This window comes from Triticum aestivum, chromosome 1B (assembly GCF_018294505.1).
Source record: "Triticum aestivum cultivar Chinese Spring chromosome 1B, IWGSC CS RefSeq v2.1, whole genome shotgun sequence".
NCBI lineage: Eukaryota > Viridiplantae > Streptophyta > Magnoliopsida > Poales > Poaceae > Triticum > Triticum aestivum.
Window position 1 is genome coordinate 210,463,353 of NC_057795.1, and position 72,089 is coordinate 210,535,441.

A 72,089-nucleotide genomic window follows, 5' to 3' on the forward strand; every position below is an offset into this window, starting at 1 on the left:
AAGTTGTTGTGGGCGTCGATTTTTTCAATTTACTTGCCACTACTAGTCTTATCTTGATTCGGCGGCATCGTGGGATGAAACGGCCCAGACCGACCTTACACGTACGCTTACGTGAGATAGGTTCCACCGACTGACATGCACTAGTTGCATAAGGTGGATAGCGGGTGTCTGTCTCTCCCACTTTAGTCGGATCGGATTAGATGAAAAGGGTCCTTATGAAGGGTAAAGCAATTGGCATATCAGGTTGTGGTTTTGGCGTAGGTAAGAAATGTTCTTGCTAGAAACCTATAGCAGACACTTAAAAACTTGCAACAACAATTAGAGGACGTCTAACTTGTTCTTGCAGCATATGCCGTGTGATGTGATATGGCCAAAAGGATGTGATGAATGATATATATGTGATGTATGAGATTGATAATGTTCTTGTAATAGGAATCATGACTTGCATGTCGATGAGTGTGAAAACCGGCAGGAGCCATAGGAGTTGTCTTAATTTATTGTATGACCTGTGTGTTATTGAATAACGCCATGTAATTACCTTACTTTATTGCTAAACCTTTAGCCATAGTAGTAGAAGTAATAGTTGGCGAGACAACTTCATGAAGACACGATGATGGAGATCATGGTGTCATGCCGGTGACGATGATGATCATGGTGTCCCGAAGATGGAGATCAAAAGGAGCAAAATGATATTGGCCATATCATGTCACTATTTGATTGCATGTGATGTTTATCAAGTTTTACATCTTATTTGCTTAGAACGACGTTAGCATAAATAAGATGATCCCTTATAAAATTTCAAGAAAGTGTTCCGCCTAACTATGCACTGTTGCGAAGGTTCGTTGTTTCGAAGCACCACGTGATGATCGGGTGTGATACATTCTAATGTTCGCATACAACAGGTGTAAGCCAGATTTACACATGCAAAACACTTAGATTGACTAGACGAGCCTATCATGTACAGACATGGCCTCGGAAACAAGAGACGGAAAGGTCGAACATGAGTCGTATAGAAGATACGATCAACATGAAGATGTTCACGGATGATGACTAGTTCTTCTCACATGATGATCGGATATAGCCTAGTTGACTCGGATCATGTATCACTTAGATGACTAGAGGGATGTCTATCTGAGTGGGAGTTCATTAAATATTTTGATTAGATGAACTTAATTATCATGAACTTAGTCGAAAATCTTTGCAATATGTGTTGTAGATCAAATGGCCCACGCTAATGTTGCCCTCAACTTCAACGCATTCCTAGAGAAAACCAAGCTGAAAGATGATGGCAACAACTATACGGAATGGGTCCGGAACTTGAGGATCATCCTCATAGCTACCAAGAAAGCATATGTCCTAGATGCACCGCTAGCTGAAGCACCCGTTTTCCCAGCAACTCAGGACGTTATGAATGCCTGGCAGTCGCATAGTGATGATTACTCCCGGGTTCAGTGTGGCATGCTTTATAGCTTAGAACTGGGGCTCCAAAAGAGTTTTGAGAAGCACGGAGCATATGAGATGTTCCAAGAGCTGAATATGGTTTTCCAAGCTCATGCCCGGGTCGAGAAATATGAAGTCTCTGACAAGTTCTACAGTTGTAAGATGGAGGAGAATGGTTCTGTTAGCGAGCACATACTCAAAATATCTGGGTTGCACAACCGCTTATCTCAGCTGGGAGTTATTCTCCCGAATGACGCGGTCGTCGACAGAATCCTCCAGTCGCTCCCACCTAGCTATAAGAGCTTTGTGATGAATTTCAATATGCAGGGGATGGTGAAAACCATTCCTGAGGTATATTCAATGCTGAAATCAGTGGACATGGAGATCAAAAAGGAACATCAAGTGTTGATGGTCAATAAAACCACTAGTTTCAAGAAAGGCAAGGGTAAGAAGAACTTCAAGAAGGACGACAAGGGAGTTGCCGCGCCCGGTAAGCCAATTGCCGGGAAGAAGCCAAAGCATGGACCCAAACCTGAGACTGAGTGCTTTTATTGCAAGGGAAACGGACACTGGAAGCGGAACTGTCCCAAGTACTTAGCGGACAAGAATGCTGGCAACAACAAAGGTATATGTTATATACATGTTTTTGATGTGTACCTTACCAGTACTCGTAGTAGCTCCTGGGTATTTGATACCGGTGCGGTTGCTCATATTTGTAACTCAAAACAGGAGCTGAGGAATGAGCGGAGACTGGCGAAGGATGAGGTGACGATGCGCGTCGGGAATGGTTCCAAGGTCGATGTGATCGCCGTCGGCATGCTACCTCTACATTTACCTATGGGATTAGTTTTGAACCTCAATAATTGTTATTTAGTGCCAGCTTTGAGCATGAACATTGTATCTGGATCTCATTTCATACATGATGGCTACTCATTTAAATCCAAGAATAATGGTTGTTCTATTTATATGAGAGATGTATTTTATGGTCATGCCCCGCTGGTCAATGGTTTATTCTTAATGAATCTCGAACGTGATGTTACACATATTCATAGTGTGAATACCAAAAGATGTAAGGTTGATAATGATAGTCCCACATACTTGTGGCACTGCCGCCTTGGTCACATTGGTGTCAAACGCATGAAGAATCTCCAAGCAGATGGACTTTTGGAGTCTCTTGATTTTGAATCATTTGACACATGCGAACCATGACTCATGGGCAAAATGACCAAGACTTCATTCTCCGGAACAGTGGAGCGAGCAACCAACTTATTGGAAATCATACATACTGATGTTTGCGGTCTAATGAGCGTTGAGCCTCGCGGAGGCTATCGTTATGTTCTCACCCTCACTGATGACTTAAGAAGATATGGGTATGTCTAATTGATTGTCAGGACCCCGACTCAATGCCACACAGATCTAGCATGTAACACCTCATATCACTTTGCGGCCTCACGCACGGTGTTCCCACAGGTTTCGCCTTACTAGGCCCAGGACCATTGGCGCCTTTTGGCACACGTATATGATAATGTCCCTAGCATCCATATGACAAGGAGCCCGGGCTGACATGTCTAGTCGTGAACCCAAAGTGGCACTAACTTACAGGGACCGGCATACATGACCCAGCAACGAACGTGTCAGTCATCAGCGAGTGAATCCAGGCTGTAGCACCTGGGATAGCAGGACTCCAGTAAACCGGGCTGTAGCAGGCTAACAGGACTCCGGTAGACACAGCGTGACATTTCCCCGAAGGGACAGACACAGGAACGAAGAAGGGCACATGCCGGCCAGCCTAAGTGTTCTGGAGTAGTAGCAAGCTACGAAGGCTCAGTGGAAGCACTAGGAGACATTTCCCGGTAAGAGAGGCTACAAAGGATAAACAACTAGATAGTCAGATCCCACACATACCAAGCATTTCAATAACATACACACAATATGCTCGATATGTGCAAATACAACATGGCATCATAACATGACTCTACAACTCAAGTATTTTAATCAATAGGCTCCGAGGAGCGAGATACTACAAACATGGGTCTCATGACCCAACAATCAGAGCATACAAGTCAAAGCACAAGTGGAAGCTTAACTTGTCTGAGTACAGCCATCTACAAATGAAAAAGGCTGAGAAGCTTGACTATCTACCAGATCCTGCCGAGGGCACAGGATCATAGCTGAGGTAACAAACTAAACGTCGAAGTCCATGCGGAACTACTAGCGAGACTGAAGTCTCTCTGCAAAAACATAAATTAAGCAAATGTGAGTACAAATGTACCCAGCAAGACTTACATAAGAACTATCTACATATGCATCACTATCAACAAAGGGGGTGGTGGAGTTTAACTGCAGCAAGCCAGCTTTGACTCGGTGGCTATCCTGAACTACGATTGCAAGTAACTCTTTTGAGCTGGCGCACATGAGTCCACATATTCACCATATCAATACACCACTATGGATCCGCTTCCGTCTTCCTACTAGAACGCCATCCATAGCACTCACACTTATCTTGCGCATTTTAGGGTATCCACTTTCACTTGTCTATGAACTGTATAGGCAACCCAGAAGTCCTTTACCGTGGACACGCGGCTATTCGAATAGATCATGTTAACCCTGCAGGGGTGTACTTCTTCACACATGCTCTCCACACTTACCACCATGTACACATCGTGTATCTTGGCAACCTTCAAGCGAGGGAGTCGCCCATGACCTGACTAACCACACAAGTCTCTAGTCCAGGTTTATTGCCTATTCTGGTTCCATCCACAAGTAGATCCGGCCGATGTGTCGCTCACGACCTCAAATGATGTGAGCAGGGTTCCCAAGCCCACCATCTGGGTGCCACTTGGTACACCGTGCCACTGTGCCTAGTCTGTCTGCAGCCCACCTATACCGGGTGCCACTTGGTAGACTACTAACACTACCTACAAACACCAGAAACTAGTTGCAACTCCAGGACAGAGATCGAGTTGATTAATAAGCCGAGAGGGGTCGAGTTAACGGAATCCAATGTGTGGTAGTAACTGTTCATGGATCACAAACACAGAACTCAGTTCCCGAGGACGCCTGCAATGAGACAACCCACCATGTACTCTTACATGGCCTCTCACCACTGCCTTTACCAAATCATGTTCACATACTTAGCTCACACACAGTAGGACATGTTCATCACCATTCCAATTCACCATTCCAACTCAACTCTAAGCAATAGCAGCCATGACAAAAAGCATGAATGAGTAGGCACAACAAGTCTCAAACAACTCCTACTCATGCTAGTGGGTTTCATCTATTTACAGTGGCAATGACGGGTCATGCAGAGGAAAAGGGGTTCAACTACCGCAGCAAGTAACAGATGAATCGTTGTTGTCCTAATGCAGTAAAAGAGAGCAGGAGCGAGAGAGTGGGATTGTTTCGGAATGAACATGGGGGTTTTGCTTGCCTGGCACTTCTGAAGATAGTATAGTTCTTCATCGGTGTCATTGAACTCATCGTCGAAACCACGTCTATCGAGAGGGGACAAATACCAGCAAACAAGGAAGAACACAATCAATGCAATGCACAATATGATGCATGATCATGACATGGCAATATGTTGTGGTTTGAACTAATTCAACTAGAAGCAACTTAAATGGGGTTGGTTTGAATCTAAGTTTCAAATTCAAACTCCATATGTGGATATTCAAATGCCATTTATAAGATTTGTCCTGAACAGCATCTATAAGTTGTTCTAACATGCATGAAACTAGTATAGATGGATAGATTGGATTTTTCTGATCATTTTTTATATATAACTTATTTCATTTGGAGTTATGGTTGAATTTCTATGAATTTTACAAGTTTAGGATATTTTCTGGAATTTTTAGAATAAGATTAAATCCAGAAAATACTTTATTGCGTCAACATTAAGTTAGGGTGACGTTAGCATTGATCAAAGTCAATTCTGACTGGTGGGCTCCACCTGTCCTTGACTCAGGGGGTTAACAGTGGTTATTTAACTTGAATTGTGTCACTAACAGTGCGGGTCCCACATGTCATCGACTCGGGGTTGATTAACTGGGTGATTAGCACGTAATCTAATCCTGCCACGTCAGCGTCGCCGGATTAAGCGTCGGCGACCACATCTCACGGCGGAGGCTCGCCGAAGTGGCGCTAGGTGCAGCAGCTGGGCACGCTGAGGGCACTAGGGGGAAGCCCAGGCCCGTGCGCATCTAGGGAGGCCGCGGGGCTGCCGGGGATGACGAGGTTAGCGGCGGTCGGAGCATGGTGTGTGCGGCAGCTACGGCTAGAGCAGGTGGCAGAGCAAGCCAAGCAGCGGGGCAGTAGATACGATCCAGCAAGAGCACAACCATGTGCTCGGGCACAAGTTTTGGGGTCCTAGCCACGATGACGAGGAGCCGCGGCGGCGGCGAGCTTCGGTTGCAGTGGGGAGGCAAGCTAGAGGAGGAGAACGGAGGGGAAGAGCAAGGGGGAGGCAACAGGAGCTCACAGCGAAGCCGACAGAGGTCTCAGCAGGCTCGGGGATGCTTGGGTCGAAGCGGATCGACGGCGATGAACCGCGGCAACCGAGGCGAAGACGACGATGGTGTAGATGGAGCAGGGGCCTCCGGGCATCGCGTAGCTCGATGGAGAGGTCAAGGCAGACGCGGTGGAGCTTCTAGGCTTAGCGGCAGGGCGAGGGGTGGCCGGTGGCCATGGGTACGGCGATCGGCACTCTCGAGTGCGTTCGGTGATGAGAGGAAGAGGGAGCAGAGGAGGGGAATGAGCTCGGGGGTGAGCGGGAGGTCCAGGGGGCGCATGGTGTCATCTAGAGCCGTTCAGGAGGAACCAGGCAGGAAGGAAGGGAGGAGGTGGCCGCAACGCGTGCGCGCACGTGGAGAACACACGCCCTCTTGCCTACTGGCAGGAGGTTGAAGACGGTGCGGTGGCTGGTGGGCTAGGCGGCCAGCTGGGCTGCCTAGGTGGGCTGACCTCTCTAGTGGCTTCATAGGTGAGGCCAGGTGAGCCTTTCCCCTTTTTCTTTTTTTCTGTTATTATGTTCTGGTTTAAAATAAATATTAAACCATTTTAATAATTTTTGTAAATTATTATATGGCTTGTTAGAATATATACTAAGCAACTCACAAACTTCCAGAATTATTAGAGTTATATTTAATATATAACAAATATAAATCCAATGCAAATAATTATTGTATTAACTCAAATGCCCAAAATGAATATCCCTGAGACTCCAAAAATATTGGTTTTAATTTTACCTCTTGCCAATATTTTTATAGAATAACAAGAACATTTCCTTGAACTGTTTTGAGAAAATTTTAATGTTGATTATTTCTAAAGTGATTTCTGAGGGTTTCAACTAACCTCAATTCAACTTAAATGGAATTTAAACATGATGCATGGATGCTTTAATGCAACTAGTTACAAGCAATGCTAGGTCTATGACAACTCACCCCCACTAAACAAGAACCTTGTCCTGAGATTCAAGACGTGAGGTAGGAATACAGAGGGGACACAAAGCTAACACAATCTTCTCGATACAATTGCCCTTCTCGAAGATGTTAAACCATTCATCATATTAGTCTCGACGTCTTGCTCTGAGAATTCCATTCAACACGATAATGAGAAGGAAGGAAAATCCTAAAGAGTCGATCTTCTCGAAGATCGAGAAACTCACTATCAACTCACGAAATGAGGCATAGAAACATCTCTGGAGCTGAGAGGAAAACATGCATCGGAAAGGATGAAGGAAACAGTTTGACAAGGGTTTTCAAGTAGCAAGGAGAAATTGCCATGATCCCATAACGGGGCACCTTGGGAGAGGTGACTCTTAGATTTATACTTGAAGTGGCAAAAAGAATTACTTTGATACAAAGATCATTGAAACTCTTTGTACCAGCCCAAGGCAAATCACAATCGATCATTTCGCGGGGGATGAAAAGATGGCATACCCGGACTAGAATGGATGATGTGGACTACCTTGTTGAAGATAACGCAATGGATGATTTTTGCTTATCATCGAAAATGGGTGGGACCCATGGTAGGACCACTTTTGAAGATGATCCTGAATAGCAATTACTAAGAGGGGCAGCCCATGGTAAATTGGCACGATGGGGTGCAAGCTGGGAACAAAATGCAAATGTTGGGAATGTTCCAACCATCATATCTGCCTGAGATTCAGATCTGGTTGGTGTCAGGATATTCCACACTCATCAAGTCTAGAAAGAAAAATGAAAGTTTGCAACACAAATCGACGAGATGACGTTGTGAGATTCTCGGGGAAATGAATTATGATAGCAAGCTCCAAAACATGAGCTAGTTCTACTACACATATGTGAACACATTGTTCAAGACAAGCATGACCACATGGTAGTCTTACAACAAAACACTACCGAGTCCTGGTTGGGAAACCATCATTGCGGATATCGGAATCTTGTGCATGAACTAGTATTTGCACGGCAACTCCTTTTCCTTGAACAAATAAGTCAATGGCTCGGTGTGCTACAAGATACATAGGGAGTGGAGGTAATTAATATACCAAACCATAGTATACTTTGCACATGCATAACTGACTTGGGATGGTTCCAGAGGAAACAAAAACAATCTTTCTCGAACTCACGGCCGCAACTTACATCAAGTGCACGTGAATTAGAGAAAGTCACTTCTTTCATCTAACATAGACTTCATGAGCTAGCATGAAGAAATGCTTTCAAAAGTTTCCAACACTAGTTTAATGTTCAGTAAAATCATGGAGAGGATAAGGATGTTGTCATGGGATCAACAACAATTCACCCAGGTTACTTTTAAGTGGAATTCCACAATTATGTGAACAAGGTGATAGCATTGGTCAGACTCAAAGATATAATGGTGTATGCTCCAGGGATAACTGCGAGTAAGACAACATTATGAACATCGTTGGTTCTGATTTGATTTAATGATAGCCCATACTCAAATCAAAGTTTCTATAAGACAATAAGTCCAACAACTAACCACAGGGACCAATCGATGAAGATATCATCTTTCTTCAACTAACACACCAACACCAGGATATCCCTTTGAAACGAACTAAGTTAGGTAAGCTTTTATCTTCCAACTCTCCAAGTTGTTGTTTAGCGTATCCAACTAGTTCAGCGATAACCAACATAGATTCTTGGAGAAGGGGTGGTTCATGAGAAACCAACCTAATCACAAACTCAACATAACGGTCAGGGAACAACCTGGTAATACCTCCGAGAAGATATATGGAAAATCACGAACCACCGATATGTCACTAAGCTCGAGAACAATCTTGCTTTTCAAGGCAAGATGATATGATCAAATAAGAAAGGATTAACACCATCCTAACTCATTGATCGAAAAGTGCACCGGAAATAAGGACTAGGTAGCACGATCAACCTTTGGGTGACGATTCAACAATCAACACGTAAGGATAAGATTATTGTCCATTAACTACCAAGCAACAAAGTTGCTAGGAGTATTGATTTCACACATCACGATTCACTTGTCGGCATTCTGGTTGCGACAACACAGAACCGAGGAATGAATAATGATGGCGAGAAGTATCACTGTATCAAGAATTCATAAGAGGGTGTGAAATTCTCACGATACTCTTGTTATGAAAGAGGGTGATACTCCGAGGTAGAACAGAACAAAAGCTGGATTGACATTTTGATCTGCGGGATACAACTACTTTGACCCAATCCCAGAGATGGACGAGGTATTGGAGTTTGTTTCTCCTAGTCATTCTGGAATAGAATGGCTTGACAGATCACATGAATAAATAGGCATCGATAACATGAATGCACAACAGCTCTTGACCAACAAAGGATAGACGGAGATCAGGATATAACTAAAGAGAGGGACAACTCAAAGGAACATATATCTTTCTGAGTTGTGGATGCATAGATTACTATGTCGAGTGAGTTAAACATATTTCCTCTGGATAACCCATGCAGAAAGGTAAAATTGGCAGAGTAACAATATGAATGGAATACTCCTCAAGAGCACCCTGGTTGTGATCTTTTGGTTCAAAAGAACTTCTGCCATGATGGTTCATGGTTTTGGAAGAATGAGATACCACGGACCTCGAGGACTATCGCAAGGTTACTAATATCATAAAGGAACTAGCAAACACTACCAACATGAATGAGTAGAGTTAATCTCGGGTTCAAGAACCCAGGAATGGAATGCCTACTAACTAAATGGCATCATGGGATGCTTTCGAGAATGACGGCCAGAATCATCACACTGGGAACACAAAACATGGCTAGATTACTAGATGATCCCCTAAGACATCTAGGGTCATAATAATAGCTCCAACATATATGTCGAGGCAATCGAGTACCTCAACAGACCGTTTAGTGTGCCTAACCTGGCCAGAAAGGTCATCAAAAACAGAGGGAAAGGATTTTGCAATTGCATCAGACTATTTAGAAACCTGGGATGACTCGGACAGCATAACGGCTGTAAATGCTCAAAAAGATTGGAGACATGCTACAAAAATGGTGGCATCGCCACTCAGAAGCACAATATCAAGGTTTCGAGATCAATAGTTAACATACGGAAGTAGTAGGAACTTAACTGAGGCTTGAAACCAACAATCCTATAAGTCTACGGATTAGTAACACGTGATCTTGATAGAAAGATGAGAAGCCTAGTTCTTAATCCCCGTAGAAGAGAAGAGGTTGACTCAGATCAGAAGGGCATAAGGTAAAGGACTAAAAAGAGCCTTGCGTTCCCTTCCACAATCAATTCCCTTACATAACTAAAGAATTTCTAGACTCAACTTCGACCAGTTTGGCTTGGTAATCCTACAGGCAGTGAAGCTCTGATACCAAAGCTGTCAGGACCCCGAGTCAATGCCACACCGATCTAGCATGTAACACCTCATATCACTTTGCGGCCTCACGCACGGTGTTCCCACGGGTGTCGCCTTACTAGGCCCGAGACCGTTTGCGCCTTTTGGCACATGTATATGATAGTGTCGCTAGCATCCATATGACAAGGAGCCCGGGCTGACATGGCTAGTCGTGAACCCAAAGTGGCACTAACTTACAGGGACCGGCATACATGACCCAGCAACGAACGTGTCGGTCATCAGCGAGTGAATCCGGGCTGTAGCAACTGGGCTAGCAAGACTTCGGTAAACCGGGTTGTAGCAGGCTAACAGGACTCCGGTAGACACCGCATGACATTTCCCCGAAGGGACAGACACAGGAACGAAGAAGGACACGTGCCGGCCAGCCTAAGTGTTCCGGAGCAGTAGCAAGCTACCAAGGCTCAGTGGAAGCACTAGGAGACATTTCCCGGTAAGAGAGGCTACCAAGGATAAACAACTAGATAGTAAGATCCCACACATACCAAGCATTTCAATAACATACACACAATATGCTCGATATGTGCAAATACAACATGGCATCATAACATGACTCTATAACTCAAGTATTTTAATCAGTAGGCTCCGAGGAGAGAGATACTACAAACATGGGTCTCATGACCCAACATTCAGAGAATACAAGTCAAAGCACAAGCGAAAGCTTAACATGTCTGACTACAGACATCTACAAATGAAAAAGGCTGAGAAGCATGACTATCTACTAGATCCTGCCGAGGGCACAAGATCGTAGCTGAGGCAACAAGCTAAACGTCGAAGTTCACACGGAACTACTAGCGAGACTGAAGTCTCTCTGCAAACACATAAATTAAGCAAACATGAGTACAAATGTACCCAGCAAGACTTACATCAGAACTATCTACATATGCATCAGTATCAACAAAGGGGGTGGTGGAGTTTAACTGCATCAAGCCAGCTTTGACTAGGTGGCTATCCTGAACTACGATTGCAAGTAACTCTTTTGAGGTGGCGCACACGAGTCCACATATTCACCATATCAATACACCACTCTGGATCCGCACCCGTCTTCCTACGAGAACGCCATCCATAGCACTCACACTTATCTTGCGCATTTTAGGGTATCCACTTTCACTTGTCTAAGAACTGTATAGGCAACCCAGAAGTCCTTTACGGCGGACACGGCTATTCGAATAGATCATGTTAACCCTGCAGGGGTGTACTTCTTCACACATGCTCTCGCCACTTACCACCATGTACACGTTGTGTATCTCGGCAACCTTGAAGCGGAAGCCTCGCGAGGGAGTCGGCCACGACCTGACTAACCACACAAGTCTCTCGTCTAGGTTTATCGCCTATTCTGGTTCTAGCCGCAAGGAGATCCGGCCGGGGTGTCGCTCACGGCCCCAAATGATGTGAGCAGGGTTCCCAAGACCACCATCCGGGTGCCACTTGGTACACCGTGCCACTGTGCCTAGTCTGTCCCAAGCCCACCTGTACCAGGTGCCACTTGGCAGACTACTAACACTACCAACAAACACTAGAAACTAGTTGCAACTCCTGGACAAAGATCGAGTTGATTAATAAGCCGAGAGGGGTCGAGTTACCGGAACCCAATGTGTGGTAGTAATTGTTCATGGATCACAAACACAGCACTCAGTTCCTAAGGACAGCTGGAATGAGACAACCCACCATGTACTCCTACATGGCCTCTCACCGCTACCTTTCCCAAATCGTGTTCACATACTTAGCTCACACACAGTAGGACATGTTCATCACCATTCCAATTCATCCCTATTAATCAGACCTGACTCAACTCTAAGCAATTGCAGCCATGACAAAAAGCATGAATGAGTAGGCACAACAAGTCTCAAACAACTCCTACTCATGCTAGTGGGTTTCATCTATTTACTGTGGCAATGACGGGTCATGCAGAGGAAAAAGGGTTCAACTACCGCAGCAAGTAACAGATGAATCGTTGTTGTCCTAATGCAGTAAAAGAGAGCAGGAGCAAGATAGTGGGATTGTTTCGGAATGAACAAGGGGTTTTTGCTTGTCTGGCACTTCTGAAGATAGTATAGTTCTTCATCGGTGTCATTGAACTCATCGTTGGAACCACGTCTATCGAGAGGGGACAAACACCAGCAAACAAGGAAGAACACAATCAATGCAATGCACAATATGATGCATGATCATGACATGGCAATATGCTGTGGTTTGAGCTAATGCAACTAGCAGCAACTTAAATGGGGTTGGTTTGAATCTAAAATTCAAATTCAAACTCCATATGTGGATATTCAAATGCCATTTATAAGATTTGTCCTGAACAACAACTATAAGTTGTTCTAACATGCATGAAACTAGTTCAGATGGATAGATTGGATTTTTTTCTGATCATTTTTCATATATAACTTATTTCATTTGGATTTATGGTTGAATTTCTATGAATTTAAGAAGTTTAGGATATTTTCTGAAATTTTCAGAATAAGATTAAATCTAGAAAATACTTTATTGTGTCAGCATTAAGTCAGGGTGACGTCAGCATTGACCAAAGTCAAATCTGACTGGTGGGCTCCACTTGTCATTGACTCAGGGGGTTAACAGTGGTTATTTAACTTTAATTGTGTCACTAACAGTGCAGGTCCCACATGTCATTGACTCAGGGTTGATTAACTGGGTGATTAGCACTTAACCTAATCCTGCCACATCAGCGTCGCCAGATTAAGCGTCGGCGACCACATCTCACGGCGGAGGCTCGCCAGACTTGTGCTAGGGGCAGCGGCTGGGCACGCTGAGGGCACTAGGGGCAAGCCCAGGCCCGTGCGCATCTAGGGAGGTCGCGGGGCTGCCGGGGATGGATTGTTGCGGAGGCAACGACGAGGTTAGCGGCGGCCGGAGCTCGGTGTGTGCGACAGCTATGGCTAGAGTAGGTGGCAGAGCAAGCCAAGAAGTGGGGCAGAAGCTACGGTCCACTAGGAGCACAACTATGTGCTCGGGCACAAGTTTTGGGTGTCCTAGCCACGACGATGAGGAGCCGCAGCGGCGGCGAGCTTCGGTTGCGGTGGGGAGGCAAGCTAGAGGACGAGAACGGAGGGGGAGAGCAAGGGGGAGGCAGCAGGAGCTCACAGCAAAGCCAGCAGAGGTCTCAGCAGGCTCGGGGACGCTTGGGTCGAAGCGGATTGACGGCGATGAACCGCGGCGACCGAGGCGAAGACGACAATGGCGTCGATGGAGCAGGGCCTCCGCGCGTCGCGTAGCTCGGTGGAGAGGTCAAGGCAGACGGGACGGAGCTTCTAGGCTTAGCGGCAGGGCGAGGGGTGGCCGGTGGCCATGGGTACGGCGATCGGCACTCTTTGGTGCGTTCGGTGATGAGAGGAAGAGGGAGCAAAGGAGGGGAATGAGCTCGGGGGGTGAGCGGGAGGTCCAGGGGGCATATGGCGTCATCTAGAGCCGTCCAGGATGAACCAGGCAGGCAGGGAGGGAGGAGGTGGCCGCAGCGCGTGCGCGCGCGGTGGGAACACACGCCCTCTTGCCTACTGGCAGGAGGTTGAAGACGGCGCGGTGGCTGGTGGGCTGGGCTGCCTAGGTGGGCTGACCTCTCTGGTGGCTTCATAGGTGAGGCCAGGTGAGTCCTTTCCCTTTTTCTTTTTTCCTGTTATTATGTTCTGGTTTAAAATAAATACTAAACCATTTTAATAATTTCTCTAAATTATTATATGGCCTGTTAGAATATATACTAAGCCACTCACGAACTTCCAAAATTCTTGGAGTTATATTTAATATATAACAAATATAAATCCAACGCAAATAATTATTGTATTAACTCAAATGCCCAAAATGAATATCCCAGAGACTCCAAAAATATTGGTTTTAATTTTACCTCTTGCCAATATTTTTATAGAATAACAGGAACATTTCCTTGGACTCATTTGAGAAGATTTTAATGTTGATTATTTCTGAAGTGATTTCCGAGGGTTTCAACTAACCTCAATTCAACTTAAATGGAATTTAAACATGATGCATGGATGCTTTAATGCAATTAGTTACAAGCAATGCTAGGGCTGTGACATTGATGAAACACAAGTCTGAGACCTTTGAAAAGTTCAATGAATTTCAGAGTGAGGTAGAGAATCAACATGACAGAAAAATAAAGTTCTTACGATCAGATCATGAGGGAGAATATTTGAGTCACGAATTTGGTAAGCACTTAAGGAAATGTTGAATTGTTTCACAACTCACGCCGCCTGGAACACCTCAGCGTAGCGGTGTGTCCAGACATCGTAATCGCACTCTATTGGATAGGGTGCGATCTATGATGTCTATTACCGATTTACCGCTATCATTTTGGGGATATGCTCTAGAGACAGCTACATTCACTTTAAATAGGGCTCCGTCTAAATCCGTTGAGACGACACCGTATGAATTATGGTTTGAGATGAAACCTAAGCTGTCATTTTTAAAAGTTTGGGGATGCGATGCTTATGTCAAGAAACTTCAACCTGAAAAGCTCGAACCCAAGTCGGAAAAATGCGTCTTCATAGGATACCCTAAGGAAACCATTGGGTATACCTTCTACCTCAGATCTGAAGGCAAGATCTTTGTTGCCAAGAACGGGTCCTTTCTGGAGAAAGAGTTTCTCTCGAAAGAAGTAAGTGGGAGGAAAGTAGAACTTGATGAAGTACTGCCTCTTGAAGCGGAAAGTAGCGCAACTCAGGAAGATGTTTCTGTGGTGGCTGCACCGACTAGAGAGGAAGTTAATGGTGATGATCAAGGTACTTCGGATCAAGTTGCTACTGAACTTTGTAGGTCCACAAGGACACGTTCCACACCAGAATGGTATGGCAACCCTGTCCTGGAAATCATGTAGTTAGACAACGGTGAACCTTCGAACTATGAAGAAGCGATGGCGGGCCCAGATTCCAACAAATGGCTTGAAGCCATGCAATCCGAGATAGGATCCATGTACGAAAACAAAGTATGGACTTTGATAGACTTGCCCGATGATTGGCGAGCGATAGAAAATAAATGGATCTTTAAGAAGAAGACGGACGCGGATGGTAATGTTACCATCTATAAGGCTCGGCTTGTCACTAAGGGTTATTGACAAGTTCAAGGGGTTGACTATGATGAGACCTTCTCACCCGTAGCGAAGCTGAAGTCCGCCCGAATCATGTTAGCAATTGTCGCATTCTATGATTACGAGATATGGCAAATGGACGTCAAAATGGCATTCTTAACGGCTTCCTTAAGGAAGAATTGTATATGATGCAGCCGGAAGGTTTTGTCGATCCTAAGAATGCTAACAAGGTATGAAAGCTCCAGCACACCATGTATGGGCTGGTGCAAGCATCTCGGAGTTGGAACATTCGCTTTTATGAAATGATCAAAGTGTTTGGGTTTATGCAGACTTATGGAGAAGCCTGCGTTTACAAGAAAGTGAGTGGGAGCTCTGTAGCATTTCTCATACTATATGTGGGTGACATACTATTGACGGGAAATGATATAGAACTTTTGGAAAGCATAAAGACCTACTTGAATAAGTGTTTTTCAATGAAGGACCTTGGAGAAGCTCCTTACATATTAGGCATCAAGATCAATAGAGACGCCTCATATGTCTTTCACAAAGCAATACCTTGATAAGATATGGAAGAAGTTCAATATGGTTCAGTCCAAGAAGGGGTTCTTGCCAGTATTGCAAGGTGTGAAATTGAGCTCGGCTCAAAGCCCGACACGAGCAGAAGATAGAGAAAAGATGAGTGTCATCCCCTATGCCTCAGCCATAGGGTCTATTATGTATGCCATGCTGTGTACCAGACCTGATGTAAACCTTGTCGTAAGTTCGGTAGGAAGGTACCAAAGTAATCATGGCATGGAACACTGGACAACGGCCAAGAATATCCTGAAGTACCTGGAAAGGACTAAGTATATGTTTCTCGTTTACGGAGGTGACGAAGAGCTCGTCGTAAAGGGTTACGCTGATGCTAGCTTCGACACAGATCTGGATGACTCCAAGTCACAAACCGAATACGTGTATATTTTGAATGGTGGGGCAGTAAGCTGGTGCAGTTGCAAGCAATGCGTCGTGGAGGGATCTACATGTGAAGCGGAGTACATGGCAGCCTCGGAGGCAACACATGAAGCAATCTGGATGAAGGAGTTCATTACCGACCTAGGAGTTATTCCCAATGCGTCGGGCCCGATGACTCTCTTCTGTGACAACACTGGAGCCATTGCCCTTGCCAAGGAGCCCAGGTTTCACAAGAAGACCAGACACATCAAGCGTCACTTCAACTTCATTCATGAAAATGTTCAAGATGGAGACATAGATATTTTTAAAGTGCATACGGATCTATATGTCGCAGATCCGTTGACTAAACCTCTTCCACGAGCAAAACATGATCAACACCAGAACTCTATGGGTGTTCGATTCATTACAATGTAATTAGATTATTGATTCTAGTGCAAGTGGGAGATTGTTGGAAATATGCCCTAGAGGCAATAATAAAATGGTTATTATTATATTTCCTTGTTCATGATAACTGTCTGTTATTCATGCTATAATTGTATTGACTAGAAGCCGTAATACATGTGTGAATACATAGACCACAACAAGTCCCTAGTGACCTCTAGTTGACTAACTTGTTGATCAACAGATGGTCATTTGTTTCCTGACTATGGACATTGGATGTCATTGATAACGGGATCACATCATTAGGAGAAAGATGTGATGGACAAGACCCAATCCTAAGCATAGCACAAGATCATGTAGTTCGTTTGCTAAAGATTTTCTAATGCCAAGCATAATTTCCTTAGACCATGAAATCGTGCAACTCCCGGATACCGTAGGAATGCTTTGGGTGTACCAAACGTCATAACGTAACTGGGTGGCTATAAAGGTGCACTACAGGTATCTCCGAAAGTGTCTGTTGGGTTGCCACAAATCGAGACTGGGATTTGTCACTCCGTATGACGGAGAGGTATCTCTGGGCCCACTCAGTAATGCATCATCATAATGAGCTCAATGTGACTAAGTAGTTGGTCACGGTATCATGCATTACAGAATGAGTCAAGTGACTTGCCGGTAACAAGATTGAACGAGGTATTGGGATACTGACGATCGAATCTCGGGCAAGTAACGTACCGATTGACAAAGGGAATTGTATACGGGATTACATGAATCCTCGACATCGTGGTTCATCCAGTGAGATCATCGTGGAACATGTGGGAGCCAACATGGGTATCCAGATCCCACTGTTGGTTATTGGCCAGAGAGTTGTCTCCGTCATGTCTGCATGATTCCCGAACCCATAGGGTCTACACACTTAAGGTTCAATGATGCTAGGGTCATAGGGAAGATTTGTTCAGAGTCCCGGATGAGATCCCGGATGTCACGAGGAGTTCCATAATGGTCCGGAGGTGAAGATTTATATATGGGAAGTCATCATACGGTCACCAGAAATATTCGGGGGTATACCGGAATTGTGCCGGGACCATCGGAGGGGTTCCGGGGATCCATCGGGAGGGTCCACCTGCCCCGGAGGGCCTTATGGGCTATGGGTGGAAGGGAACAAGCCCCTAAGTGGGCTGGGCGCCATCCCCCCTAGGGCCCATGTGCCTAGGGTTGGGGGGACCCTAAGGGGGGCGCCCCCTTGCTTGGGGGGCAAGCCCCTCCCCCTTGGTAGCCCCCCCCTCTAGATCTCATCTAGAGGGGCCGGCCCCCTTCCCCATTCTCCCTACAAATAGAGGAGTGGAGGGAGGGGTGCATCACCACATCCAAGGCGCAGCCCCTCCCCTCCCCAGCACCTCTTCTCCTCCGCGTGAGCTTGGCGAAGCCCTGCCAGAGAACTGCCACTCCATCACCACCACGCCGTCGTGCTGCTGCTGCAGCCATCTCCCTCAACCTCTCCCTCCTCCTTGCTTGATCAAGGCACGGGAGACGTCACCGGGCTGCCCGTGTGTTGAACGCGGAGGTGCCTTTTTCGGTGCTTAGATCGGAATCCACCATGATCTGAATCGCTACGAGTATGACTCCTTCATTCGCGTTCTTGTAACGCTTCCGTCTCGCGATCTTCAAGGGTATGAAGATGCACTCCCCTCTCTCTCATTGCTAGTTACTCCATAGATTGATCTTGGTGATGCGTAGAATTTTTTTAATTTCTGCAATGATCCCCAACAAACGCCGGCGCCCATGGCGTGCTCTTCCAAAGTTGTGCACGACGAGCAGAGCCACCCCACTGGTGACCTTGGGCGTCACGAAGAATCCCGCGCATCCTTCATGGGATGAGGAAGGCGAGCATGCACGCCGAGGTGCTAGAGGAAAAGGCGGACAGCCGCAGGGCCGTGGTAGAGATCCTTCTAACGTAATTAGAAGTCGAAGCGCATCACGGTCCACGCAGCTTTCGCCGCCGCCCACACCAGCATAAGCTCTGGCGTGCGCGCAGCTGCTCCTCGACTTTTCTCCTGCTGCAGAGAGGCTCAACGAATGGAGAGTGAGGGAGTCCTGGATTAGAGGGTGTCCGGATAGCCGAACTATCACCTTTGGCCGGACTCCTGGACTATGAAGATACAAGATTGAAGACTTCATCTCGTGTCAGGATGGGACTTTCCTTGGCGTGGAAGGCAAGCTTGGCAATACGGATATATAGATCTCCTACCATTGTAACCTACTCTATGTAACCCTAACCCTCTTTGGTGCCTATATAAACCGGAGGGTTTTAGTCCGTAGGACGAAGAACAATCATACCATAGGCTAGCTTCTAGGGTTTACCCTCTCTGATCTTGTGGTAGATCTACTCTTGTACTACCCATATCATCAATATTAATCAAGCAGGAGTAGGGTTTTACCTCCATCGAGAGGGCCCGAACCTGGGTAAAAACATCGTGTCCCTTGTCTCCTGTTACCATCTGCCTATACGCACAGTTCGGGACCCCCTACCCGGGATCCGCCGGTTTTGACACCGACATTGGTGCTTTCATTGAGAGTTCCTCTGTGTCGTCATCTATAGGCCCAATGGCTCCTCCGATCAACAACGACGCGGTCCAGGGTGAGACTTTTCTCCCTGGACAGATCTTCATATTCGGCGGCTTTGCACTGCGGGCCAATTCGCTTGGCCATCTGGAGCAGATTGAAACCTACGCCCCTAGCCATCAGGTCACATTTGGAAGTTTGAACCACACGCCTGACATCCGCAGAGACTTGATCTTCGACGGGTTCGAGCCATAGCCAAGTGTGCCGCACAGTCACGATGGGCATGATCTAGCTCTGCCGCCGAACAGTGCCCTGGAGGCCGCTCCGACCCTTATCTTGGAGCCGACTACGCCGATCGAGGACGGGTGGCTAGACACCGCCTCGAGGGCTGCGATCTCTACGGTGATTGAGCCGAACACCATCCCTGTCCTTTGCAAGGCTCGTGACTCCAAGGTGCCAGACTCCTCTCCGGACTCCGAACCTTCCGCGCCCCTGCCAATCGAATCCGATTGGGCGCCAGTCATGGAGTTCACCGCCACGGACATCTTTCAGCGCTCGCCCTTTGGTGACATCCTGAATTCACTAAAGTCTCTCTCTTTATCAGGAGAGCCCTGTCTGGATTATGGTCAGGAAGGTTGGGATGCGGATGACGAAGAAATTCAAAGCCCACCTACCACCCACATTGTAGCCACTATCGATGACTTAACCAACATGCTCGACTTCGACTCCGAAGACATCGACGGTATGGACGACGATGCAGGAGACGACCAAGAACCAGCGCCTACAGGGCACTGGAAGGCCACCTCGTCATACGACATATACATGGTGGACATCCCAAAAGACGGGAATGGCGATGGAACAACGGAGGATGACCCCTCCAAGAAACAGCCTAAGCGCCGGCGTCAGCGCCGCCGCTCTAAATCCCGCCACAGCAAAAACGGCGATTCTGGCACCGGAGACAATACCACCCCGGACAGTGCCAAAGATAACCCCCTCCAGCAGGATTCAACGCAGGAGGATGGAGAAGCCAGCCCTCATGAGAGAGCGGCAGACAGAGAGGTAGAGGACGATAATTACATGCCTCCCTCCGAAGACAAGATAAGCCTCGACGACGACGAATTTTTCGTGCTTGAGGATCCCGTCGAATAGGAGCGTTTCAAACGCAGGCTTATGGCCACGGCAAGCAGCCTCAAGAAAAAGCAACAGCTTAGAGCTAACCAAGATTTGCTAGCCGACAGATGGACTAAAGTCCTAGCGGCCGAAGAGTACAAACTCGAACACCCCTCCAAGAGCTACCCAAAACACAGGCTGCTTCCCCGATTAGAGGAGGAAGCACCTAAACCTACATCACCAGCGCATGATACAGCCGACAGGCCACCTCATGGCCGTGACAGAGAGGCCTCTCGGCCCTCCACTCAAGCCGCACCCTGACGCCGCTCACAAAATACGAAGGCACGGGGAAATGCGCCAGACCTGCGAGATATATTGGAGTATAGGGCAAGACAAACAAGATCGATCTACGGATCGCGTGGGCGCCCCACTACACGTGACGATAGCCGTCACGCCGGATATGGCAATTCCGACCGGGCCGAACACAGTAGACAAAGCTCATTTGAGCTGCGTCGTGATATAGCCCAATACAGAGGCGCCGCACACCCACTATGCTTCATAGACAAAGTGATGGATCATCAAATCCCTGAGGGTTTCAAACCCGTAAACATTGAATCATACGATGGCACAACTGATCCCGCGGTCTGGATCGAGGACTATCTCCTTCATATCCACATGGCCCGCGGTGATGATCTACACACCATCAAATACCTCCCACTCAAGCTTAAAGGACCAGCTCAGCATTGGCTTAACAGCTTGCCAGCAGAGTCAATTGGTTGTTGGGAAGACCTGGAAGCCGCATTCCTCGACAATTTCCAGGGCACCTATGTGTGACCACCAGACGCTGATGACCTAAGCCACATAATTCAGCAGCCAGAGGAATCGGCCAGACAATTCTGGACACGGTTCCTAACCAAGAAAAATCAAATCATCAACTGTCCAGATGCAGAGGCCCTTGCAGCTTTCAAACATAGCATCCGCAATGAGTGGCTTTCCCGGCACCTAGGACAGGAAAAGCCGAAATCCATGGCAGCCCTCACAACACTCATGACCCGCTTTTGCACGGGAGAGGATAGCTGGCTAGCTCATAGTAACAACATGACCAAGAGCCCTGGTAATTCGGATACCAAGGACAACAACGGCAGGTCGCGTCGCAACAAGCACAAGCGCCGCATTAATGGCGATAATGCTGAGGATATGGCAGTCAATGCTGGATTCAGAGGCTCTAAACCCGGTCAGCGGAAAAAGCCATTCGAAAGAAATACTCCGAGCCCGTCCAATTTGGACCAAATGCTCGATCGCTCGTGCCAGATACACGGCACCCCTGAAAAACCAGCCAACTAGACCAACAGGGATTGTTGGGTGTTCAAGTAGGCAGGCAAGTTAAATGCCGAAAACAATGACAAGTGAAAGTGCAACTATCCCGAGGTGGTTTTGGTAATTCATAACAACATATAGCTCATTGAGCTAATGCTATTCCAAAACTATTATTTCAGGAAAGCTCAATGAATGGCATGGCATGGATGATGAAAGTGGATCCCTCAAAACACTAAGGACAAAGCATTGGCTCAATCTCAAAAGCTCAAGACTCTTCATTTTATATTTTAGTGATCCAAGATAACATTGAGTCTATAGGAAAAGCCAATACTATCAAGGAGGGATGAGGTGTTGCTTAATGAGCCTCTTGCTTCATGTGCTTTGTGATATGCTCCAAAACCCTCAGCTACTTTCCCACATCCACAAATGACCTAAACCCAAAGCCAAAATCGGTCACACCGATTCTTCCTATCCGGCGCCACCGATTCCAATAGTCATAGCCACTGCCACAAACCCTAAGCAAATCGGTCTTACTGATAGGGATCTCGGTCTCACCGAGATGGTGTTGTAATCTCTCTTTTTCCCTTCGTAACGTTTCGGTCTAACCGAAGTGAGCGATCGGTCCCACCGAGATTGCAATGTAAACTCTCTGTTTCCTTTTTGTAACATTTCGGTCTCACAGAAAAGAGCAAATCGGTCCCACTGAGTTTACCTGACCAACTCTCTGGAAAGCTTATTACCAAATCGGTCTCACCGAGTTTGTGTAATCGGTCTTACCGAGATTATGTTATGCCCTAACCCTAACCGAATCGGTCTCACCGAGATGCATGTCAGTCCCACCGAAAATCACTAACGGTCACTAGGTTTACGAAATCGGTCCGACTGAGTTTAACGATTAGGTCCCACCGAGTTTGGTAAATTGTGTTTAACGGTTAGATTTTGTGTGGAGGCTATATATACCCCTCCACCTCCTCTTCATTCATGGAGAGAGCCATCAGAACGAACCTACACTTCCAACTTACAATTTCCGACAGAGAACCACCTACTCATGTGTTGAGACCAAGATATTCCATTCCTACCATATAAATCTTGATCTCTAGCCTTCCCCAAGTTGCTTTCCACTCAAATCTTCTTTCCACCAGATCCAAAACCTATGAGAGAGAGTTGAGTGTTGGGAAGACTATCATTTGAAGCACAGGAGCAAGGAGTTCATCATCAACGCACCATTTGTTACTTCTTGGAGAGTGGTGTCTCCTAGATTGGCTAGGTGTCACTTGGGAGCCTCCGACAAGATTGTGGAGTTGAACCAAGGAGTTTGTAAGAGCAAGGAGATCGCCTACTTCGTGAAGATCTACCGCTAGTGAGGCAAGTCCTTCGTGGGAGATGGCCATGGTGGGATAGGCAAGGTTGCTACTTCGTGGACCCTTCGTGGGTGGAGCCCTCCATGGAATCACGCAGCCGTTACCCTTCGTGGGTTGAAGTCTCCATCAACGTGGATGTACGATAGCACCACCTATCGGAACCACGCGAAAAACATTTGTGTCTCCAATTGCGTTTGAATCTTCCAAACCCTTCCCTTTACTTTCTTGCAAGTTGCATGCTTTAATTTCCGCTGCCTATATACTCTTTGCATGCTTGCTTGAATTGTGTGATGATTGCTTGACTTGTCCTAAAGTAGCTAAAATCTGTCAAACTCTAAAATTGGGAAAAGGTTATGTTTTTATTGGTCAAGTAGTCTAATCACCACCCCTCTAGACATACTTCAAGGTCCTACAAGTGGTATCAGAGCTTTGGTATCCATTTGGTTTGATTTCCATAGCTTTTGGTGGTCATAGCCTTGGTTTCACAACCTAGGAGAGTATGGCGTCTAGCGAGGGAAATTATCACCGTAGAGGTCCTTACTTCAATGGTACTAATTTTGCTAGTTGGAAGCATAAGATGAAAATGCATATTCTTGGACATAACCCCGCTATTTGGGCAATTATTTGTATTGGCTTGCAAGGTGAATTTTTCGATGGGAGAGAACCGAACCGTGAAGCTAATGCGGAAGAATTGAAGATGTTGCAATACAACGCTCAAGAATGTGATATCATCTTCAACGGATTGTGCCCTGAAAAATTCAACAAAATCAGCCGTCTTGAGAATGCAAAGGAAATTTGGGATACTTTGATTGATATGCATGAAGGTACCGAGTCCGTCAAGGAATCCAAGTTGGATGTGCTCCAAAGTCAGCTTGACAAGTTCAAAATGAAGGATGGTGATGGTGTCGCTGAAATGTACTCTAGGCTTGCTCTTATCACAAATGAGATTGCCGGCTTAGGGAGTGAAGAGATGACCGACAAATTCATCATCAAGAAAATCCTAAGAGCATTGGATGGAAAGTATGATACCATGTGCACGTTGATTCAAATAAAGCCAAACTACAAAGATCTCAAGCCAACGGAAGTCATTGGAAGAATTGTTGCTCATGAGATGTCACTCAAGGATAAGGAGGAACTTCACAATAAGTCAAGTGGTGCTTACAAAGCCTCAAGTGAAGCGCCCACACCATCAAGTGAGAAACAAACCTTCAATGAAGAATTGAGCTTAATGGTGAAGAACTTCAACAAATTCTACAAGTGTAGAAGCAACGAAAGAAGCTCCAAGTCAAGGTCTTACAATGACAAGAGATCTTCTAGTCGTGAGCGCAATTTCTACAATTGTGGGAGACCCGGACACTATTCCAAAGAAGAGAAGATTCTACAAGAAGAAGAAGCAAAAGAGAAGAATCACCACCAAGAGAGAGGAGGAGTAGAGATGATCGTTATGAACGAAGACCCTCACGGAGAAGCAAGGATTCGGAAAGGAAGGACAAGTCATCAAGGAGCTACACAAAACGAAGACATCAAGCTCATGTTGGTGAATGGGTTTCCGGCTCCGACTCCGACAATCACTCCGAGAGAAGCTATCATTCCGACTCTGAATATACTCAAGATGAAGGTGTTGCCGGTCTAGCACTTGTATCAACCAACTCCTACGACATATTTGATTCACCAAATGAAGGTGTTGGAATATGCTTCATGGCCAAAGGTCCAAAGGTAACACATCTTGAGTATGTTGATTTCAATAGTGATGAAGATGACTTGCTTGTGGATGATGATTTACTTGTTGACAACTCTAGCGATGAATACTACGATGAAATGTCAATTAATCATGCTAATCAAGATAAAACGAATGACAATGATAAGGAGAAGATTGAACTTCTAACTAAAGAACTAAACACTCTTAAGTTGGCTCATGAAACTATCTTCGAAGATCATCGAGAACTTTTAAGGGCTCATGAGAAGTTACACTTTGAAAAGCTCAATCTTGAGCAAGAGCATGAGTTCTTAAAAGCAATCAATGATGATCTCCGCAAGAAAAGTTCTTCTTATATTGCCAAGCATTTACTCTTATCTACTTACATGCCTCAAGTCAAGTCTAGTAACAAGTACAAGAAAGATACTTCATCTAGTAGTAACAATAATAATAATGTCAAATCCAATATTGTTGCTTCTAGTAGTTCTCTTGATTCCACTAATGATTCTCTTAGCCAAGTTACACTTGAGCAACAAAATAGCTTATTGAAGGGAATTATAGAGAAGGGTGTTTACAAGAGCCTTGCCGGGAGTAAGCAATTCGAGGAAATTGTACGCAAGCAAGGAAGGCACCGGAAGAATCAAGGTGTTGGTTTTGAACGAAAGTTCAATGCCAATGGAGTTGAGTGGGAAGAAGATCAATACCCCAAGACAAAGTTTGTTCCTCAACAAGAGAAATATGATCCTACTTCCTTCAAGGGAACACAAGCTCAAGATGATCTTCCACCACAAGACCACAAGAACAAAGGCAAGGACAAGCTTCAAGAAGAGATTGATGCATTCGAAGAAGCACCTAAAGCCTTGTTCAAGTGGGTTCCGAATACTACATCAAGTTCTACTTCATCAAGCACAACTACACCTCCAAGGATTCCCATCAAGATGATGTGGATCCCGAAGAAGAAGAACTAGAGAGTTCTTGAGGGTGACTCCGCCAACATTCTTCACTCATGACATTATGGCAAGAACAAGTGCAATCAACTTCCACATCTTGCACTAGTTCAAGGAGTCACAAACCCTCATGTTGGTAAGGCAAGGGACAAGGTAACCTAATGATTTCATGGACATCATCTTATGAGTGCATCACTCTATGTCTATGGATATTCTTGTTTGTTCCTTGTGGGACTAACCCATGCAGGTAAGTTGAAAGTGCAACTCACTCCAAAGGATTGCTCCAAATGATCTACATCAACATTGAGCATCTACATCTTCAACACCTACATGAAGTCATCATCGACAAAACCCAAGGTTAGTTCATCCCTCTAAGGGGGGATCTCACATCTAGGGGGAGCTTAACTCTAAGAATTGAGTCAAAGCAACCCTAATGGTGTGAACACATCAATGCATTATGTAAAAGTGGTAACCCCACTTGAGCTTAAACGATGAGTATGACCTATGATCAAATGTTCTCATTTGACTCCTAAGTCAATATACTCATATATAGATGACCTAGCCATCGCAAATTGCTTGATAGATGCTAGAATTGGTTGTGCATGCTTTGCCACATATTTCATTTGCCATTTTATTGTGTGAGCATGATGGTGCATATTTTTACTCATTCAAGGACATCCACTTGTTTTGATTGTTTGGTTTATTTTCTTTTTGCCAAGTGGATTGACAAGAATGCCTAAGAACCTTCTTTAGCTATCTATGCTTTTCTCATCTCACACTCTATTCATGCTACATCACAAAATTTGATCAAGTCAGATTCGAACCACTCTGTGTGAGGAGCACTCGGAGTCCCCGATTCGTCATAGACTTAAACTTTCAAAACCTCTTTGTGACTCTCAGTCTGACCGATTCCTCCATTTCGGTCCTACCGAGATCATTAAGTTGATCTGAGTTTTCAATCTCGGTGCAACAGATTTGAACTTTTCGGTCACACCGATTTGCTGTAACTATACACAGTTATGCATCTCCTTGACACCGAGTTGTTCCACTCGGTCACACCGACAGGGTCGGGCTATATATAGCCACGGGCAAAATTTTGGAAATTTCTTCGAAACCCTTCACCCGCGCAATAGCTCGCTCTGCCATCGGAGGTCTCCGAATCATCTCCTCATCGCCAGCAACCTCCTGTCGTTGGTCTCCGCCACCGTCAATGGATTTCGTCCTCGCCGTTTCCGCCGTAGCGAGTCCACCGCCAAGTTAGGGTATGGACTCAATCTTAGTGCTATCCACGTCTGATTCCTAGCACATTGTATTCTTATTGATTCTTGTCACGATTGAGACTCTTCTATCCAGCCAATGTAATCCATAGATTCGATGAGATTGAAATTTTTTGGGTTAGGTTTCCGCCGAAACCATCTCGGACCCACCGAGTTGAAAAACTCGGTCTCACCGATTTGGCTTATGCCATTGCACTAGTGACTCTCGGTCTGACCGAGAATTACTAATCAGTGCGACCGATTTGAGGATTCTGTGAAACCCTAGCAGCCTCGGTGCCACCGACCTGAGACTCGGTCCAACCGAGATCATCAGTTTAGGTTCCAAAACTGCTTCAGTATCACCGAGTTTGAAAATCGGATGATTGGAAATGCTTTCTGTGGAAAACAAAAACTGAACTCTTGAATCATTCTTTTGCAAAAATCTCTGCATTTTGTGATGCTCATCTATTCTATCTCATCTATAACTCTTCACAGGGTCAGCAGTCAGCTTTTGCAGTATGTCAGATCAGAGTGACAACCAGAACAGGTCAGAAGAGCAGATGGATTTGAGTGAGGGCACGAGTCCCTCAACTACAGATGAAGGGAGCAGAAGTACTCCTAGCAATTTGCCTAAGGCTGCTACTAGGCAAAGGAGGAAAAGAACTTCAGATTCGGAGGATGAAGATTACAAAGTTGAGGAAGATGAGGCCACTTCCAAGAAAGTGGTGCTCAAGAAAGAATATGGCTCTGCACATAGCACTAAACCAGGTCTGAAGAAGAAAGTTCCTTCCAAGAGGACACCAATGCCAAAGGCCAGAAAGTCCACTCAAGTGCCAGCTCAGGCTCAACCCAAAGAGGCACCTGCAAAGAAAGATACATCATCCAAACCTCAGAAAGTTCCTACTGGAGAGACTATGAAATTCACAATTGAGTAAGAGGATGATGGTGCTCAAGACAAGAAAAGAAGAGATCTAGAACCACAACTGCCAAGGTCCTTGGAAAGCCCTCTATGAGAAGAGAATCTGAAGAAGAGGAAGAGGATGATGCACCAGCACCTAAGGCACCTAAGCTTATGGGTGATGCAATCAGATCAGGGGCTGCAACATCTAAGCCCAAGGATGCACCCAAAGCTGCCTCCAAGGCCAAGCAAGTTCCAAAGAGGAATACTAGGAGTATTCCAGCTGCTGAGAAGAACAAGGCCCCAATGCCCAATGTTGCTGAAGAAGAAGATGAAGAAGGTCAAGTCTTAAGAAAGCTCAAGCCCAAGATACCAGACCACAATGATGCCCATCCTATGGCTGAGGACATGAGAATCAGGAAGGATTCAGGGCTGAGACTATGGAGAATTGAAGATCCATATGCTTCAAGAAGAAGAACTGCTGTTGACTACAGGTTCCACACAAAGGAACAGCAGGACTTTTATGAAACAATTCTGTTGGACAAGAAGCCCATAGTTTGTGACATGAGGTGGGTCGACTGGACCTACATCAAGGACAATGAGCAGCACTATCCTGGAGTGCAAGAAAGCTTTGTTGCTTGTGGAGTTGCTGATTATGTTGGACAGAAGTTCACCCACTGGAATGATGAGCTTATCATGTAGTTCTACTCCACAGCACATTTTTACCCAGATGGTAGAATTGTTTGGATGTCTGAAGGTACAAGGTACCAATCCACTGTTGAAGAATGGGCAAGTCTGATAAATGCCCCCAAGGAAAATGAGGATGACCTAGACATTTATGAAAAGAAGAAGATGGATCACAATTCAATGGCTCACATGTACAAGGAAATCCCAGACAAGGCAGTAGAGACTCACAAGTTTGTATCAGTTCACTTTCTGCTGTCAGGGTTGCCAACCATCAATTGGATCCTGAGGCACACTTTGTTGCCCAAGTCTGGTGACCATAACATGATCAGAGGGCATGCCATCAACATGCTGCATGTGTTTGATGTGCCACAGAAGTTCAAAGTCATGAGCCTGATGATTGAGACAATCAAGAGGACTGCAGCAGATGAGAAGAGGAGTTGTGGATATGCACCTCAGATTCAGGAATTGATCAACTCAAAGATGGGCATAGGGAGATATCAGTTGGATAAGGAACATTTTCCACTTTATCCAGACTTTGAGGACAATGAGGTTGTCATGAATGAAAATGATCCACAATCAGTTCAAGCTCAGGAGTAGAAGGAGAAGGCAAAGAAGGAGAAGGCTTCCAAGATGCCAACTCAAGAGGAGGCATCTGAATATTTCTTGAAAACCAAATAGGAGCAGCTTGGTTACTTTATAGCATCTACACTAAGGATTGAGAAAGGACTAGCCACCCTCACTCAGAATCAGGAGAGCCTTGAGAGAATCATGGAACTCAAGTTTCATGACCTTGATGTTAAAGTAACTAAGATTCAGTCAGTTGTAGAGCAGCTGCAGGATGATATGCAAGAGAGGCAGGGCAAGACTACCACAAATGTGTTTGCCATAGTGCCTAGAGCCCAGAGGTCAGTTGCAGTGCCAGTGACAGACACTAGAGCAACAACTTCAGCACCAGCCACAGCACCTACAGTTCCAGTGCAACCAGCTCCAGCATCCACTCCAGCACCCTGTACTTCAACTGAAGCCTTCGTCCTTGGAGTTATTAGGACACCACCACCAGAAGATCAAGCCTGAGAGACGATCTAGCACTATGCATTTTCTATGAACTTTTTGGTAACTTGTTGCCAAAGGGGGAGAAAAATGTATAGATCATAGGCTTCGAGAGAGAGTGTGTGTTGCTTTTATTCTCTCTTGCTTTATTTGGTGGTTTTTCAAACTTTGTTTGCTTTTGGTTGAGTTACTATGCTTGTGCGACATTGATGATCATGTGTGTGATCATAAGCTACACTTATGCATGCTTGATATTATCCTATCTATCTTATGTGATCATTCACTATGCTTGGTGATTAGTGCATGTATTCACTGTTTATTATTTTGAGCGCTCCACCAAGATGTATGTGACATGGAAGAGTAACCCATGAGCCTAATTCAGTGTGCATTTGCAGTCCAAAGCAAATCTTAACCCATGCACAAATTTATCGGGAGCTCTTGCTTATCACATACTTCTCAAAGCGACGATGTTATTCAATCTTATTATCATTTGTCGAAGCTTTGATCTATATGTTGTCATCAATTACCAAAAAGGGGGAGATTGAAAGTGCAACTATCCCTAGGTGGTTTTGGTAATTCATAACAACATATAGCTCATTGAGCTAATGCTATTCCAAGACTATTATTTCAGGAAAGCTCAATGAATGGCATGGCATGGATGATGAAAGTGGATCCCTCAAAATACTAAGGACAAAGGATTGGCTCAAGCTCAAAAGCTCAAGACTCTTCATTTTATATTTTAGTGATCCAAGATCACATTGAGTCTATAGGAAAAGCCAATACTATCAAGGAGGGATGAGGTGTTGCTTAATGAGCCTCTTGCTTCATGTGCTTTGTGATATGCTCCAAAACCCTCAACTACTTTCCCACATCCACAAATGACCTAAACCCAAAGCCAAAATCGGTCACACCGATTCTTCCTATCCGGCGCCACCGATTCCAAAAGTCATAGCCACTGCCACAAACCCTAAGCAAATCGGTCTTACCGATAGGGATCTCGGTCTCACCGAGATGGGGTTGTAATCTCTCTGTTTCCCTTCGTAACGTTTCGGTCTAACCGAAGTGAGCGATCGGTCCCACCGAGATTGCAATGTAAACTCTCTGTTTCCTTTTGTAACATTTCGGTCTCACCGAAAAGAGCAAATCGGTCCCACCGAGTTTACCTGACCAACTCTCTGGAAAGCTTATTACCAAATCGGTCTCACCGAGTTTGTGTAATCGGTCTTACCGAGATTACGTTATGCCCTAACCCTAACCGAATCGGTCTCACCGAGATGCATGTCAGTCCCACCGAAAATCACTAACGGTCACTAGGTTTACTAAATCGGTCCGACCGAGTTTAACGATTCGGTCCCACCGAGTTTGGTAAATTGTGTGTAACGGTTAGATTTTGTGTGGAGGCTATATATACCCCTCCACCTCCTCTTCATTCGTGGAGAGAGCCATCAGAACGAACCTACACTTCCAACTTACCATTTCTGAGAGAGAACCACCTACTCATGTGTTGAGACCAAGATATTCCATTCCTACCATATGAATCTTGATCTCTAGCCTTCCCCAAGTTGCTTTCCACTCAAATCTTCTTTCCACCAGATCCAAAACCTATGAGAGAGAGTTGAGTGTTGGGGAGACTATCATTTGAAGCACAAGAGCAAGGAGTTCATCATCAACGCACCATTTGTTACTTCTTGGAGAGTGGTGTCTCCTAGATTGGCTAGGTGTCACTTGGGAGCCTCCGACAAGATTGTGGAGTTGAACCAAGGAGTTTGTAAGGCAAGGAGATCGCCTACTTCGTGAAGATCTACCGCTAGTGAGGCAAGTCCTTCGTGGGCGTTGGCCATGGTGGGATAGACAAGGTTGCTACTTCGTGGACCCTTCGTGGGTGGAGCCCTCTGTGGACTCGCGCAGCCGTTACCCTTCGTGGGTCGAAGTCTCCATCAACGTGGATGTACGATAGCACCACCTATCGGAACCACGCCAAAAACATCCATGTCTCCAATTGCGTTTGAATCCTCCAAACCCTTCCCTTTACTTTCTTGCAAGTTGCATGCTTTAATTTCCGCTACCTATATACGCTTTGCATGCTCTCTTGAATTGTGTGATGATTGCTTGACTTGTCCTAAAGTAGCTAAAATCTGCCAAACTCTAAAGTTGGGAAAAGGTTAATTTTTTATTGGTCAAGTAGTCTAATCACCCCCCCCTCTAGACATACTTCAAGGTCCTACATAAAGGGGTTGCATAGCGACGATGAGGAGGAGCCCCGACCGCCGAACAATAGAGGACAGAAGGGCTTCCCCCCACAAGTGCGGACGGTGAACATGATATATGCAACCCACATACCCAAAAGGGAGCGGAAGCATGCACTAAGGGACTGTCGGAGTAATGGGCCACGGGTAGGCTAACCCGAGCCCCAGGACGTTTCAACACATCGGGGCAGGCCGCACCCCTCAGGCCGAGTCCCAGGGCTGACTCCAAGATATGCCGAGTCCCAGGCAGCGGCTCCAAGATATGTCGAGTCCCAGGCGGCGGCTCCCAGATAAGCCGACTCCCAGGCGGCGACTTCCAGGGAGGCCGACTACGGAGAGTCGGCCCAAGACTCCTCCCTTAGCCCGAAGTACGACATGGGGTACGGTTACGGCATGGCCGTTTTCCCCCTGCCTATGAAGGGCCGGCGTGGCTACAGTAAGCCGTACCGCTGGAAGATCTCCGGCGGGATACGGCACTGTTGCCATGCCTGCCCTGACCTCAGCCACAGTACGCAGTGCACTGTGCCCACGATGCCAACCTGTATGACCCGAGGGCGGCGGGGCCGCCTGTCAGTGGGTGGGCCGAAGCCGGCCCGGGCGACCCGAAGACGGGCCCGTGGGAGTCGGCCTCCCTGGAGTCGGCCGACTCCTCCCGGGCCCCACGAGCCATTAATCAGATAAGATGGGGAATGGCGACAATGATCGCCCGATAGACGGCAACACTGTTGCCACGACCCGATGACCGAGCCTGCGTCATCAGGAGTGCCGCTACAATATCAAGCCTGTCCGCGGGACCCGCCAGTCAGCGGGCCCCAGAAGCCGGCGGGAAGGACGGCGGCCTGAGAGACAGACGGCTGGGACCCGCGCCCAGCCGGATTACTATTGTACCCCCGGGGGGTAGGCCTATATAAACCCCCCGGGGCACCCATGCCAAGGGTTCGACCCCAGAGAGGAAGATAGACCAGATAGCCCGGGGAGGAGAGAGCTAGCCTTGCCGTCTTCTACCTCCAGAAACAGCTCCAGGAGCACCATTGTAGTTACCTTGCTTTAGTGATCATGCGGAGACCCCGCAGAGCGGCAGTAGGGGTGTTATCTCCTAGGAGAGCCCTGAAGCTAGGTAAGTTTCGCCGGCGTGCATGTCTTCGCCTCATCCCGCTTCCAGGCACCGGCGACGTTCTACTCGCTCCCACCATGATAAGCCATCCTTTGGCATATGTCGTATCCAACCCCCGAGATTTGGCGCCCACCGTGGAGCGAGGTGCACCGTCGTTTGGAGATCTGCTCTGGACGGGAACCCTGTTCCTCCCGGCGAGCACAGCCAGCCCGGCACGCCGGACGGCGTCTGTGCCGACGCGCTGTGCGGCGCTGAGATCGCCTGTGCCGCCAGCTGCCTCGCCGATCTTATCGGTGAGGTTTGCCTCTCCGACGAGCCTGCGCCCGACGCAGGCACGGGTGGCCCCGAGGGCCCCCTCGTGGGTCTCCTTGATCAACTCCACGTCGCCGGCGAGCCTGCCATGGACCTGGAGTCCATAGGATCCACCGACCTGATGCTGGTCGACTCCGACACCGCGTCGCTCGTCACGTTCCCCCCCAATGTGGTGGTCTACGACGAGCCGCTCTCATACGCGGGGAGCAGCGGAAGCACCGTCACTGAGGTCCTCGTCCTCGAGCACGGCGAGTGCTTCGGCGAAGGAGTGCATGACCCGTTTGACGCGGCCCTGCGAGACCTTGCAGCACCGATTCCGGAAGACGCCGACGCCGGGACGCTGGAGGCGCTCCGCCTTCAGCTCATCGAGGGCGCGAAGAAACTGGCAAGCATGAGGCGCTTGTCAGAAGCTTACCAACGAGAGATGGATCGCGCCGTGGCCGCCTAGGCGCGGTCCGACAGCGCGGCGCGGCAATCGCCAGCCTCTTCGGGGTGGATCGCCCTGTGTATGCCACGCCCGTAGAAAATATCCGTGCTGCCCAGGCGGTAGCAGACGAGCTCGACAACTTCGAAGGCGAAGAGCGCCACATAATGACGGAGCGAGTTCAGCAGCTCCTCGACGCGGCTGCCATGCAGAATAACGCTGGCTGCCGCACCGAGGCGTCGCAGCACCAAAACGACGACCCACCGCCTCGCCGAGAACAAGGTGCAACGTCCCGAACGCCGACTGGTGGGGCCCGTGGGAAGAAGGACAAGGAGCCGGCTGCCAGCCACAGTCGGACTCACATCACCATCGAGCGCGACCAAGACGGCCGCCCCAGAGCGGTGGAACGGCGGGACGACTACCTACCTCCCCGTCCTCGCAGAGAAAGACGAGTCTCCCCGCCGCCCGTGGAACATCCGACTCTCGGCGACCGCCTTGGCCGCCGAGAGGGAGTCGGAGAGAACGACGCCCGCCACCGGATCGACCGACTCCACCGATCCCTGGCGCTGGAAGAAGAAGACGAGTTGGGTCCCCCCTACTTTGGACCCCGCATCCAGGACGAGCCCTTTCCCAAAGGGTTCACGCTCCCCCGAGACACGCCCAAATATACCGGCACCGTGAAGCCGGAAGATTGGCTAATCGACTACTCCACAGCCATCAACATAGCGAACGGCAACAAGCATGTTGCCGTAAGATATGTCCCGCTCATGCTCCAGGGCTCGGCCCGGACGTGGCTAAACAGTCTGAAGCCTCGCAGCATCAATAGCTGGGTCGACTTCACCGAGGCTTTCGTCCGCAACTTCACGAGCACGTACAAGCGACCTCCCAAGCCGCGCCAGCTCTCCTTGTGCGTGCAAGGCCCTGACGAGTCTACTCGCGACTACCTCACGCGATGGGGTGAACTCCGGAACTCCTGCGAGCGCATGCACGAGGTGCAGGCCATCGAGTACTTCACTGCCGGGTGCAGAGAAGGCACCCTCCTCAAGCACAAGCTCCTCTACGACGAGCTGGAGACCCTCGACGAGCTGCTGATCACAGCGGACAAGTACGCCACGGCCGACTCCTCCATGAAGGCGGAGATTCGGGTCAGCGCCACTGGTAAAGTCGCCCCTCAGGCTCCAAGAACTCCGGCTGGAGACACCAGTCGGCGGCAGCAGCAGAATGACCAGAAGCACAAAGCCCCGCAGCCGATTTCCAACAGTCGGCAAGTGGCAACGGCAGAGGACCAACAGCTGGAGGGACCGCCTCCGACGAAGCGGCAGAAGGGCGGCAAGTCCAACTGGCTGCCGGCTTTCTCCTACGAGCAGACTCTAGATGGTCCCTGCAAGTTTCATAGCGGCGCGAAGCCGTCAAACCACACCACCAGGAAATGCCACTGGCTGACCAGAATCGCCAAGGGGGACGGCCTGCTCCCTCCCACTCCTGCTGGGCCGCCTCCTCCACCGCCGCCCCAGTAGCCGGCCGCCAGGCCAGTCGGCGCGATACAAGACGAGTTCCCAGAGGAGCACGGAGCCTATGTGGTGTTCACCAGTGTAGCGGATGACCGGCGCAGCAGGCGCCAACAGCAGCAGGAAGTAAACGCGGTCGCATCAAGCACTCCGGAGTTCATGCATTGGTCCGAAAGGCCTATCAGTTGGAGCAGAGATGATCACCCAGAGGTGATGCCGAGTCCGGGCTCCTATGCCTTGGTCTTAGGCGCCACGCTCGCCGCAAATAGGCGGGCCGCTCGCTTCTCGCGAGTACTAATAGACGGAGGCAGCAGTATCAACATCCTGTACAAGGATATAATGGAGAAACTAGGAATCAAGCGAAGACAGCTCTAGAGCAGCCGGACTGTGTTCCACGGAATCATCCCTGGCCTTTCCTGCTCACCAATCGGCAAGATCCTGATAGATGTCCTCTTCGGAGACAAAGAACATTTTCGCCGAGAGCCAATTTGGTTTGAGGTGGTGGACCTTGAGAGCCCGTATCATGCACTGCTTGGCTGACCCTCCTTGGCCAAGTTCATGGCGGTCCCCCACTACGCCTACCTCAAGATGAAGATGCCGAGTTCCAAGGGAATCCTAACCGTGTCCGGCGACTACAGGAAGTCGTCCGCTTGCGCGGCCGAAAGCAGTCGGCTGGCCGAGTCCTTGGTGATCGCAGCTGAGAAACGGCTCCTTGATCGGGTTGTGGCGATGGCCGGCAAGCAGCCCGAGTTATCGCCTGACCCCAAGGAGTCGGAAGCAGAAGGATCATTCAAGCCGGCCAAAGAAACAAAGAAGATACCATTGGACCCGGAGCACCCGGAGAGGTACGCTGTCGTGGGCACGGGCCTTGACAGCAAATAGGAAGGCGAGCTCGTCGATTTCCTCCGTGAGAATCAGGACATCTTCGCATGGTCCCCCAAGGACATGCCTGGTGTCCCGACAGAATTCGCTGAGCACAAATTACATGTCCGATCTGATGTGAAGCCCGTCAGGCAGCCCTTGCGCCGCCTGTCAGAAGAAAAAAGAAGAGTTGTTGGAGAGGAAATAGCCCGGCTCCTTGCAGCCGGCTTCATCATGGAAGTATTTTTTCCACAGTGGCTGGCAAACCCAGTACTGGTGCTGAAGAAGAACAAGCAGTGGCGGATGTGCATTGATTACACGAGCCTCAACAAAGCCTGCCCCAAGGACCCATTTGCTCTGCCAAGAATTGATCAGGTGATAGTCTCCACAGCCAGATGCGAGCTGTTGAGTTTCCTAGATGCGTATTCAAGATATCATCAGATCAAGCTGAACCCGGCAGACAGACTGAAGACTGCCTTCATCACGCCATTCGGAGCCTTCTACTACCTGACCATGACGTTCGGCTTGAGAAACGCCGGCGCCACCTTTCAGCGTTGCATGCAGAAGTGCCTCCTGAAGCAACTCGGCAGAAACGCCCACGTCTATGTGGATGATGTAGTGGTGAAGGCGGAGAAGCATGGAACCTTGCTGGAGGACCTCAAGGAAACATTTGAGAATCTGCGCCAATTCCAGATCAAGCTCAACCCGGAGAAGTGCGTTTTAGGAGTGCCAGCCGGCCAGCTCCTCGGTTTCCTGGTCTCCGAACGCGGCATAGAGTGCAACCCAGTAAAGATCAAGGCCATCGAGAGGATGGAGGCACCCAGACGACTGTTAGATGTGCAGAAGTTCACCGGCTGTTTGGCATCCATCAGCCGGTTCATCAGTCGACTGGGCGAGAAGGCTCTCCCCTTATCTCAGCTCATGAAGAAGACGACCTTCTTTGAGCGGACTCCCAAGGCGGACGAGGCTTTTCTCCAGATAAAGAAGATGTTGACTACTCCCCCTATGCTGGCGGCTCCGACCCCCAAAGAGCCCATGCTCCTATACATTGCCGCCACCAGCCGAGTAGTCAGCACGGTCATTGTAGTCGAGCGCAAGGAGGAAGGCAAGGCGCTACCCGTCCAGAGACCAGTATATTACTTGCGCGAGGTGCTGTCGACCTCCAAGCAGAACTACCCCCATTACCAGAAGATGTGCTACGGCGTGCATTTTGCCGCCAAGAAATTGAAGCCTTACTTCCAAGAGCATCCAATCACTATGGTCTGCACAGCTCCACTGGCCGAGATCATCGGAAGCCGAGATGCTTCCGGCCGGGTGGCCAAATGGGCCATCGACCTGGCTCCCTACACCATCTACTACGAGCCCCGCACCGCCATTCAAGTCACAAGCACTGGCCAACTTCCTCGTCGACTGGGCCGAGACCCAGTATCTGCCGCCAGCGCCCGACTCCACCCATTGGCGGATGCACTTCGACGGCTCCAAGATGCGCACCGGCCTGGGAGTCGGCGTCGTCCTCACTTCCCCCAAGGGCGACAAGCTCAGATATGCGCTACAGATCCACTTCGCCGCCTCCAACAACGTGGCCGAGTACGAGGCGCTCATCCACGGGCTCCGGCTTGCCAAAGAACTCGGCATTCGCCGGATCCTGTGTTATGGCGACTCTGACTTGGTGGTCCAGCAATCATCTGGTGATTGGGACGCCAAGAACGCAAATATGGCGAGCTACCGTTTCCTCGTCCAGCAACTCAGCGGATACTTCGAGGGGTGCGAGTTCCTCCACGTGCCAAGGAACAACAACGACCAAGCAGACGCCTTGGCACGAATCGGCTCCACCCGCTAGGCAATACCATCTGGTGTCGCCCTCCGGCGCCTCCTCAAGCCTTCTATCAAGCCGTCACCAGAATCATATTCAATCTATTTGCCGGCTCCACCTGAGGAGGACGAATCCAGCTCCAAGAAACATACAGTCGAAGCCGGCCTGGGGACTTCAGAACCCAGCCCGGGGACTGCAGTAGCAAGATCGAAGACCCCAGAGCTTGGCCCGGGGACTGCTCCAGTCGGCCCTGAGACTTTGTCAAATCAGCAAGCAGCTGCGGACTCCAACCCGCCGCCTCCCAGCCCGGCCGCCCTTATACAAGTCGCGCTAGTGGCAGTTGAAGAAATAGCAGCACCTTCATGGGCCCAGCCCATCCTCAGATTCTTAGTAAACAGAGAGCTGCCCACCGACGAAATCTTGGCTCGGCAAGTGCAACGCCGAGCAGTAGCCTACACCATAGTCAACAAAGAGCTAGTCAGGCGCAGCGTTACCGGCGTCTTCCAACGTTGCGTCGTGTAACGCCCTCGATGCGGCTATAGCTCCCACGTGTCGAGGCACGACTTAGAGGCATAACCGCATTGAAAGCAATGTCGCAAGTCAGGCAATCATTACAACATCCCATGCAATACATAATAAAAGGGGGAGATAACATAGTTGGCTTACACTCGCCACGTCACATCAGAGTACATAAACAACATCCATCAAACAAATCACTCATGGCCCGACTACGGTGCCAAAATAGAAAAGACCCCCAACATGCGACAAGGTCCTGAATCGACAACCCCAACTAGGCACCACTACTGATCATCTGGAAAGGACACGTAGTAACGCTGAGAGTCCTCGTCGAACTCCCACCTGAGCTCGTAATCGTCAACTGGAGCGGAATCACCTGGACCTGCATCTGGAGTTGTAGTATCTGTGAGCCACAGGGACTCAGCAATCTCACACCCACGCGATCAAGACTATTTAAGCTCATAGGAATGGGTAAGGCAAATATAAGTGGAGCTGCAGCAAGCGACTAGTATATGTGGTGGCTAACTTATGCGCAAAAGAGAGCGAGAAGAGAAGGCGAAGCACGCGCGAGAAGCTAAAGGAACATCCTGCGCAAGCATAACTCCAACGCCGTGTCCACTTCCCGGACTCCGCCGAGAAGGGGCCATCACGGCAACACACACGGTTGATTCATTTTAATTTAAGTTTAGTTCAAGTCATCTACAACCGGACATTAACAAATTCCCATCCGCCCATAACCGCGGGCACGGCTTTCGAAAGATCAATCCCTGCAGGGGGGGTCCCAACTTAGCCCATAACAAGCTCTCACGGTCAACGAAGGAATAGACCTCCACCCAAGACACACCGATCAGACTCGGTATCTCGGTACAACAAGATAATTCGACAGGTTAAAACAAGTCCAGCAACACCGCCCGAATGTGCCGACAAATCCCGATAGGAGCTGCACATATCTCTTTCTCAGGGCACACTCAGATGAGCAATCCGTACAACTAAAACCAAACCTTGAGTTTCCCCGAGGTGGCGCTGCACAGGGCTCTAGTTCGGACCAACACTCAGAGGAGCACTGGCCCGTGGGGGGCTAAAATAAGATGACCCTCGGGCTCCGGAAACCCAAGGGAAAAGGGGCTAGGTGGCAAATGGTAAGACCAATGTTGGGCATTGCTGGAAAAGCTTTAATCAAGGCAAACTATCAAGGGGTTCCCATTATAGCCCAACCGCGTAAGGGACGCACAATCCGGGAACATAACACCGGTATGACGGAAACTAGGGCGGCAAGAGTGGAACAAAACACTAGGCGAGAGGCCCAGCCTTCCACCCTTTACCAAGTATATAGATGCATTAAGATAACATAGCAATATAATGATATCCCAACAAGAATATAAATGTTCCAACAAGGAACGGCTCCAATCTTCACCTGCAACTAACAACGCTATAAGAAGGGCTGAGCAAAGCGGTAACATAGCCAATCAACGGTTTGCTAGGACAATGGTGGGTTAGAGGTTTAACATGGCAATTGGGAGGCTGACAAGCAAAAGGTAGGCATCGTAGCAGTGGCAAAGCAAAAGAGCGAGCAAACTAGCATAGCAAGATAGTAGTGATTTCGAGGGTATGATCATCTTGCCTGCACAGTTGTCAGAGTTGACTGGATCCTCACAAGCAAACTCAACGGGCTCCTCGGTAGCGAACTCGTCTCCCGGCTCTACCCAACAAGACAAACAAGCAACAAGGATACAATCAACCACGGGCAAGACCAAGCAATGTGATGAAATGACGATATGCTATGCGGGATGCAATGCGGGATGCAAAATGCAAGATATGACAGGAAAAGCATGAACCTGGCATCAACTTGGAAAACCAAGTGTGCCACTGGATAGAGGGGATGAAATCGCTCGAAAACGATATAAAGATCATAGGAATCGGAGCTACGGTTTGGAAATGGCAAGCGTTTTAAGATATGACACCGGTCTGCGATTAACAGCAAGTAGGCATCTAAATGCAACGAAATGAACATGCTACAGCCACCAAACAAGAAAACAAAATACATGGCAGTGAAGTACACAAGATGGTCGACAAAACACTAGCACTGAGCCACAGGCAAATTCATCCATTAAGAGGTTCAAACAAGCATGGCTAAAACGCAAATGCAAAACAGATTTCAGACTTAGTGAAATTAACACTAGTCTGAAATTTCAGATCACGAAGCCCTCTTCGGAGCAGCAAAACAACATGATAGAAAACCTGAACATGACAAGTAAGAACATGGCATGGAGCTACTCAACAAGCTTAATAAAACACCCAAAGTGACCTGGGGCCAAAAGGGTTCACAAAGTACTCTACCGAGCTCACGAACATCGCTCGAACACAATCAGTTTTCAGACTTAGTGAAAACTGAGACATGCTGAAATCTAACTCACGAAGGCATGTAAACGAGCTCGATGCACTCACTACGGTGCAAGTCATGGCAAGTAAAGCATATAACCAGCAAGAAGACACAAAGTGCTAGCTACACATGGCAAGAACGAAGGCATAGCATGCATGGAACACTAACGGTAGCATCGGCGAAATCGCAAACAAGTTGACGATCTGCCCAGATTAACAACGAAGCAAAAGTTGAGCTCGATTGAGTCAACCTAGAGCACTCCACAAATGCCAACAAAGACATGGATGGATAGAGCATGACATAAATATCAAAACTCCCTTACTGATCATCCTCAAAAGAGGCACGGATCACTAGGAAACAAGCTGGACATATGGCATCATGAACTAAAATATCCCAGACTTAGTGAAAATCACTAAGTCCCTGAAATCTGCAATCTCAGGTACCTCTCTTCGCAAGCTTGCACAAGACAACACACACATCCTAAAAATGCATGGGTGGCACCTCTGGAAAGAAGACAAAATGCTTCACAATACACCCCAAAGGGGCACAGGCATATCATGCACGGATTAAATATAGCAAAAATGACAAAAGTGCATGATGAACTAACGGATCTGCAATTTAACTCACGAAGCCTCCTTCTAACAGCATTTTGGGTATCAAGATGACCTCAAATGCAAATGATGCAATGGAATGAAATGATGTACATGTCGAGACGAAGATTTTGACATATCATACGCCTAAAACGGATCTACGGTTGCGGAGATACAAGCAGTCAAAGAATGCATAAAAAATTAGAGGGAGAGGGAAAAAGTCAACCCTCGGTTTAGATCTCAGATCTAGGGTTCGGGCACTGTAGCAGCCGGGTCGGGGCGCGCCTCCCGAGGCGACGCCGGCGAAGGCGGGGACGACGGCCGGCGGGGCGGCGTCCGGTGGCCGGGACGGCGGCGCCGGGCGGTGGCGGAGCCGCGACCACCGGAGATGGCAGCGGGGCGGAGCGGGGTCGGGCGCGGCGGCCCGCGGCGACGCGGCGACGAACTCCGGTCGGGGGCGCGGCGGCCCGCGGCGGCGGCGGCCACCGGCGCCGGAGGTGGCGGCGGCGGACGTAGGAGGAGGCGGCGGGGAGACTGCGGGCCGGGGAGGGCCCTTCGTGGGCCTGGCGGGCCCCGGGCGTCGGCGGTGAACTGGGGACCCGAGGCGCCACTTGGCGGCTCGCGGTTGGCTGGCGGCGGCGGGGCGGACGGTGTCCGGTCCGATTCGGACACGTCCGTCGGCGGCGGAGGAAGGAAATCTTTTTTTTTTTAGGGTTTCGGGGAGAGGGAGAGATCCGAAAACGGAGGGGTGTATATATAGGCATAGAGGGAGCTAGGAGAGTCCAAATGAGGTGCGGTTTTCGCCCACACGATCGTGATCGAACGCTCTAGGACATGGAGCAGAGTTTGGTGGGTTTTGGGCCAAATTTGGGGGGTGTTGGGCTGCAACACATAAGAGGCCTTTTCGGTCCCTCGGTTAACCGTTGGAGTATCAAACGAAGTCCAAACGACCCGAAACTTGACAGGCGGTCTACCGGTAGTAAACCAAGGCCGCTTGGCAAGACTCGGTCCAATCCGGAAATGTTTAAACCCCACACAAGAAAGAAAGGTAGAAATGACCACCGGAGGAGAACGAAACGCCGGAATGCAAAACGGACAACGGGGAAAATGCTCGAATGCATGAGGTGAACATGTATGCAAATGCAATGCACGTGATGACCTGATAAGAGATGCATGAAAACGAAAACAACACACACGAAGACAAAGACCCAAACCCGAGAAATAAATATAACTTAGCGCCGGAGACGGCAAGAGTTGGATACAAATATGGAAAGTTACATCTGGGGCGTTACAACACTCCACCACTACGAAAAGATCTCGTCCCGAGATCTAGGACTGAAAGAACTCCGGGTACTCAGAACGAAGGTGATCCTCGCGTTCCCAGGTAGCTTCACGGTCGGAATGGTGTGACCACTTGACTTTGAGAAATTTGATTGACTTGTTGCGAGTCTTGCGTTCTGTCTCTTCGAGAATAGCAACTGGGTGCTCACGATAGGAGAGATCTTCTTGGAGCTCAATGTCCTCGAAGTTGACGGTGCGGTCAGGAGTCTTGAAGCACTTTCGAAGCTGAGAGACATGGAACACATCATGAACATTTGCAAAGTTTGAAGGAAGCTCGAGTTGATAGGCGAGGTCGCCTCTCTTGCTGACAATCTTGAAAGGTCCCACGTATCTAGGGGCAAGCTTCCCTTTGATACCGAAGCGACGAGTACCTTTCATGGGAGAGACGTGGAGGTAAACATGATCTCCAATCTCGAAAACCAGATCACGATGCTTACTATCATAGTAGCTCTTCTGGCGGGATTGAGCTGCTTTGAGGTTATCACGAATGACTTTGCACATTTCTTCTGCTTCTGTGATTAAGTCATTACCCAGCAGCTGACGTTCACCGGTTTCAGACCAGTTGAGAGGGGTACGGCACTTCCTGCCATACAGAATTTCGAAGGGGGCCTTGCCCGAACTTGCTTGAAAGCTGTTGTTGTATGAGAATTCGGCATAAGGAAGACAATCCTCCCACTTCATGCCGAAGGAGATCACACAAGCCCTGAGCATATCTTCAAGAATTTGGTTGACACGCTCGACTTGACCGCTTGTTTGAGGATGGAACGCTGTGCTGAAGCGGATGTTGGTGCCCATAGCCTTCTGAAAAGAATCCCAAAACTTGGAGGTAAAGATGCTGCCACGGTCTGAAGATATCACTTGAGGAATACCGTGCAGAGAGACAATGCGAGAGGTATAGAGTTCCGCCAATTGAGCTGCAGTGATTGACTCCTTGATAGGCAGAAAATGAGCCACTTTGGTGAGCTTGGGATTGTGCTTGACCACAGCTGTACTTGCCGATCTGACAGGAGGAGGAGGAGGAAGACGCCTCTGGTTGGTACACTTGTTGGCATAGTGACCCTTCTGTTGGCACTTGTTGCACGTGACCTCTGAAAGCGGACGGTGATACGGAGCACTCGATCTTGGAGCTTGAGACGAAGCCTTGTTCTGAAAGCCTGGGTTGGGTGGGTGGGAGAAACCACTGCCACCTTTGCTCTTCTGCTGATACGGCTGACGGAACGGAGGAGGAGGAAGCCAATACTTCTGCTGCTTGACCACTTGAGTAGAGGAAGACGGAGTAACATCTCTGGCACGCTTCCTGGAAGCATCACATCTCATCTGAGCAGCCTCTTGCTTCAGTGCCATGTTGTAGAACTCATCGTATCTCAACGGCTCAAAGAGGACAAGAGCGAGCTGAATTTCCTCACGAAGACCACCCCTGAACTGATAGATCATACTCTTCTCATCAGGAACATCCTGCTTGGCAAAACGGGCGAGCTTCTGGAACAACTTGTTGTAGTCATAGACAGACAAAGAGCCTTGCTTCAGATTGCGGAATTCCTGACGCTTACTCTCAACCACGCTTTGAGGGATGTGATGAGCGCGGAAATCTTGACGGAAATCGTCCCAAGTGATAACACGTCCACCTCTGGAATCCTTGTACTGCTGGAACCACTCTGCAGCCTGATCTTTGAGCTGGAAAGAAGCGAACTTGACGAAATCTTCAGGCCTGACGTTGCTGCATTCAAAATGCTTGCCCAGATCCACTAGCCAATCGTCAGCATCGGTAGCCTCAACACAACCGCTGAACGTCTTTGGGCCATTAGCAAGGAACTGGTTCAGAGTAGCAAAGTGGTGCTGATTATGGCCTTGATTCCCTTGATTGCCTTGATTGCGCTCTTGGAGAATTTGCATGATCAACTGTGTGTTTGCATTAGTAGCGGCCATCACAGCTTGCCATGCCTCCGGAGGAGGCGGAGGTGGAGGCGGATTAGGATTCGGAGTCGTGCGCGTTGGAGGAGCCATCCTGAACAGGTTGACCACCATTAGCACATAGATAGACAACAATACAGAAGCTGAATCCAACGGAATGAAAATTGCAACATATAGTCTTCACATCTGAACAAAATGAACGAATGCATTCCTCTTCAAATGATCACATATCCATAAATTGAGAAGCCACGAAGAATTAAGGTATAGAAATAAATCAACAAGGTACGGATCAAGAACGAATAATCGGTAAGAAATCCCAATCTCAAACCAATATCCGTGGAAGAAGAACTAGAGCTACTAGAATTCCCACCTATGATACTCCCGAACCTTTCCGGTTATGCAATCAGGTGTTGGGGATACAGGGGAAGCACAATATCTCACCCAAACTAGCAAATCCTACATCCAGCTGTATCCATCCTTCAACACATAACCAGGAAAACTTCGGAAACCATCTACCTCAACCTTCGAAAAGCATCCGTTATACAAGTTATGGCGATACTCCCGAACTCCCGCCCCAGTACTGGGTGGCGTCGAGGTTATCTCACCAACGAACTGCATAAAAGAGATTTTCGATGTCGGCGAACATATCTCAAGTATACCAGAATTGCAACGATGAAATTGTGACGACAACACCTCATCGCTACATTTTTCTAGACACAACTCGGCTGCTAAAAACGATCAAGCAATGGGGCTCCTAAGGTCGGGGATGGCTCTGATACCAACTTGTAACGCCCTCGATGCGGCTATAGCTCCCACGTGTCGAGGCACGACTTAGAGGCATAACCGCATTGAAAGCAATGTCGCAAGTCAGGCAATCATTACAACATCCCATGCAATACATAATAAAAGGGGGAGATAACATAGTTGGCTTACACTCGCCACGTCACATCAGAGTACATAAACAACATCCATCAAACAAATCACTCATGGCCCGACTACGGTGCCAAAATAGAAAAGACCCCCAACATGCGACAAGGTCCTGAATCGACAACCCCAACTAGGCACCACTACTGATCATCTGGAAAGGACACGTAGTAACGCTGAGAGTCCTCGTCGAACTCCCACCTGAGCTCGTAATCGTCAACTGGAGCGGAATCACCTGGACCTGCATCTGGAGTTGTAGTATCTGTGAGCCACAGGGACTCAGCAATCTCACACCCACGCGATCAAGACTATTTAAGCTCATAGGAATGGGTAAGGCAAATATAAGTGGAGCTGCAGCAAGCGACTAGTATATGTGGTGGCTAACTTATGCGCAAAAGAGAGCGAGAAGAGAAGGCGAAGCACGCGCGAGAAGCTAAAGGAACATCCTGCGCAAGCATAACTCCAACGCCGTGTCCACTTCCCGGACTCCGCCGAGAAGGGGCCATCACGGCAACACACACGGTTGATTCATTTTAATTTAAGTTTAGTTCAAGTCATCTACAACCGGACATTAACAAATTCCCATCCGCCCATAACCGCGGGCACGGCTTTCGAAAGATCAATCCCTGCAGGGGGGGTCCCAACTTAGCCCATAACAAGCTCTCACGGTCAACGAAGGAATAGACCTCCACCCAAGACACACCGATCAGACTCGGTATCTCGGTACAACAAGATAATTCGACAGGTTAAAACAAGTCCAGCAACACCGCCCGAATGTGCCGACAAATCCCGATAGGAGCTGCACATATCTCTTTCTCAGGGCACACTCAGATGAGCAATCCGTACAACTAAAACCAAACCTTGAGTTTCCCCGAGGTGGCGCTGCACAGGGCTCTAGTTCGGACCAACACTCAGAGGAGCACTGGCCCGTGGGGGGCTAAAATAAGATGACCCTCGGGCTCCGGAAACCCAAGGGAAAAGGGGCTAGGTGGCAAATGGTAAGACCAATGTTGGGCATTGCTGGAAAAGCTTTAATCAAGGCGAACTATCAAGGGGTTCCCATTATAGCCCAACCGCGTAAGGGACGCACAATCCGGGAACATAACACCGGTATGACGGAAACTAGGGCGGCAAGAGTGGAACAAAACACTAGGCGAGAGGCCCAGCCTTCCACCCTTTACCAAGTATATAGATGCATTAAGATAACATAGCAATATAATGATATCCCAACAAGAATATAAATGTTCCAACAAGGAACGGCTCCAATCTTCACCTGCAACTAACAACGCTATAAGAAGGGCTGAGCAAAGCGGTAACATAGCCAATCAACGGTTTGCTAGGACAATGGTGGGTTAGAGGTTTAACATGGCAATTGGGAGGCTGACAAGCAAAAGGTAGGCATCGTAGCAGTGGCAAAGCAAAAGAGCGAGCAAACTAGCATAGCAAGATAGTAGTGATTTCGAGGGTATGATCATCTTGCCTGCACAGTTGTCAGAGTTGACTGGATCCTCACAAGCAAACTCAACGGGCTCCTCGGTAGCGAACTCGTCTCCCGGCTCTACCCAACAAGACAAACAAGCAACAAGGATACAATCAACCACGGGCAAGACCAAGCAATGTGATGAAATGACGATATGCTATGCGGGATGCAATGCGGGATGCAAAATGCAAGATATGACAGGAAAAGCATGAACCTGGCATCAACTTGGAAAACCAAGTGTGCCACTGGATAGAGGGGATGAAATCGCTCGAAAACGATATAAAGATCATAGGAATCGGAGCTACGGTTTGGAAATGGCAAGCGTTTTAAGATATGACACCGGTCTGCGATTAACAGCAAGTAGGCATCTAAATGCAACGAAATGAACATGCTACAGCCACCAAACAAGAAAACAAAATACATGGCAGTGAAGTACACAAGATGGTCGACAAAACACTAGCACTGAGCCACAGGCAAATTCATCCATTAAGAGGTTCAAACAAGCATGGCTAAAACGCAAATGCAAAACAGATTTCAGACTTAGTGAAATTAACACTAGTCTGAAATTTCAGATCACGAAGCCCTCTTCGGAGCAGCAAAACAACATGATAGAAAACCTGAACATGACAAGTAAGAACATGGCATGGAGCTACTCAACAAGCTTAATAAAACACCCAAAGTGACCTGGGGCCAAAAGGGTTCACAAAGTACTCTACCGAGCTCACGAACATCGCTCGAACACAATCAGTTTTCAGACTTAGTGAAAACTGAGACATGCTGAAATCTAACTCACGAAGGCATGTAAACGAGCTCGATGCACTCACTACGGTGCAAGTCATGGCAAGTAAAGCATATAACCAGCAAGAAGACACAAAGTGCTAGCTACACATGGCAAGAACGAAGGCATAGCATGCATGGAACACTAACGGTAGCATCGGCGAAATCGCAAACAAGTTGACGATCTGCCCAGATTAACAACGAAGCAAAAGTTGAGCTCGATTGAGTCAACCTAGAGCACTCCACAAATGCCAACAAAGACATGGATGGATAGAGCATGACATAAATATCAAAACTCCCTTACTGATCATCCTCAAAAGAGGCACGGATCACTAGGAAACAAGCTGGACATATGGCATCATGAACTAAAATATCCCAGACTTAGTGAAAATCACTAAGTCCCTGAAATCTGCAATCTCAGGTACCTCTCTTCGCAAGCTTGCACAAGACAACACACACATCCTAAAAATGCATGGGTGGCACCTCTGGAAAGAAGACAAAATGCTTCACAATACACTCCAAAGGGGCACAGGCATATCATGCACGGATTAAATATAGCAAAAATGACAAAAGTGCATGATGAACTAACGGATCTGCAATTTAACTCACGAAGCCTCCTTCTAACAGCATTTTGGGTATCAAGATGACCTCAAATGCAAATGATGCAATGGAATGAAATGATGTACATGTCGAGACGAAGATTTTGACATATCATACGCCTAAAACGGATCTACGGTTGCGGAGATACAAGCAGTCAAAGAATGCATAAAAAATTAGAGGGAGAGGGAAAAAGTCAACCCTCGGTTTAGATCTCAGATCTAGGGTTCGGGCACTGTAGCAGCCGGGTCGGGGCGCGCCTCCCGAGGCGACGCCGGCGAAGGCGGGGACGACGGCCGGCGGGGCGGCGTCCGGTGGCCGGGACGGCGGCGCCGGGCGGTGGCGGAGCCGCGACCACCGGAGATGGCAGCGGGGCGGAGCGGGGTCGGGCGCGGCGGCCCGCGGCGACGCGGCGACGAACTCCGGTCGGGGGCGCGGCGGCCCGCGGCGGCGGCGGCCACCGGCGCCGGAGGTGGCGGCGGCGGACGTAGGAGGAGGCGGCGGGGAGACTGCGGGCCGGGGAGGGCCCTTCGTGGGCCTGGCGGGCCCCGGGCGTCGGCGGTGAACTGGGGACCCGAGGCGCCACTTGGCGGCTCGCGGTTGGCTGGCGGCGGCGGGGCGGACGGTGTCCGGTCCGATTCGGACACGTCCGTCGGCGGCGGAGGAAGGAAATCTTTTTTTTTTAGGGTTTCGGGGAGAGGGAGAGATCCGAAAACGGAGGGGTGTATATATAGGCATAGAGGGAGCTAGGAGAGTCCAAATGAGGTGCGGTTTTCGCCCACACGATCGTGATCGAACGCTCTAGGACATGGAGCAGAGTTTGGTGGGTTTTGGGCCAAATTTGGGGGGTGTTGGGCTGCAACACATAAGAGGCCTTTTCGGTCCCTCGGTTAACCGTTGGAGTATCAAACGAAGTCCAAACGACCCGAAACTTGACAGGCGGTCTACCGGTAGTAAACCAAGGCCGCTTGGCAAGACTCGGTCCAATCCGGAAATGTTTAAACCCCACACAAGAAAGAAAGGTAGAAATGACCACCGGAGGAGAACGAAACGCCGGAATGCAAAACGGACAACGGGGAAAATGCTCGAATGCATGAGGTGAACATGTATGCAAATGCAATGCACGTGATGACCTGATAAGAGATGCATGAAAACGAAAACAACACACACGAAGACAAAGACCCAAACCCGAGAAATAAATATAACTTAGCGCCGGAGACGGCAAGAGTTGGATACAAATATGGAAAGTTACATCTGGGGCGTTACACGTCGAAGCAGAACAAGGTCAGGCAATCCTTAGAGACATCCACGAAGGCGAGTGCGGTCACCACGCGGCCTCAAGGGCACTCGTCACCAAAGCCTTCCGGCACGGTTTTTTCTGGCCAACCGCTCTGGAAGAGGCCAAAGAGTTAGTCCAAAAGTGCAAGGGGTGCCAGGTTTTTTGTTCCAAGCCGCTTCAGCCGGCTTCCGCACTCAAGACTATCCCCATCTCCCGGCCCTTTGCAGTTTGGGGCCTGGACATGGTGGGACCGTTCAAGACGGCACGAGGTGGCTTGACTCACCTACTTGTCACGGTGGACAAGTTCACCAAGTGGGTGGAGGTGAAGCCCATCAAGAAATTGAATGGTCCTACTGCAGTGACCTTCATCGCTGACATCACAACTCGGTACGGCATCCCACATAGCATCATCACCGACAATGGCACGAATTTTGCCAAAGGCGCCTTGGCCCGTTTCTGCGCCACAGGGCATCCGACTGGACTTAGCATCTGTTGCCCACCCGCAGTCAAACGGCCTAGTGGAGCGAGCAAACGGCCTCATCCTATCCGGCATGAAGCCTCGACTCGTCACACCACTGGAGCGATCTGCCGGCTGTTGGCTCGAGGAGCTGCCAGCCGTCCTCTGGAGTCTGCGCACGACTCCAAACAAGTCAACCGGCTTCACACCATTCTTCCTCGTCTACGGCGCCGAAGCCGTCATCCCAACGGACATAGAGTTCGACTCCCCGCGAGTCACCATGTACACTGAGGAAGAAGCAGAGGAAGCACGTCAAGACGGCATCGATCTGCTGGAAGAGGGCCGGCTGTTGGCACTCAGCCGGTCCAGCATCTACTAGCAGAGTCTGCATCGATACTACAACAGGAGGGTCAGGCCAAGATCCTTTCAAGAAGGCGACCTTGTGCTCCGGCTGATCCAACGAACGGCCGGCCAGCACAAGCTGTCGGCACCTTGGGAAGGCCCCTTCATCGTCAGCAAGGTGCTAGGGAATGACGCCTACTATTTAATCGATGCCCAGAAGCCCCGAGCGCGCAAGAGGGACGACTCCGGCAAAGAGACAGAACGCCCGTGGAATGCAAATCTTCTTCGAAGATTTTACAGTTGATGCAGTATGTATCACACTACCCCTTGTATTAAAGTACTAAGACTTTGGGCCCCCCGAGACGAGCTCGAGGACTGCCCTTTTTGTTATCTGTACGATAAGAATTATGCCTCCAAGTACATTACTTTCATTACAAGCCGCTTGGCACCGGGCCTGACTAGTCGGCCCGGGGACTCGCCGCCTTGCGCTATGAGAAGCTTCCCGCAGTCAGACAAGTAGTGTGTGGTGCCCAATCCGCCTCCTGGCAAAGCCGCAGCTCGCAGAGCGACTGTGAGGCAGGTAGGAGTGAGGAAGAGCGGGCACCTACACGAAAAATGGCTAAGGACCTAAAGCACGAACATAGCATAAGACGGCCTCCAACATTTCTGAAGCCAAGGGCCGACTCATGAGTAGCCGGCTCGCCGTCTTCATTATCCTCTACTAAGGACAGCCGACTCTTGGGTAGTCGGCATGTCGCTTCCTATCCGACTTGCTAAAGAAACTCTAAACGGCCAAATCCTTGCCTTCCCAAAGTAGCCAAGCACTTGACCTAGCGACAGTCCGCAGAGCGGCTGTTCGACTGACAAGGCAGCGACTAAAGGAAGGCGACAAAGGGAAAAAGCCTAAAGAGCAATAAGCAAGGAAAGACGGAAAGCAGATTAATATTTACATAGGTCCTTGGCCGAATCTTCGAATAGAAGTTCAAGATACACCCCGCGGGTGGAATTGTTCGAATCTAACAAAGTTTTCAAAAGATTACTAAAGACAGACAAATAGTGGCGGAAAAGGCAGCCTAGGAGGCGGCATCTGGGAGTGGAGGATCGGAGGAGACGGCGGTGTCAGGCGCCGGGGCAGTCGGCTGGGCGGTCTCGGTTTGATCGCCTCCGGCAGCAGTCGTTTTCTCCTGACGTGGCTTGTTGCTGGAGGCGCGGTCGAGCTGAGGCTGGCCGCCTGCTCCATATTTTGGCACCACCGCTTCGCCTTCGGCCTCCGCCTCGTCCTCCTCCTCAGTGCTGGAGTCGATCACCTCCACCGAGTCCTCGCCATACTCTGGGTTCATCTCGAACCACTCTGCCGACACTTCCTCGCCGCCTTCAGCCCGCTCGGGCACGAAGACGCTGGTGTCCGTGTACTCGGCGATGGCCGCCGCACGCTCGATAAGGGCGCCCTCCACGGCCTCCAGTTCGGCTTGGGCTTCTGACCGGAACGCGGCCAGGCTGTCCAGGTCCAGCCCTGGATACCACGCCTTGACAAACTCCAAGGCCCGGCACGCTCCGGCCCGGGCCGAGGAGCCCTTCCAGGCCTCAAGACGGCCGGCAGCGACTTCCAGCCAGTCGGCGGTCCGACTGGCGGTGCGTAGAGCCGGCATATCCGGCCACAAAGCGGCAACCGCCTGGGCGCCGGCATGCTGAAGCCGGCGCATCTGCCAGTGGACCGGACGAAGATGGGCTTCAATGCTCAAGAGCTGTTCGTCAACGGTTCGGGGGGCATTGGCGGCGATCTCCTCACCATTCGCCCTTCGTGCCTCACGAGCAGCCTCGATGGCCAGAGGGACTGCCTGCGAGTGGCCGGGGAAGAAGTCTGCCAAGACGAAAAATAAGAAAGTCGAAAATCAGAAAGTCGGCCTTACACTAAGTCGGAAGCGCGAAGAATTGAAAGAAACGTACCATCCACAATATCCTCGATCTCATGGAAACCGGAGGTCAGCATCGCCTCCCTGTCAGTCCAGGAGGAGCGCTCGCTCTCGAACTCGGCCAGGAGAGCGGCTTCCTTCTTCTCGGCCTCGTCCTGCGCCTTCTTGAGCATCTCCTTCTGCTCGGCCAGCTGCGCCGCCAGCAGGTCGCGCTCCGTGGTGAGCCTGTCACACTCCTCCTCCTTGGCGCGACGGGCGGTATTGGCCTCGCCCAGCTGCTCCTGAAGAGCGGCGTTAGCTCATGAAAATCGAAAGAGAAAACGAATCAGTCGTCAGCAAAGAAGATCGCCGGGAAGATCCGGCCCGACTGCTCAGCAGTCGGCCCGAATCTCGGGGACTACAGCCCACGGGGTGCGCCAGCGCGCCCCCGCGAAGAAGAAGAGCTCACTCCAGCTTTCCGACAAGTCGGCAGCCCGCTTTCTCAACTCCTCAACATTGCGGTTGAAGGCAGTGGCGCGGAGGTTGTGATACTCCTGCAATAAGTCATTGAAGACGAAGTTAGTGTTTGGAACTCGCCAGAGGGAGTTCCGAACCGCCTACTAAGCAGCCGGCCCGGAACTCGGGGACTACATCCAGTGGGTGCGCTGGCGCGCCCCCACAGAGAAAAACAAGAATCAAGAAGGAGAAGAAACTTACTCGGATGGCCGTTCGCGCGGCCAGGTGCGCTCTGGTGCAGGCCTGAAGGGTGTCGCCTTCGGCCCGCATCTTCGCCTGGACTTCCAAGAGCGGTTGATTTAGCGGCCCGGTGCCGCCTCCGCGCACCCACCCGGTGGGCGCGACGCTTGTGGCCTCGGCGTCTAGAGCTGCCGAGCTGGCAGCGGCGATCTCCCGAGGTCGCGGCGCCAAGGTCGCCCTCTCAAGACGGCGACGCACCAGCGAGGCGACTTGGAGAAGAAGCCGCGCTTCGGCCTCATCCACGGCCGGCGGCTCCGACGGATCCACCGGCTGTTTGCCGTGCGGCCTCCGAGACGGTGGTGGAGGTGGCGGCGGCGGCACGAGAGCATCCGACATGGAGGCCTCGCCGCTCTCCTTCTCCGTGATGAGGTTCTCGGTGCCGGGTCCCCCGGTATGCCCCGTGAACTCCGGAGGCGGCGGTGCAGACGATAGTGGGGGGACGAGCATCGCCGATCGTCGACGTGCGGCCTCCTCGGCGCGCCATCTCGCCGCAAGGGCGGCTTCGCATCATCTAGCTTTTTCTGGGCGGAGGCGGCCGCCCTGTCGGCCTCCGCCTTCTCCAAACACGCGGCCTCCTCCTCCTCGCGCTTCTCCCGCCCATTCCGCTCCGTCGCCTCCCGGAGGTCGGCGGCAGGGTCGGGCCGCCGAGTATTGGTGGACGTCTCTGCCGACCCCATGACGGAGGGGACGGCGACTCTCTCAAGGGAAAGAGGGACCCTGAAGAAGAATAGAGGGAGTATATAAATAAAGACTCGGACAAGACTCAACGAAGAAAATAAAAGAGCGTAAAGACTTACACGGATACTAGCGGCGGCTTTCTCACTTCCCTTCGGAAGCGGTTGGCCTTCGTGGCCGCCTCCTCTCGTCTGGTCGCGGCGGCTGCCCCCTTGAGCTTCTTCAATTTACCGCCGGGCGCACTCGGCCCGGCGTGACGCCTCTTCGCGCCACCTTGGCCGGATGAGGAGCCGGCGCCCGACGGGCCGGTCCTCAGCTTGTGGCGCGGAGCGACTTCGCCTTCAGCGTCGTCTCAGGCCAGTCGGCGAAGGTGGCTCAGGGCCTGAAGTCGCCTTCCGCCCCCCCTCCCCCGCATTCGGCGTCGGCTTCCATCGCCACCGCCCCCAAGTCGGGGTCGTCGACGTCGCTCTCCGCCCGGTCGGGAACATACTCGTGGGGCTGCCTCGTGGCGCCGGCGGCAGGCTGCATAAGAGGATTCTAGTTCACAAGAAGCTAACAAGAGTCAGAAGCCGGAGTTGTCTGCGGAAAAAGATAAAACAGCAGGGAGACGCAACTTACCACCGGTGGAGGGTTGACGCGCGAGTACGGCTCCTTGCCGAACTGCCAGTCCTCTTCATACTCGCAGTGCGCGATGTAATTTACCAAGTTCGCCACCTCCTTGCGGGGCATCTCCTTGGTGCTCGTCCGACATGGGTCTCGGAGGCCGCTCATCTGACAGATCAGGTGAGGCCGGCCTTGGAGCGGGAGAACTCGGCGCACCACGAAGGCGGCCAGCAAGTCGGCCCCGACGAGTCCCTCCGACTGCGTCAAGACTCGGAGTCGCGCCACGGCGGCGGCTCCGGCGGGAGTCAGCGTCTTGACTCGGTGGGACCAGTTGGGGAACCGCCCAGTCAGGGGAGCAGCGTTGTAAGGCGGCAGGTTGACCCAGTCGCCGTCTGAGGCGAGGTTCTTCATGTAGAAGTACCAGCGCTGCTACATCTTCACCAACTTGATCAGCATGATGGGAGGAAAGGGGTTGTCGACCATCGAGCGCCGCATCACGATGAAGGCGCCGCACTGGGCCGGCACGCCGGTGATGTGCGTGCCGAGCTTAGAAGATAAGAATTCTCCCCACAACTCCATGGTGGGGAGAACGCCGAGGAAGCCTTCGCACAGGGTGGTGAAGGCGGAAAGCAGCACCACCATGTTCGGTGTGAGGTGGTGCGGCTGAAGGCTATGGAACTCTAGGAATGAGCGGAAGAAGCCGCTCGCCGGCAGCCCCAGTTCGCGCATAAGGTGCGAGCGGAAGATGACCCGCTCGCCCTCTTCCGACGCTGGCCGGATTTCCCCCTCGGGCGCGGCGCGGGCGCGCACGAGGTCCGCGCTGGGGAGACGGCGGGTCTGGCGGAGGAACTCGATGTGTTCTTCCTCTACCTCCGAGCCGTCCCATACGCCGGAGCGCACGGCAGAGGGTGCGGCGGAGGAAGAGCTCATCGCCGCGGTAGGCCGCGCTCCTGCTCGACGGCGGAGGAAGGAGAAAGAAGGACCAAGATGAGGCGAGGGAGAAGGAGCAAGATGAGGCGAGGGAGCGGGGAAGAAGGGCGTGCGAGCTGTGCCGCTCCGCTTCCCCTCGCCTACTTATAGCCCTGTGGGCTGAGAAGCCGAGGGGGCGGGCGTGGGATTAACTGCGCACGATGCCCCACGCCAGCCCACGATTTACCCACGAAGTTACTGTGCGCAGTAACAACATGGGAAAACCAACCGTCCTCAGCCACAACGGATCCGTCCGTATGCCGAGGCGCGATAGTGGCGGGCCCCGCCTGCGGCCCGTCCCGTCGCGCGCGCGGGCAGGCAGACTGTTCTCCCCACGTGGCGCCGCGCAATAGGACTGCCCTGATGGCTGCGAGGAAGCGTATCAGGCACGCCGCCTGGTTTCCCGCTGCGACCTTCGACTTAAGGCTCTTCGCCGAAACTCCGACTTTTGACAGTTGGCCCAAGGGAAGACGACAGCTGATCCCAGAGTCTGCCCTTGTCAAAAAAGATTGAACCTGTTGAAGCCCCACAATACAGCGACCGCAGGGTTTCACCAGCTTCGGGGACTACTGTCGGAGTAATGGGCCACGGGTAGGCTAACCCGAGCCCCAGGACATTTCAAGACATCGGGGCAGGCCACGCCCCTCAGGCCGAGTCCCGGGGCCGACTCCAAGATATGCCGAGTCCCAGGCGGCGGCTCCAAGATATGCCGAGTCCCAGGCGGCGGCTCCTAGATAACCCGACTCCCAGGCGGCGACTTCCAGGGAGACCGACTACGGAGAGTCGGCCCAAGACTCCTCCCTTAGCCCGAAGTACGACGCGGGGTACGGTTACGGCATGGCCGTTTCCCCCCTGCCTACGAAGGGCCGGCGTGGCTACAGTAAGCCGTACCGCTGGAAGATCTCCGGCGGGATACGGCACTGTTGCCATGCCTGCCCTGACCTCAGCCACAGTACGCAGTGCACTGTGCCCACGACACCGGCCTGTACGACCCGAGGGAGGCGGGGCCGCCTGTTAGTGGGAGGGACGAAGCCGGTCTAGGCGACCCAAAGACGGGCCCGTGGGAGTCGGCCTCCCTGGAGTCGGCCGACTCCTCCCGGGCCCCACGAGCCATTAATCAGATAAGATGGGGAATGGTGACAGTGATCGCCCGATAGACGGCGGCCTTGTTGCCACGACCCGATGACCGAGCATGCGTCATCAGGAGTGCCGCTACAGTATCAAGCCTGTCCGCGGGACCCGCCAGTCGGCGGGCTCCAGAAGCCGGTGAGAAGGACGGCGGCCTGAGAGATAGATGGCTGGGACCCGCGCCCAGCCGGATTACTATTGTACCCCCGGGGGGTAGGCCTATATAAACCCCCCGAGGCACCCATGCCAAGGGTTCGGCCCCAGAGAGGAAGATAGACCAGATAGCCCGGGGAGGAGAGAGCTAGCCTTGCCCTCTTCTACCTCCAGAAACAGCTCCAGGAGCACCATTGTAGTTACCTTGCTTTAGTGATCATGCGGAGACCCCGCAGAGCAGCAGTAGGGGTGTTATCTCCTAGGAGAGCCCTGAAGCTGGGTAAGTTCCGCCAGCGTGCATGTCTTCGCCTCATCCCGCTTCCAGGCACCGGCGACGTTCTACTCGCTCCCACCTTGATAAGCCATCCTTTGGCATATGTCGTATCCAACCCCCGACAGGGACGTGTATGCAATGGAGCTAGTCGATCCAAAGTTCAATCCGTGGTCCTCCTGCCCGATCACTTTTGATCGAAGGGACCACCCCACTAGCATCCGCCATGGTGGATTTGCCGCATTGGTTCTAGACCCAATCATTGACGGATTTCACCTCACTAGAGTCCTGATGGACGGCTGCAGTAGCCTGAACCTGCTTTATCAGGATACAGTGCACAAAATGGGCATAGACCCCTCAAGGATTAAACCCACAAAGACGACATTTAAAGGCGTCATACCAGGTGTAGAGGCCAACTATACAGGCTCAGTTACACTTGAAGTGGTCTTCGGATCCCCGGATAACTTCCGAAGCGAGGAGTTAATCTTCGACATAGTCCCGTTCCGCAGCGGCTATGATGCACTGCTCGGATGAACCGCATTTGCAAAGTTCAATGTGGTGCCGCACTACGCATACCTCAAGCTCAAGATGCCAGGCCCTCGAGGAGTCATTACGGTCAACGGAAACACCTAACGCTCTCTCCGAACGGAGGAGCACATGGCGGCCCTCGCGGCGGAAGTACAAAGCAGCCTCTCAAGGCAATTCTCGAGTCCGGCTATTAAACGTCCGGACACCGTCCAGTGCGCCCAGAGTAACCTACAACAAGACCGCCTGGCACGTCCCGAGCACGTGTAGCAATGCGGCCCCAACCCCAGCCCTCGCGAAATTGTGAAACCAGTACTACGCGTACATAATTACGCTCTGGAAATACCATGGGCATAGGGGGAGGGGCACGACCACGGCAGGCCCAGAATGCGGCTCAACCACACCAGGGGCTCCCGATTGTGTCATTCTTTTTTCTCTTACTTTCAGGACTCCTTTCTCAAGAAGCCCTGTCCGGCAGTAGAATCGCCGAACACACGATGCAACACCCAGGGAAGTAGAAAGCTACGTCGAGTGTCCTGGTGGTCTCTATAACAAGCAGTATACTTGTTTCATATATCATCCCGCAGCTTGCCCCTGGAGGGGACATGTCAAATAGTCCCGTCCATTGCTTATCGCACTATTTGTATCGTTCTGCTTTTACCGCAGCCTTTTTGAATAACCAATACATAGCTTTTGCCTATTATTGCATTCCATTTTTATCTATATATGTTCACTTATGACATGTTGCACCCGTACACTTTGGTACGGCCAAATACACCAGGGGCTTAAGTACCCAAAAATATGGTGTGATAAGTCCGAACACTTTCACAAGTGCGGCACCCCGAACTTATAGCATTACATGCATGGGCTCCGAATCATGTCTTGGGTTAATAGTTGGGTTTGCCCAGCTCCCATGTTTTGGTACCTTACGTTCTGTTATATCAGCTAAGGTAGCGCTGGGAGAACTACTGCGATTGTGCCCCGGTTGAGCTGGGTTAAGCACCTCAGTGGAGAAAGCTAAAACTGACCGTCATGATACGGCGAGAGCCGGTCGCTGTTCGAGACGTTTTCGAGTCCCTAAAGACTTATGCCGCTTAGAGCGAGGAGTCGGCTTTGTCCGGCCCAGGCGTTGATAGCGCCCCGAACTCGGTCTTCCGAATACTAGGGGCTTCACCGAAATTTAAAATTATAGATTTCTATGCCTAAGTGAGAGTGTTCAAGCATTATAGTCTGGTTGCCTCGTTCATTGCGTTGGGCGCCTCCCTCAAAGGACCCAAGAATGGGAAAAAGAGCGCTCAAGTTTATCCCGAACACCCCAGCACTCGTGGCATGGGGGCAGAAGCCGACGACTCGCCATCTCTCAAATTTAATAAACGGTCGCATAGAAGGTAATATTTTCAATTCACAAGCGTTGCTTAGCGCATATGAACAAGTTTTCAGCGTACAGGATAACAAATGCGAGTTTACTCAAAAATTACATCTTTGGAGCATTCACCCGCTATAAGGCGGGCACCCTTCAGGACGCCCTCATAATACATCTTGGGCTTGCGATACTCCTTGCCCGGCGGTGGTCTGTCCATCACAAGCTTCTCAGCGTCCATCTTGCCCCAGTGCACTTTAGCACGGGCAAGGGCCCTACGGGCACCTTCGATGCAGACGGAGCACTTGACGACTTCAATCCATGGACAGGCGTCCACCACCCGCCTCATCAGCCTGAAGTAGCTCCCAGACATGGCTTCCTTAGGCCACATCCGAACTATGAGGCCCTTCATGGCCTGTTCGGCCACCTTATGGATCTCGACCAGCTGCTTCAGCTGGTCGCTCAAGGGCACCGGGTGTCCGGCCTCAGCATACTAAGACCAGAGCACTTTCTCCCTCGAGATCCCCTCCTCGACTCGGTAGAACGAGGCAGCATGGGACACACTACGGGGCAGATCTGTGAATGCTCCTGGAGAGCTCCGGATTCAGGTAAGTAACAGATAATTCACTTTCACGTGCTTGCTTTGCATAAAGAATGCCTTACCCGCCTCTATCTTCTTCAATGCTTCAATTTCCTGGAGGGCTTTTTGGGCTTCGGCCTTAGCGGCTTTGGCGCTCTCAAGGGTCGAGGCGAGCTCGGACTCGCGAGTCTTTGAGTCACACTCCAAACTCTCGTGTTTTTCCACGAGAGCCTAGAGCTCATGCCGCACCTCCGCCACCCGCGCCTCCCACTTCTCTCGCTCGGTGTGCTCCACGGCCGCATTGCTTTCGGCCTTGGACACCACTTCCTTCAGGGTCGCCACCTCGTTCGTGGCCCCTGCAATACTAACGTTATTCCTGTCATTTTTTGCAACCACATCCTTTATATACTTCAATAAGGTATTGCTTACCTTCCTTGTCCTCGAGCTGCTTTTTGGCAAGGCCGATCTCGTTCTCGGACCGCTTGAGGCTCTGCTTCAATGCATTGACCTCCGCAGTCAGTGCGGCAAAGGTCAGCAGCGCAGCCTGCATTCCCATATTGACATACTTATGTTAGACTCCTGCGTACATCTTTTAGATCCTCACTTCGGCTTTTCTTTCCGAACACCAAACTGAGCATCAGGGGCTACTGTCTATGCGGTAACATTTTCACATATCCTAAATATATAACTCAAAGGCTGTTAGAAGGCTGGCACAGGCTTCAGTCAGCCCGCTCTTGGCGGACTGAACTTTCTGGATCACCACACTCATAACAGTGCGGTGCTCCTCGTCGATGGAGGCGCCGTTAAGCGCCTCCAGCAAATTATCCGATGCCTCCGGTTGGACGGAGGTCGCCCGTGTCGCAGTCTTGCCCTTCTTACGAAGGCGCCGCCTGCCGGACTCCGGAACCACTGAAGGTTCCGGTGCGGAGTCCGGCCCAGGGCCAGACTTAGAGCCCTTTGGGGTTTTATCCCCCTTGCGCCTGGAGTCCGGGAGGTTGCCTTGCGGCGCCTTCTGGACCACTTCCTCCTGGCTGGGCCCCTTTTGGGACCCCACCTCAGCGTCATCCGCAGCGCGAGGAGAGGAGGCAGCCGGAAGTGAGGTGCTAGTCACGTCCGAAGAATCCAGGGAGCCGCTTGTTGAAGCGTCGAGCCCGTCCTTGGGCGGGCTGCAGGGTTATATTCGGAGTTAAGAGATTTTGTACGACAAATGAAACGCCATGGGTTATTCTGGTATCCGGAAATATATGATTTCGCCAGGGGCTTAGCCCTCGGTGGCCACTCCTCTTCGCCGTCGTCGGCGCTGGTGGAGTAGTCCGGAGGAAGGGTCCTTCCCTTCTTGGACCCTCCGGCCTCCCCAGTTGGGGCGGCCTTCCTTTTCTTCTCTCCCCCCGCTGGGGGAGAGGCCTCTTTTTCCTCCTCCTTGTCTTCGCAGGAGGAGTTCGCCTTGGAGTCATCGGACGATGATTCCGACAACACCTGGCGCTGGGAACTCCTTCAAGTTCCCGTGGCCTTCTTCTTGGCCTTCTTCTCCGGCAGCACATGAGGTGCCGGGACCAGCAGCCCCGTCAATCGGGCGTCCGCTGGATCTTCTGGCAAGGGAGCCGGACAGTCAACCTGCCCGGACGTCTTCTGCCAATCCTGTCAAAGGCAAGGGAGTTTCGATCCCGCATAGAGTCGAACTATGGAAAACAAGAGTCCCATAAAGGGTAAATAGCTTACCTCGCTGGCTTGACGCTGCGAGCTGAATCCGCGATCTTCGGTAGTGGATGCGGGAGCCTCGGCGCCCTTGAACAGCACCTTCCAGGCATCTTCTTACGTAGTGTCGAAGAGCCTGCTCAAGGTTTGGTGCTGTGCCGGACCAAACTCCCACAAGCTGAAGGCCCGTTGTTGGCACGGGAGGATCCGGCGGATGAGCATGACCTGGACTACGTTGACAAGCTTGAGCTTCTTGTTCACCAGGTTTTGGACGCAGGTTTGGAGTTCGGTCAGCTCATCCGAAATTCCCCACGTCAACCCCGTCTCTTTCCAGGAGGTGAGAAGTGTAGGGAAGCCAGATCGGAATTCGGGGGCCGCTGCCCATTTAGGGTCGCGTGGCTCGGTGATGTAGAACCACCCCGATTGCCACCCCTTTATGGTCTCCACAAAGGAGCCCTCGAGCCATAGGACGTTGGCCATCTTTGCCACCATGGCAGCTCCGCACTCCACTTGGCGGCCACCCACTACCTTCGGCTTGACACTGAAGGTCTTCAGCCATAAGACGAAGTGGGGCTGGATGCAGAGGAAGGCCTCGCACACGACGATGAATGCCGAGATGTTGAGGATGAAATTCGGGGCCAGATCATGGAAATCCAGGCCATAGTAGAACATGAGCCCCCGGACAAATGGGTGAAGTGGAAAACCTAGTCCGTGGAGGAAGTGGGTGAGGAACACCACCCTCTCATGGGGTCTGGGGGTGGGGATGAGATGCCCCTTGTCGGGGAGCCGATGCGCGATGTCGTTGGACAAGTATCCGGCCTTCCGCAACTTTTTGATGTGCCCCTCCGTGACGGAGGAGGCCATCCACTTGCCTCCCGCTCCGGACATGGCTGGAGAAGGTTGAGGTGGGATGTGCAGACTTGGGCGCTGGAGCTTGAGTGCACGGAAATGGATGAGCAAAGGAGGAAGAAGGCGTAGGTAAAAAGGTGGATCCTTATCCCCTTATATGGACTGACGAAGCTACGCGTCCCCACCAGCCTGGTAAAACTCGCTTATCTCCCAAGCGCTGTAATCAATGGCACGGTTGGGTTACCAATGCCCGTATTGATGAGAATCCCGGAATAAGGGGACACGATCTCTGCTTTGACAAGACGTGCCAAGGAAACTGCCTCGCTAAACGCGCTGAGGTGGGACAGCAAAAACGATTCGAATAAAGGCTTGGCCGTGGTGTGATGTCGCGCCACGGAATACATCAGCAGATTGAATTTGTGTAAATATTATTCTCTCTACGGTGGTATGTGGAACTTATTTTGCAGAGTCGGACACTATCCTGGTGTTCAAAATCTTCTATGAAGTATTCGGAGGAGGAACCCGCCTTGCAATGCCGAAGACAATATGCGCGCCGGACTCGTCGTCATTGAAGCCTGGTTCAGGGGCTACTGCGGGAGTCCTGGATTAGGCGGTGTCCGGATAGCCGAACTATCACCTTTGGCCGGACTCCTGGACTATGGAGATACAAGATTGAAGACTTTGTCCCGTGTCCGGATGGCACTTCCCTTGGCGTGGAAGGCAAGCTTGGCGATACGGATATGTAGATCTCCTACCATTGTAACCGACTCTGTGTAGCCCTAACCCTCTTCGGTGCCTATATAAACTGGAGGGTTTTAGTCCGTAGGACGAAGAACAATCATACCATAGGCTAGCTTCTAGGGTTTAGCCTCTCTGATCTCGTGGTAGATCTACTCTTGTACTACCCATATCATAAATATTAATCAAGCAGGAGTAGGGTTTTACCTCCATCAAGAGGGCCCGAACCTGGGTAAAAACATCGTGTCCCTTGTCTCCTGTTACCATCTGCCTAGACGCACAGTTCGGGACCCCCTACCCGAGATCCACCGGTTTTGACACCGACAGAGAGCCACTGTCCGGAGCCTCGTCAGCATCGCCAACAAAGATGAGCCATGACCGACAGGGCCCGCAGGCCGTCGAGCCGTCGAGCCACCGCATGCCAGCGCTGGAAGGTCCAGGGGCGACGCAGCCATGGTGCATTCTCCCCCATGCCAGCCACCCCGGGTGTCGATCCATCGCGATGACGCTCGTGATGATATTTCCATAACATCGTCCGATCCATGGACCCACCACGACCAGCATCACGTTCTTTGGGAGCGAGACCTTGAAGAAGCTCGAACCACCATTGAGCGCCGGCGTGATGCATGCCATCAGTCAGACAGGTGGGCAGGGCCCACTATGGACCACCCGGCACTGGCACTACAAAAAAAAGACACGTCCATGACATTTTGGGCCGAATGAACCCGGTATCATCATAGATGTGTTGGGCTCTTACTTCTATGACAAAAAATCATGACAGAAAATGGGCTTTTCGTCATGGGCTGGCGGAGACGCAGTTGCATGACATTCTTTGGGCCGTCCATGACGGGAAAAACCATGGTAGAAGCAAGGGCACAGAAAATTTCGGGGAGTTCCCGGTTATGGTGGGTGGTCGGGGGCCGAGCGATGCGCGTTTCTCTTACACACGTATGCGCGTCTGTGCGAGGCATTGGCCCTAACTGAACCCGAGCGAGGCGTTGGGCTCTAACTGAACCCGAGCGATTGCACTGCAGGCTACGCGTTACTGAACCCGAGCGATGGCTGTTAACTGAACACGATGGAGCGATTCCTTCGCTACTGCTGCTAACTGAAGCCGATTGATGCTGCCTCTGGATGAACAATGAGCATTGCGGGGGGGGGGGGGTGGATGAACAGTGAGCGGTGGGGGTGGATGAATAGGACCCCGTGGCGTTGCCTCTGGATGAATAGGACCCCGATCGATCGAGCCGGTTGGGGATGGATGAACAGGACCCCATGCAGGGCTGGATGAACTGGACGACCCCGTGGAGGGGTGCCCGTGGAGGGGTGGTTGAACAGTAGCCGATGGAGTAGCGCGCAGTGGAGGCTGGATGAATAGGAGCCCGTGGAGGCTGGAGGAGGTCGACGGTGGAGATGAACAGTATCACGTGGAGTCCCGTTTTGTGGTACGCCACACCCCTCCCAATGAGCAGGGCCCCCGTTTCGACCGTAGCGCTCCAACACAAGTCCATATCGTCCGTTTTGCGGTATGCCACACTCCTCCCAATCAATAGGACCCCCGTTTCGACCGTAGGAGGTCTGTTTCCTCCGTTTGCGGTACGCCAGGCCCCTCCCGATGAACATGATCCCGTTTCGAACGTGGCCGGTCGAACACAAGGTCGTTTCCTCCGTTCTACGGTACACCAAGCCTCGTTTCCATCGCCTGTTCCGTCCAAGCCGGTTGGCTCCCACATGTTCCGTTGCTTCCCGATGAACACGATGCATTCCGTTGCCTCCCCATGAACACGACGCATTCCACTGCCTCCCCATGAACACGACGATGACACAGTTTCTCCGTTCCGACCCATCCATGTACACGAGCCCTCGCCATACGTATGCGCGAGTAGGCGTTCGAGATCCCACCCGTATGTACGTACGTGGCCGTAATTTCTTTCTTGCACCCCGTCCATTGTATGTACGTGTACATGCTACGTGCGCGCCTCTACTACGACATGTGCGCGCCTCTACGTCGACCAGTATGTACGTACAATATCGCGACCAGAATGACAATGCTATGTAAGCTTTGACCAGGTGGGTCCCAACTGTCAGGCATTTCCTTGCGTGCGAAGATGTAGCTGGTGGGTCCCAGTAGTCAGGGGGCGAATCATTTTTTTTTGCCCGGACGCACTTCCTTGCGTACGAAGGTGTAGCTTGTGGGTCCCAGCAGTCAGGGGGGAAATGTTTTTTTCGCGAAATACGGTGGCCCGTCCGGTGGGTCCCTACTGTCAGGTGGAGGAATAATTATTTTGCGTGTAATAAGGAGGCACTTCCTTGCGGCTGCATGGACCCAGCTGTCAGCCTCTCCACGTACAGTACTCTTCTGATGGAAGTCGGTCATTGACCACATTGACCACGCCGCGCCGAGAGCACGACGGCGGTGGACGACGGCGTGGCCTAGGAAGGGGACGATGCGGAGCCGGGGAATACGCAGCAGTGCATGCCCACGCGAAGAGGAGTACGAGGGTTCACTGGTTCGGCTGCGATGTGAGGCTGCCATCGCCACAGAATAACAGGGTTTGTGGGTGAGTAGAGGGATGGCCTCGCCAGCAGTGGGAGTAGTAGGGGGTGGTGAGGCCTCCGCGGCATCACAGCTGGCCATGGGAGGAAGGAGCATGCGGCATGACCAGCGCTGGTTTGGGCAGCTGGAGCAAGAAGACCAGAGGTTGAAGAAGCACTACGGCCGCTGGACGAACATCGTACGGTAACAGGATCTAGAATCGTTCATATTGACTAAGTTGACAAAGCCCTCCGTCCCCGTCAACTTGGTAGGCCCACAAGCCAGCCTCCCACTATGCTGGGTTCCAGCTGGCAGGGGGAGTATTCATTTTTGTGCGTAATAAGGAGGCACTTCCTTGTGTGCGAACATAGCTGGTGGGTCCGACCTGTCAGCGGGGGCATGTTTTTTCGCGAAATACAGAGGCCCTTCTGGTGGGTCCCAGATGTCAGGTGGAGGAATCATTATTTTGCGCGTAATAAGGAGGCATTTCCTTGTGTGCGGCCGTGGACCCAGCTGTCAGCCTCTCCACGCTCAGTCTACTTCCGATGGTGTCGTTCGTTGACCACGTTGACCACGCCGCACCGAGCGCATCCAAGGTGGTGGACGACGGCAAGGCCCCGGACAACAACGAGTCGGAGATGAGAAGACGCGGGAGTAGAGTCGCGGACGGAGAGGTGTACAAGGGTTAACTGATTCTAGTGCGGCGTGGTTCGGCAGTCGGTGGAGAAGAACAGGAGGTGTGGAGGGGTGGAGGGATGGCCTGGCCAACGGTGGAGTAGCTCTTCATAGCGAAGCGTGCTAAGCAGAGCTGCTAGCAGCAGGAGGCGGGAGGTGGTCCCGGCGGCGCTGGAGGAAGAAGACGAGAGATTGAAGATGGATGCCGGTCGTTGGATGTAAATCCAACGGCTAACATGTCAGAATCATTTGTTGACTAAATTGACAACGACTTGCGTTGGCTTCGACTTATTGGCCCACATTTCAGCCTCCAAAAATGTGGCACGTATTCAACCCATTTTTTCAGAATTTACAGTCTTTTTTTGCGCGGTAGAATTTACAGTCAATTTGATCTATTTTTTTGAGTTACAGTCCATTAGCTAGGCTGGGTGAACAAATAATGTAGTGTCCATGCGGCACATTTATTATTTTTCCTAAAAAATTACAGGCCATTCGCACTTTCTTGAAATACACGATTTTGCTGGGCTGATTCTAATTATAATGTTGGGTTGGGCCAGCAATGTTATCAAAAAATAAAAAGGGGCTGAGCATTTTGTTATAAATATATTTAAATAATAAGTGATATTATTACATTCGTCCTTAATCTTACCAAGCTTTTGTACACAATCACTAGGATTTTCGTGCCAAAACAATCCAGGATTTTATTGTTAAGAAATTATTTTTATAAGTTAATAAGATGTGGGATATTGTTTTCTTACATATGTAAGTATCTGTTAAATATATGATGACAATAAAAATAATATATAATAACATATAAAATAATTTAAATATATATAATATAGTTAGAAGGGAAACATAAGTTGGACCTGGCGTTCCTATTCTTATATAGAAAAATAGAACAGACCTCTGCGTTTTCTTCAAAAAAATACATAAATTGGGCTGCCCATATTCAGGAAAAATAAAACCTCGGATGGGAGGTCCATAGGCCGGTCGATACATGACGTCCCTCAAGAAAATACAAACAGGCCTATGGACCTCCCATCCAAGGTCGTGGGCTGCGCATGTTAAAAATGAAAGCCTAGACGAGGCTGCCCAAAACCCAGCTGATACTTGCTGCCCTAGTGATAATAAATGATACCTGCCAGCTCCCCGGCTTCATTGTGAATTTATCTCGTATAGTAACTACGTTGAAGCACCTAAAAAAATGTAACTATGTTGACAAACCCGTGGGCCCCAATGTCAGTATAGCATTAGGAGGAAGTATTTTTTTCGATGAGGCACTTGCTTGCGTACGGCAATAGACCTGGTGAGTCCTGACTATCCGCCTCTCCACATACAGTGCTCTCCAGATTCCTCTCGTATGTTCATCATGTTCACAATGGCAGACAGCGGCGAGCGCACAAAGGCGCAGGAGGGGATCCGACCACCTGAGGAAGTTCCTTATTATTAATGAAACTACTGAACTAGCCTAGTGGCCAAGTGACACTACCCGACAGCTGTTCCGCCCGGGTTCGATTCCACCTCACACCTGTGCAGGGAAAATATATCCAAATTTTTTGCATCTGCCTTTATTGACATGTGGGTCCCCATTGTCATCTACGCACACCACGTCCAACACTTGCCAAAACTTTGTCCCTCGTTTTCTTTGTGTTTCCCACACTCGACGTTGTGTGGGCATTTTGACTGTGCATCATATGAAGATGTGCTATGCATGAATGTTGATCAGCATGATGTTAACTGGCTGGTAGTTCCATTTTCGACCATGAATAAAACTTCCAACATGATGTTAACCCTGTTTGAAAAGGCCGTGTTAATATAAATGCTCTGCCTCTGAAAGTTGGAGTTTCTTATCTGAAACTGAACTTGCAATTTCTTCTCTGAGAATCACATTGTCTGCACTTTTATACTCGTATGAAACTGCATTTTAGGTGCTAAAAATAGATCTCTAGAATTCATAAAATACTTCATATGCTCAATACTGCAAATCTGAAATTCAAAAGAAATTCATATCTGAAAGTACTCTCAAAATACACAACACAAAACACAATTCACAACCTGCAAATACTGACAACCCTAAGCTCCTCCTGACAATTCACAACCTGCCCGACTATTGGGCTGGGGGGGCAGTCCCCTCCTATTCCTCGGTGGTAGACAGCCGCCCCATGAGACAATGTGAATGGTGAGGGGGAGGATGGCAGGGAAGCATCGTCGGGCCAACTGCTTTTCTCCTCTTGCAGTTGGGTTCGGTTGACGAAGACTCCACTGGCTCGCTCTGGCAGGACACCCTCACAAACGGCACCCTGTAGATGCTCGATCCTTCAATCTCTGGTGGATGCTCCATATGGGATCGATACTCCCACCACCGCTCCCTCACGATCGGATTCGGTGAATCTATTTGCTCCATGGCCCAGAGGAGCAGCTGTATGTACTCCCGCGCGACACCCTCCGGGAGTATCGCCGCCTTTTCACTCTGTTGCAGATATTTGGCCATGGATGTCGTCGTCGCCTCTAGTTGGTCCTTGTTGTCAAACCAAGACTATACCTCCAACATCTTAGCTAGCTTCACAGGGTCGTCGTCTGTGATCCTCATGTATCGGTTGTACTCCTGCATCGATCTACTTCTCCACAGCACCTTCACTCGCTGGCGGTGGTTTTTGAATGGAAGAGGAGAGGAGCAGCGCTGGTTTTGGATTAGAACGAGAGAGGAGCGACGCTGGTTTTGGACTAGAACAGGAGAGGAGGGGCGGTGGTTTTGAAATGGAAGAGGAGAGGAGCGGCGCTGGATTTAGATTGGAACAGGAGAGGAGCGGCAGTGGTTTAAGAGGAGAAGAGCGGAAGAGCGGCGCTGGTCTTGGAAGTATTTTTTTGTTGTTTTGCGTATTTTGGGTCAAAGTTTGACCACGTACTGTATTTGACAAGCAAAATGTGAATGCATGTCACCAAAAATTGTATCATTTGGTTCGTATCTGAATGTACTTTCAAATTATATTATTTTTGCAACGTATAACATATATTTTATGTGCGAAAATCATGGTCAATTATGACCCAGAATAAAAGGGAGACTAGTTAATGTGGGGTCGCTTTCTTAATTGAAGGGTAAATTGATTTTGATTTTGATCCAGTCACAGCGCGCCGGCCCTCTCGTCCAATCCTAAATCGCTGCCGCACGCTCCTCTCCCTCTTCTCCATTGCAAAACCACCTCCTCTCCTCTCCATCATCTCCATTCCAAAACCACCGTCTCGCCTCTCCCTCTTCTGATCTTCTCCATTGCAAAACCACCTCCTCTCCTCTCCATCATCTCCATTCCAAAACCACCGTCTCGCCTCTCCCTCTTCTCTATTGCAAGACCACCGTCTCTCCTCCCATCTTCCAAAGCTAGCACCGGACCACTCAGAAGGACATCTATGGAGAGGATGCAGCAGCAAATCAGGCAGATCGCCGGCGGCGACCAGGCAAAGTTAGCCAGGTTGAAGGAGATCCTTACTTGGTTTGACAATGAGTGGGAGATTTCGAGGACGGTGCGGGCCATGTGGCAATGTATGCGAAAGAGCGAGACAGCGGCGATGAGGGCGGCGATGTACATGTACTCCTCGGCGGCAGTCACGCCGCAGTCCTCCGAGTTCATCGAGTATCTCCTCTGGGCGATGGAGCAGACAGATTCGCCCGAGGCGACAGTCAGGCGGAGGTGGTGGGCGTACAGGTCGAAGGTCGAGCACCCAGAGGATAACGAATCGATCGAGTATGGTGTGCCGTTCGTGAGGGTGCAGAGCCAGCCAGAGCCACAGGAGTATTCGTTCTCCCACCGCAAGAGGAGGCCGGATGGCGCGACATCGCTTCCCCGCCGTTCTCCATGGTTCCCTCGACGCTCGCCTCGTTTCAACGGCGGCGGTAGGGTTTAAGGTAAGCTTCGCACTAACCTAATCTTCCACCTGCTCATGCTTACAATCAGTGTGACAGCTAATGAAAATCATGCTTACAATCAGTCTCCGAGTACTACGCCAATCACCCTAAAATAGCTCTGGACCTTTGGGTCAAAGTTGTGACACAGTGTACAAATAAAGAAAAATAGATTGGTGCTTCTTTCAGAAAAGAGTACTCCCTAGAAAACTGCCAATATAAGCTACTAGTATTTGGTTAGAGGATTTGCTGCCGAGAAAGATCCGTCCACAGAGAGCGCCACACATCCCACTGGTGGTGGTGGATGCCAATGCGTGCATGCAGCATGGTTGGTGTCGGTAATTTTTACTTGGCACACCTCGCACTCTGCATATATGCCGGTTCCATACGTACATTTGTGCAGTTCCACCAAAATGCAGCTGAATAACCCTGTTTGCACAGATAATGAAAAAGCGTGATTACATTATAGTGGCACTAGTTGATGAAACACACAAAATAAATAGAAGAAAATATTGCGATAGTATCATAGTATGCCATGCTGCGAGGGCGAGATGGGCCCTGCGACGCCTCATACGGTACGCCTCATACTGGACATCGTCCCAAGTCTCCCAGATACACCTTCTGCCAGTGATGAACATCAGTGTACAGCGGTAGTACAAGGAGGCGCCTTGAGACATTCAAATCTCTATTTTTGTACAGATCAACTAAAATTAAGCACCCCAGTTTGCAGAAACGCTTAAACATTAACAATGGGACTAGTTGATGAAACATACATTAACAAAGAGAAGCACTTTCTTTATCTACATTGGAAATGAAATGATAGAGAGGACACTCGCTCTATTTTAACTGTATTATTACTTCATTTTATCAGTGACACTAGGGTCGAGCAGGTGGCAAACGAGGTGTACCGTGCGTCGCAAGGATGGAGGCCGGGGGTGCTTAGACTGGGATGCTGAAGCTGGCTCTTTCAGTCACCAACATGGATGATTCAATTCATGGGACCTTTTGGTGCAGTTCACCTAAAATGAAGCAATGTCCCGTGAGCTAGCAGCTTCTTCTTCAAATTTTTAAGAAAAGGGCTCCAGCCCCGGTTCCATTTCCATCAGAAAACGAAACCCACAGAGCTTCTTCTTCATTAGTTGCAATAAAATTGAGCAACATCAAGGTTGGTTGTGAAGCTCCTGGAATGCTCAACTATAATTTGGATATCATTTGTGCAGTTCAACTAAGATCGAGCGTGAAATGTATATCTCTGTTTGCACAAAAAAGGTGGAAAGGAGGGTGACTAACAAGTGATGAAACATGCATCAAATGAAAAGAAGCATGTTCCTTATCTGAATGGCAATCCTACAAGGACAGTAGCAATTTCTAAAGCAGTGGCATTGCTAGATATTAGTGTGGGCATTAGGATTAACTATGACAACCGTTAAATACGACATTACTTTGGGCACGGGAGAGTAGGCGGACCAGGACAGTTGCATTTCTAACGAAAAGAACCAACTTATCTTAATGGGAAATTTAGCAGGACATGTAAAAAAGTGCCATTGATTCATATTACTGGAGGCATTACATTGAAAACAACATTGGTTTAACGTGTCCTTACTTTTAACAGTGCGACTGCTACATTTTACCAGTGGCATTACATAAGAGTGGCTCGGGGCAACAAACATCAGAACAGGATATCTGGGTTGGTCCCATTTTTGTTCGGTATAGCCACCTTATACTGTGTGAGGCTAGCAAATCTAGTGCTGGACTTACTCTGTTGACTTGTCCCCGAGTCCCCACTTTCTTTCCTTTTTCAACCAATAGATCGGGTTTATATTGAGTTTGTACTGCGTTTCCCTTTATTTCCCTATTAGACCTAGAGACCAGTTGGATAGCCAGTCTCTGCTACTTTTCGCCCCCATTATTTCCTCTTTCGACCAAGTCCTAGATTCAGGTAACAAATCCTCCCCCACCCCCACCCCCTTTCTTCCTTGTTTGAACCAAGTAGTACTAGATTCGAGTGCATGAACTAGTTTTACCTCTTAAACGTAAAAAATTAGGTGGTTTTCGAACAGCCGATCGATCCTATCTACGAGGGGGCCTGAGAAATAGTAAAAGATACAAATGCAGCGACGTCAAGAGCTCGAGAAGTAGAGCAAGGCCGGTTTTAAAGGAAGGTATACCTCATGGTCGCCGGGATGTCGCTAGGTGGGCGGCGGGAGGCCGGATCTGCCCACACTACGGCAGCGAGGAAGAAGGGGTCGGAAGCCCTCCCTCGCCAGCGGTGCTTGGGAGAGAACGGCAAGGTAGGCTGATCGGGACGTGCCAACAGTGGGTAAGAGCTGTCACCGAGGACCACC